Genomic DNA, 72,089 nt, shown 5'->3' with positions numbered 1-72,089 from the left:
TTGGAGATCTTGGCTAGACATTCCATCGAACACATTAAAAGCAACATATTCAACAATGATTGTGACAGAACGAAGCATCTAGGCTATACATGTTCAAGATAAAGATCATTCAACATGCATCAAGAATTAAGCATAGATTCAAGAAAGCACAAATTCATATTGCAATTCATAAGGAAAAAGAGAAAACTCAAAAGAATTGCAAGAACCCTTGAAGACTAGAATCAAGATTCAATCAAAACTTCACAATTTTATAGACAAATTTATGAAGAATTACAAAAGTATTGTTTACAATTCAACAAAAATATAAAATCTAACCTAAAATGGAACAAGAATTACCAAATAGATGAAAAAACTTGGAGAGAGATCCCAGCCTCCATAGAATTTTCTTCCTCTCCGTCGAAATCTAGAAAATTTCAGTTTTTGTATTGATAAGGGTCGCAACGTCACGACCCTAGGCTGACGTTGGTCCAATGCTCACTTATGCAGAGGTACGGCGTGCATTCTTTATTTTCCATCATCCTCCGGAATGTCACGACGCTGCCTTATTTTGCAGCTACTACCTTCCAGCTTTTAATGCAGGCAAACAATGGCAGACAGCAAAAAAATCTGCTTTTAATCACGCACAAAAAATGTCAGCTGGCAAAAAATCTGCACATCGTCATATTTTCTTCCTTCTTTTCTCCACTTCCTTTGATCTTTTTTGGTTAATTTGACTCCATTATGCTTTAAACTCCTCAAAATAGATTCAAGAGTGTTGACATTGTCTTTTACCTATAAAATAGACATTTAAAGCAAAAAAAATATGATAGAATTGAGGGTTTTAACATAGAAAAGATAGTCTTTTACAAGACCTATCAAGGGTGGAGCTAACAGGAAGCTTGAGTAAGCTAAGTTGACTTCCCCTCCATTGAAGATCTTAAGGCAGTGCTCGTTCACCTTGAATTCCTTACCTATCTCTAGACTTCTTATCTCAACTACACCATAGGGAAACAAGTTAATAATCTCAAAAGGACCAAGCCATCTAGACTTGAGTTTACCGGACATGAGTGATAGATGTGAATTATAGAGCAGCACTTTCTGATCAACACGAAATTCCTTCCTCAAAAGACCCTTATCATGAATTAGTTTTGACTTTTCCTTGTAGAGTCTTGAGTTCTCATAGGCTTCGAGGCATAGTTCCTTTAATTCCTGTAGTTCAGAAAGTCTCTCCTCACTGGCTTGGGCTAGATTCAAATTGCATTGCTTAACCGCCCAAAAGGCCTTATGGTCAACCTCTAATGATAAGTGGCACATCTTTCCATAGACAAGCTTGAAGGGCATCATCCCAATAGGAGTTTTGAAAGCAGTTCTGTAAGCCTAAAGAGCATCGTCAAGGCATTGCTCCAACCTTTCCTTGTTGGATTGACAGTTTTCTCCAGAATACTCTTAACCTTTCGATTAGAAATTTTTGCTTGGCCATTTGTTTGAGGATGGTACGGAGTGGCAACTCGATGGTGAAGTCCATACTTCCTAATGAGCGCCTCGATGATCCTATTGAAAAAGTGTGTACCCTGGTCACTAATTATGACTCGAGGTATGCCAAACCTGGAAAAGATGTTAGCTCTTGAGAATCCTGAAACAACGGCAGCACTGTTAATCCTAGTGGGGATAGCCTCAACCCACTTCGACACATAAACCACTGCTAAAAGAATATACAAGTAACCATATGAAGAAGGAAAGGGTCCCATGAAATCCATGCCCCAAACATAAAAAATCTCATACAAAAGGATAGAATTAAATGGAATCTCGTTTGTCCTAGACAGAGAACCTGACCACTGACATTTCTCATGGGATTTGCAAAATGCAAAACAGTTAGCAAACAAAGAATTCTAGATCAATTCACTATCCAAAACTTTCCTAGCAGTTCTCTTAGGGCTAAAATGCCCTCCATAGGCCATCTCATGACAGAATAAAAGTACAGACCCAAACTCCTCTTCCGAGACACACCTCCTAACGATTTGGTCAGAATAAATTTTCCCGAGGTATGGTGGGTCCCAAACAAAATATTTTGAATCACTCCTCAGTTTGGCCTTCCTAGAACTAGGCATATCATAGGAGAACTTACCAGTAACCAGGAAATTTACCATGTCAGCATACCATGGAATGGGCGTGGTAATCTAGAATAGGAACTCGTCAGGGAAATCCTCTCATAAAGGCATAGGGTCCTCCTCTTGCACAACCTTGCTTAAGTGGTCTGCCACCAAGTTTTCTACTCCCTTTTTAACCTTGATAGTCACGTTGAACTCCTGAAGGAGAAGCATCGAACGCACAAGATAAGGCTTAGACTCCTTCTCGGTCATGAGGTACCTAAGCAGAATAATCAATAAATATAGTAACAAGAAAGCCAAGAATGTGAAAACGAAATTTATCTAAAGCAAAAACAATAACCAGAAGTTCTTTCTCAGCCGTGGTGTAGTGTAAGACCCTAATACTAAATCTAAAGTGGGAGGTTAAATAGAGAAGAAAAATCATAAGTAAGGATATTCGAACAAAGGGTGGAAAACATTAAAATTATCCAAAAAGGTGACAAAAAGTCCAAACGCCTATGAAGGGCTTAAAACATGTTGGACGCAAGAATGCATAGAGTATGGAAGCAAGAAGACTTGAAAAATGGCTAAGGGTTGCATACAACCAACGCAAAGGCATACATGAGCCATGTGGACACGAGCAGGAAGCATGCATCGAAATGAGCATGCTAGGCGCGCAGGCCGTGCGTTGAAGCCACGCACACAGGCCATGCGCCAAGCACACAACCCATGCGTCGAGGACAAGCGCACAGGCCATGCGCCAAGCATGCAACCCATGCGTCAAGGACAAGCGCACAGGTCGTGCGTCAAGCACGCAGCCCATGCGTCGATGGTGTATGCCGAGCGCCCTACCTATGCGTCGAACGGGCAAGCGGGCAAGCCATCCTATGCGTCGAACGCTGTCGAGTCTATCGAGTAGCCATGCATCGATGCCTTATGCCAAGCACACGCCCATGCGGTGAGGCATGCCCACGCGACCGAGCGTGCCTATGCGGCCAAGCGCGTAAGCGCCTAGACAGCATGCCCATGCGTCGATGGTCAGCACCGTGCATCCGTGCTTAGTAGGCCAAGCAAGTACACCTAGCAAGCCATGCATCAAGGGTGAGCGGCCACCATATGCATTGGGGATGGCCGACTCATGCGATAGCTAAGTAGGACTTTGATGAAGGAAGGGTGAGTTGTTATGCATTAAGGATAAAAAGTAAGGCTAATTGATGGAAAACTTCAAAGGAAAATGCCAATGGTATACGAGCATAAGTCTTAAACAATTTAAATAGAGAAATATGTTAAGTATTTAAGTGATTTAGGTGGCAAAAGAAGGATCACACAAAGTTCTAGTAGGAGGTGGACAAAGGAGATTTCATGCAATTGAAGTCTTATCACCCCAAGCAGGAGGTGGGTGAAGGAGATTTCATGCAAAAAAGGAGATTTTGGCTGGAAAGCTGAGATAAGAACAACTCAAGGCTAGACTGAGTAGACTAAGTGTTGGCAGCTCCAAAGTGAGACAAATGGGAGTTGAGTTGTCACAAGGGGGTGAGTTTGGAATGGCTATAAATAGAGGGTTGGGCAAGAGGAATTTATTCATACCATCACCTAAATCTTGTGTTGAGAGCATATTTAGAGAATTACGTTTGAGTTATTAGGCTGCCAAGTTGATTGGAGATTAAAAGAAACAAAGGTTGCATTAGTGAGGCATTAGGTCAGCCGAACGCACAGCCAGCCTACACCCTGCGCGCACGCCCTGCAGCGCTGCATCCGTCCATTCGCGCGCCTCGCTTGACACATCCCACACGCTAGCCAAGTGTAGCTGCCCTCCCCGTGCGACGCATCACGCCCAGTGTAGCAGCCCCACCGTGCAACGCAACGCACGCCCAAACGCGCCAGCCCCCTGTGTGGCACAACACGCCCACCCTACCTACTGCCCAATGCCCAGCTACCTACCACTGTCCAAATAACCTCTAAAGAGGCTAATTTCGGGATTTTGGCTAAATTGGAGTAGGGTAAGCTGGTATTTTGGCTAAATTGGAGTAGGGTAAGCCAATGCCCAAACGCGCCAGCCCCCTGTGTGGTACACCAGCCCCCTGTGTGGCACAACACGCCCACCCTACCTATTAACTTGGAATACTACTGGTGTACCCTCACGCTCCCTTCCAAGTCTTGGGGGCTAAGGCTAGGGAGGGGGTATGACATGTAGTTTGTCTAGGTAGGATTTAGGGTCCTTGATACAAAGCATATAACATGACTTTTCTTGTCGACCCGCTGTCCTAGGACCGCTCCCACTACTAGATTACTAGTATCACACATGATCTCGAATGATATGTCCCATCGTGAAGGTTACAGAATCGAGGCGGTGGTCAACTTTTCCTTCAAAGTGTCAAAGGCCTCCTGGTACTTCTTGTCAATATTAAAAGGAAAATCTTTTTGCAACAACGTTGATAGAGGTAATGCCAACTTCAAAAAATCCTTGATGAAACGCCTGTAAAAACCTGTACTACCAAGAAAAGAACAAATCTCCCTAACATTTTTAGGATAGGGAAGGTTAGCAATAACATCTATCTTAGTCTTGTCTACCTCGATCCCTTTTGCAAAAACTAAATGTCCTAAAACAATCCTATGAGAAGCTATAAAGTGACACTTTCATAATTCAACACAATATTAGTCTCGATGCAACGTTTCAATACTGGACCAAGATTATGCAAACAATCATCAAAAGATTCTCCATAAACTGTAAAATCATCCACGAACACCTCTAGCACTTTTCTATGAAATCAGAAAAAAAAAATACTCATCATATACCTTTGGAACGTACCTAGGGCATTGCAAAGCCCGAATAGCTTCCTCCTGAAGGCATAAATCCCATAAGTGCAAGTGAATGTAGTCTTTTCCTAGTCTTCTTGGGTGATTAGGATTTGGTAGAACCCAGAGAACCCATCAAGAAAACAAAAGAACAGTTTTCTGGTGAGCCGTTCTGTAAACCCCGAACTCTAGGTTCCCTAGATAAGCATGTTTAGCCAAAGGAATGTTATATTACATATTTATTAAGTAAAAATTCATGTTTATTTATAGGGATTATGAAGGAAGGGAAGGAAAATATATTAAACGGAGAAACTCATTCATTAGTTTGGCTGGAGGCACTAAGTGTGGGGTGACGTGGCAATCTACTCCTTGAACTCGAGAAGTGGCAGAAAGATTAAAAGGGAAGTTAAACTTCAAAAGCTTGGTTTCGGCAATTAACAAGAGAAAATTTAGTGAAATCGGTACCATTTGAAAGCTGAGAGAATCTAGTTTTCAAGGTTGTCCTGCCAAATAAAGATTGCAAGAAGAGAAGAACAAAGGTGGAGAATTTGCAGAAGAGGCAGAACCTCGGATTAGTCAGGGTTCAAGGTGAATATTAGAAACTCCAAGCCAAATTATAAGGAATTTTTAGCTGAAATTTTAAGGTAAAAAAGTTACTCGATTCTAAATAAGTTTGTAGAAGGACGTTTCTAAAAAAAGAGCTCTGGATTTTAAGTTATGAATTTTTGAAGTTGTAATAGGGAAACGGTGCATAAGCAGACAGCTACTTGGGAAAAATAAGCAAACAGCTCACCGTGGAGAGTTATAGCGAGATATGGGAATGAGGATCTCGCTTATGAAGGAAATCTCGCTGATTTTGTGATGAGGATCTCGCTCTAGAAGGAAATCTCGCTAGAAATTGGGCTGAGTATCACTGGTAAGGTAAGTATCGCTAGGATAAAAGTTGCCAAGAAAAGCTTGATATCGCTTGTGAGGATCTCGCTGATCTCGCTCATGAGGAGGATCTCGCTAATCTCTCTCATGAGGAGGATCTCGCCAGTAAAGCTGTCTTTGTTGATGAAAGTTCCTTTAGTAAATGAACTATTTGAGGTATTTTACTAAGAATTCTAAGTAGTTTAACCGGGAATTATGTCTTTTCAGGCCAAGAAGAGCTAGTAGAGGCGTAAAACCGTTAAGAGCCCTGACAAGCGGTGGGTGACTAAGTGAATTAATGTCTCCAATACTTATGCATATAAGATCAAGTAAGTTATAGTGACATTAATGATGAATTTATACTCCCTCAAGCAACAAATGGTGGGAGAATAACTTAATGCATGTTTCCCGGCTTGTATATGTGTAACACAGGCCAAGGTATGTCATGTGGTCATTACAAAAGTTAAGTTTCTAATGTTGAAATATGCTTCCTAGAGGAAGGCTATGAGAGAATGAGTTCTTGTGTAGATGGTAGGCAATAGAACTTAATTTGATGCTACAAAATACCCCAGTACCGAAGGACATTTGAGAAGGTATCTTAGTAGCTCGATACTGAAGGACAAGTTTGAGAAGGTATCTGAGTGGAAGTACCTAATGTATGACGATACTTAGTATGGCCACGTGCACGTAGGCAGTTCTGAATGAGAGACCGAAGTATGAGTCTCTTGGCCGGTATTAAATGTTGGGAGGGGGTACTCATTCTCAACTAGGGAATAATGATGTTTGATGATATCTAAGAATGGTTTAAAGCTACACTTAAAGACAATTGCTTGAGATACTCATTAGTATATTTACATATTTATAGTGATGTAATGCATGATGTTATACGATTCTATAGTCGTTCACTGGGCTTTTAACTCACAGAATTTCTGTGTTTTCCCTTCTTAGGTAGCGATTAGATTCCTCAGGGTTGATCCTACTGCTGCTTGCCACTGAGAGACTCGTCTTATTAAGAAGACTTAGGTTGATGATCTATTTATGTACACATGTTTTGAGAGGGACTAGGGCTTTGTTAGAGATGTCTGGGCCCATCTGTGAATGTTTCTCCCCTTAGATGTTATATCATAGCTGTATGCATGTGTTTATATAATATTTTGTAGAACCTTAAGGAGACATACCATATGCATACCTTATTAATGTTTAACATGTTGGCATTTAGATTAGAGGGCTAAGGTGATGGGTGCTGGCAGCAGGGCTGGCAACTATCGCGATCATATCCTCTTTTAGATTAAGAGGGTAATCTGGGAGGGGGTATGACACGTTCCACCATTTGATCAAGAAAAGGGATAAGAAAGTGGTCTTTTTTTAGTTACCTCGTTGAGCTTTCGAAAATTGATGTACATCCTCCATTCGTTCTATACGCGCATCGACACCATCTTATCTTTATCATTCTCCACGATTGTCATGCCAGTCTTTTTTGGAACTACCTGAATAGAACTTACCCACTTGTTGTCAAAAATTGGATAAATATTATCGACTTCATTGAGCTTGATAATTTCCTTGAGAATGACATCTTTCATCGTGGGGTTAAGCCTCTTGAGGGATTGAACTGTGGGCTTGGATCCTTCCTCTAAGGTTATTCTATGCATGCAAAAAGAAGGGCTCACTCCCTTGAGATCATCGAAAGTCCACCCAATGGCCTCCTTATAGGTCTTTAGAGTCTCAACTAAGGATTCCTCTTGGGTAGGTGTCAGCTCCCTAGAAATTATAACTGGAAAGGTGTTCACTTCGCCCAGGTACACATATTTCAGATGATTAGGGAGAGACTTCAACTCAGTCCCTTGTACCTGTAAATCAACAATATCAAAATTAGAATAAGGTTCCTCAAGGTTGCTAATATCAATAACAGAAAGAGATAAATCATGCGAGTCATGCGAATCCAAATCAATACATGGAGCAATCAATATGTCAGAGTCATCATCACCATCATGCAACACAATATCATCTAATAAGTCATGTGCCTCAATCATACACAGGGATAGATATTCCTCAGGAAATTTCATGGCGTCATACATGTTAAATGAAATACTTCCCCATCAAACTCTATAGAAAGACAGCTCTTGTCAACATCTATTTTTGTCTTTGCAGTTTTCATAAAGGGCCTACCTAACAAAATTGTAGAAGGAGTGAAAATTTCATCCATTTTTAAAATGTAGAAATCAACTGGGGAAATCAAATCCTTAACTTGCAATAACACATCCTCAACTATCCTAGGGGTTGGATATAAGATCTATCAGCTAATTTGATGCACATAGCAATTTTTTGCAAGTCATTCAAATTGAAATGCTCATACACATGATATGGCATGACATTAATAGAGGCTCCTAGATCAAGCATGGCATGACGAATGACTCTATTACCAATAATGCAGGGTAAAGCGAACATACCTAAATCTCGACATTTTTCAGGCATATTATGTTTAAGTAGAGCCGATACATTCTTACTTACCACAATGCCCTATCCTTACCTATCCTCTTCTTGGTGCACAGTTCCTTGAGGAACTTAGCATACCTAGGAATCTACTCAATCGCGTTCAAGAGGGGAATGTTTATCTGAAACTTTTTAAACATCTCGATCAATTCCTCATCCCTATGTTCTTGTTTTGGTCTTTCCACCCTACTAGAAAATGGGGCTTGAGGAATATAAGGTTCACAGAAGGTGAAGGAAGAGTACTTACCATAGAGGTAGACGGGCGTGCCTCGGATTTACCCTCATTTTTCTCAACTTCTTCGTTGGACTTACCAGGTAGAGGTGGGTTGTCTAAAGAGATTGTAGGTGATGGAAGCTCTTTGCCACTCCTGAGTTTGATGGCACTCACATTGGCATGGTCTGGCTGGGCAAGTAACTTCTCTGAACCTTTGGTCTCTATTCGACTCACTGCAATAGCTAATTGTGTGACTTGAGAGCCAAGATTTTCCATACTCGCCCTGGTTTCTTGCTGATATGCCTTAGTGTCCTGTGATAATTGGAAATAGTCCTTTTGCAGTTGTTGGATTTCCTGTTGAAATTTTAAGGAGTTGTCAGTCAAAGATTTGACAATGTCTTCTAGAGACATACTTGAGGAAGATGACGACGGTTGATTGGAATGATTGGAACTGTCATGCTCTTGTCCTTGGCCTCGACCTCCCCATTTGAGGTTAGGGTGATCACGCCAGCCTAGATTGTATATTGGACATGAGGGTCGTATTTCCTCTGGTAACCCCCAACTGCATTGACTTGGGCTTGAGGACATGCTTCAGAGGCATGTCCTACTACTCCACAGGCCCCACAAGCTTTTACTTGAGCGACTCCTCCTTGGGTCATCTATATCACAAGAGTAGTTAAGTTAGAAATTTGAGTTTTTATTTCCTTAACCCTAGAATTAACAATTAAATCAGATTCAGTAGCCCTAGTTCCAAAATTTTGGTTGTTTTCAGCCATGCGTGAAATTAATTTATGGGCTTCCCTTGGCGTCTTGTCAGTAAGAGCGCCTCCAGCTGCTGAGTCAATGGAGTTCCTAACACTAGAAAGTAAACCACTATAGAAATATTGAATTAATAATTGGTTAGAATTTTGGTGATAGGGAAAGCTAGCGGTTGATGCCTTAAATCTCGTTGGGTCCTATCGTTTGTAAACCTTGTATGAACAAACATTTCTATGATTAATAATATTTGATATTTTATTCACTTCGTCTATGAAATATGTGATATTTTAGTTGCATTAACCACAAACCAATAAACTAACATCCAAGGTTATCGTTGTAATTTAAACATGTATGTGGAGACATATAGGTGGATCATGTTTAAGTGATAACCTAAATGATCTATAGTATATGGATAAGAATGGGTACCTTATCCTGGTAACACTACAAGTATGGCCCGCTTTGTAGATGTTACAAATGTTGTAAAGTGCTACAAATGATCTGATCCTGATCATTCATGTATTAGACATGTGAGCGGGAATATTCTATACAAAGGAGTTTATATAAGATCAGATCACGAAATGCTTAGTCTCATTATATAACGTCATTCATAATAGAGACTTTCATTTCACTAAGATGACCATAGGTAACATGACCTTAATCTTGAGTGAGTTGTGAACTCCTGCCTATAAGGGTGGTCCTTTCATTTGCATGGGTAAGAGTGGCCAGATCGTCGACTCAACAAGCCTATCATTTTGGGGATTCGTCTGATTGAGGAGCTGGTAACTCACTCCTTCCCCAATACAAGGGTAAGTAGATAAATTACTCTCTTAAGGACTAATTCCAAGTCTTGAACAATGTGGTGCCACACCCTCTCCTGGCCCGAGAGGGGTTTAGTCATGGTGGGACTATGAACTATTGTTCATTAGAGGAATCATTGGTACTTAAGGAGTTAGATGTAACTACAGGGGCAAAACGGTAATTTGGCCTAGTTGTATTTACTAGTAATTTGTTAAGGGTCATCGTACTGTTGATTGGTTATATCCAATGGACATAGAAATATATATTTAGTGTGAAAAGTACAACTGTCGGTCTTTAGTGGAGTGCCTGATAGTTAACGAATGGTGGATAATGTGATTAAAGAGTTCAATTATTTATTCACGTACTGTTGAAGCTTCAAGCTACAGGTTCATAAGGTCCCCTTGGTAGTTGAAAGGATTTAGTTGAGAATCAGTTTTTGGGCTAATTTGAAATGTACAAATTAATAAGAGGGAATTTAATTATATAGATATAATTAAATTGATTCAATTATATATGATATAATTGGCATAATGTATTTGATACATTATTGTTTAATTGGAGGAATAAATATTTGAATGTGATTCAAATATATTTTCTATGAATGAGATTCATAGTTGTTAAATTTAATATAAATATGATTTATATTAAATGTCATAAAATAGAGAAAAATAACTATAGTTGATATTGTATATTATGTAATATTAAAACTATATGTTATAAATATAATATGATAAGTTGGTTATCATATTTATTTATATTATTTAATTATTTGGATAATTAATCCTTTTTTATCTCTAACCACCTTAGTGGGAGGTTAGTTGGTTTTTATGGCAAAGTGGAATAAATAAAATATGATTTTATTTTTCCAAAACAAATGAACGCATCAAAATCTATACGATAGATTGAGAGCCTATACGATGGAGCTTTAGACTCAACGATTGAAGCACTTTGCTACACGATAGTGTGTTCTTCTTTAATCGTCTTCCTCCTCCAAACTCCTGAACTCCATCCTAACCAAAATAGCCAGAGCTCACCACTCCTGGGTTCTCACCCTAAGAATACCGAGGTCACCAAGTGGTTGTGTCCTTCCCTTTTTAGTTCAAATTTGTTGTTGTTTGTAGAGTTCGTTACTGTTCAAGGAGTTCGTGTTTGTTCGAGGGATTTACGTGAAGAAGAGTTCTTCAAAGGTATAATCACTTGAACCCTTTTTTATTGTTCAAAAGCATGCTGTAATTTTAGTTAAAGTGCATAATCTGTATGTTTTACTGTAAATGTTTGTTTTCAATCGAAATGGGATTTGGATGATTCACTTTCACTCATAGGTTCTCTGTAAAATGAGTTCCTTCAATTGGTATCAGAGCTAGGTTGTAGTTCTGATTCCAAATTCCATTTATGCTTGAAATCATTTACAGTTTAGGTGGGTTTTAATTTCTACATTGTGTTTAATCGTTAAATGTATGTGGATGGTTGTTGATGGATGTTTATGGGATAATTGTCTCTGTTTTGGCTTTCTTTTTAAGTTATAAAAGTTAATTTGTAAGGGCCTCTGCGTTTTTGGGCATTAATTCTTGCAATCGAGTCTACATTTTTTTTGGTTTTTGAGTCGTTCGTAAAGCTTCAAACGTGAAGGTTGCAGTAAGTTTCGATGGAGAAGACGAAATAGTGGTCGCGTCGTGTAGTTGGAGCTATACGATCGTTTAGATTTTGCTATGCGTTTGTGTAGAGTTTTCTGCACGATTGTGTAACATCTGCTAAACGATCGCATAGCTAATGCTATGCAATCATGTAAAATGTTTACACGATCATGTTGCGTTGGCTGCATGTTCGTGTAAACGCTCGATGGGTAGACGATTGCGCAGTATTTGATACTCGATGCAAGGCATGCGTGTTAAACAATCGTGTAGACTATCATGTTCATCGCGTAGTCAGTAGCTACACGATCGCATAGTATATGATACTCGGTGCACGCTACTCGATCATGTAGACTATCATGCTCATCACATAGTCTTTAGCTACACAATCGCATGATATGCGCTACTCGAAGCCCGCTGCACGATCCGCGTGGACTTTCAAGCTTCTCACATAGTCCAAAGCTACGCGATCGTTGATACACAATCGTTTATACTCGACACTCAATTCTCGACGATCAGAACATTTGCTACACGATCAAACTGCAAGGCTTCAAGGTGAGCAATTCAAGACCCGATTCACTTGTTCTGAATTGGTGGACTCAGCTTTTGTAATAGTTTAGCCTTTATCCTTTTCAGTTTTGAGATTTACTATCCCGGTCCATGAACTTTATTTAAATATGATATGATGTATGTTTATTATATGTCCTATAATGTATGTCATATAGTTTTAAAACCCACCATAGGTTATGCATTTATTTTCATGCATCATTTTATATTATAAGTGTTATAATATATTAGTATGCATGATTTAAATTACATAAAGCATGCTCATGCATCATATAATATAAGAGTTATACATTATAGCATATCCATGCATCATTTATATTATAAATGTTATAATATAAGGTTGAATGTTTGTATGAAATGTATGCTATAGCTTAATTCATTACTTGTTTATATAAAAGTTACATATTAGTAATGAATGAACATTGCATGAAGCATGATACTACCTTAGGTTAATTTATAATAGTTATAAATGACTTTTGTATGTCATTCTTGCAATGGTTGGTTTTAATTGTTTCATTTTTTATAAGTGTTATAATCAATGAAATTAGAATTAAAATCAATAATAAAGAGTTGCATGCAAAACTTAAACAAAGCTCCTTGGTTATCTTATGTGAACTTAAGCATATATATATGACATACAAGTGGATCATGCCTTAAGTGATAACCTAAATAGGTCTGTAGTATAAGGATTAAGGTGGGATACCTGATCTTGGTGACACTACGGATACGGCTCGCTTTATAGAGGTTTGCAAGTGTTATAAACTACTACATATGGTAGAACCTGACCATGCATGTGGAGACGTGCGAGCGAGGGTGTCGTATACAAAGAGTTGGTATAAGATTGGACCACGAGATGACTAGACTCTGTATATAATATCGTTGATACTAGAGACTTACATCTCACCTAAATGGCCATAGGTGACACGACCTCAATCCTGAGTATTTTGGGAACTTCTGCCTTTAAGGGTGATCCTTTGATTAGTATGTGTGAGAGTGGCCAGATTGCCAACTCAACATGCCTATTTGGGGACTTGTCTGATATGAGAGCTGGGAACTCAATCCACAAGATGAAATTCACTTCTTTCCCGAAGCAAGGATAAGTAGAGAGATTGCTCCCTTAAGGGCTGATTCTAGGGCTTGAACATAGTGGCCACAACTTCTCTTTGGAAGAGAGAACTCAGTCATAGTAGGACTATGACTTATGTTCATTAGAGGGATCAGTGGTACTTAAGAAGTTAGATGTAACTACAGGGGCATAACGTTTATTGGCCCAGCTGTACTTATGACTGTGAAGAGTTGTCGCATTTCTGATTGGTTTAGATGGACACATAATATATCTATGGTAAGGAGAGTTTAGCTGTCGGTCTTTAGTAGAGTGCCTGACAATTAATGGATGGTGGATCCCGTGACTAAAGAGTTTAGTCAGTTATTCACGTACCGTTGGATCTTCGAGCTACAGGTCCATAAGGTCCCCTTGGTAGCTCAATGGATTCAGTTGAGGATCAGTTCTTGGTGTTGATTTGAAATGTTCAAATTGACAAGAGGTAATTTGATTATATATGATATAATTGGTATGATGTATGAGATACATCTAGTGGGGGATTATTGTAAATGAGATTTACATTAAGTACCATTGAATAGAAAAAAAGCTATGGTTTATATGTTTTATGAGATGAAAAATTAAAACTATAGGTTATAAATATATTATGATAAGTTGGTTATCATTTATATTTATAAAAATATTAATTATTAGATAATTAATTCTTTTTCTCTAATAACCAATTGAGTGAGAGGTTATTGGTGGTTTCATGGTAACCGTGAGACAAAAGGAAAATTATTTTCCTAATTAAAAAAAAGTTGAAATTTATTATTTTGAGATTTTTCTCTCTCGGAAGAATCTCAAGAAAGTTGTCAAGTAAATAGGGATTTACTAAGTGATAGCTTGACAAAGGTAAATGATTGTGTAGTGTCTGTAAGTGACAGACATGGAACTAAGCGATGAGCTAAACGATCGCTTAGCTTTTGTTAGACGATTGCTTAGCTTTTGCTAAACGATTGGGTATCGACCTATACGATAGGTTTAGCCTTCTCCCACTTGCTCAATCATTTACACGATTGTTGAATCCTCCATCTTCTGCCTCAAACCAAGTCCACACATATCCCACTTTCTGGATTCTCACACCGAGAATACCAAGGTAACCTTCTTGGTGGTGTTACACTCAACTCGACGCCTCGATGTTCTGTGGAGGCCTTTCGTGTTGTTGGGGTGTTTGTGACCGAGGCGGTCACTGAGTTCGAGTGTGCAGTGTTCGTGCAGTGTAGCAGTCGTGTTGGACGAGCGTTCGAGGTTGCTGTGTTCGAGCGGTCGTGATCAAGGAGCGTGAAGACGAATCTACAAATGTGTGTAGAGATTTCTCTTCTTGATCATTTGTACTTTCATGTTGTAATTTATGTATTGAATGCATAACTGTATGTTTGTGTTTTGACTGTAATTGTAATGTTCATACATGATTGTAATTTGGAATGATCTTTCCGCTGCTCATGGAAATCCTCATGATCGATTTTCTTCATAAATATTTGAATGTGATTCAAATATATTTTCTATGAATGAGATCCATAGTTGTTAAATTTAATATAAATATGATTTATATTAAATGCCATAAAATAGAGAAAAAGAACTATAGTTTATATTATATATGATATAATATTAAAACTATAGGTTCTAAATATAATATGATAAGTTGGTTATCATATTTATTTATATTATTTAATTATTTGGATAATTAATCCCTTTTTCTTTCTAACCACCTTACCTGGGAGGTTAGTTGATTTTTATGGCAAAGTAAAATAAATAAAATATGATTTTATTTTTCCAAAAAAAAACTAACGCATCAGAATCTATACGATAGAGCTTTAGACTAAATGATTGAAGCACTTTGCTACATGACAGTGTGTTCTTCTTCAAGTCTTCCTCCTCCAAACTCTTAAACTCCCTTCTAACCAAAATAGTCAGAGCCCACCACTCCTGGGTTCTCACCCTAAAAATACCGAGGTCACCAAGTAGTTGTGTCCTTCTCTTTTTGGTTCGAATTTGTTGCTGTTTGGAGAGTTCGTCGCTGTTCGAGGAGTTCGTGTTTGTCTGAAGGATTTACGTGAAGAAGAGTTCTTCAAAGGTATAATCACTTGAACCCTTTTTTGTTGTTCAAAAGCATGCTATAATTTTAGTTAAAGTGCATAATCTGTATGTTTGTAAATGTTTGTTTTCAATCGAAATAGGAATTAGATGATCCATTTCCTTTTATAGGTTCTCTATAAAAGGAGTTCCTTCACCCATAATATTCAGACAAAGACTCACCAATAAATTGTTTTATTCCATAAATGTCTTTTCTTATCGAGTGGGCTCTAGAAGCCGGAAATTTTTTTTCAAGAAATTTCTTTTTAAGCTTATTCTAAGTAGTTATCAACCCTGGAGCTAATAGTACGACCAATCCTTAGCGTCGTCTTGTAATGTAAAAGGAAATGCTCTAAGGTTCAGTTGTTCTTTTGTGACTCCATGAGGTCGCATACTTACACAAACCATATGGAAGTCCTTGATGTGTTTATGGGGGTTCTCCCCTACACTCCCTCTGAAGGTAGGAAATAGATTGATTAGCTTCGGCGTAAGTTCGAATGGCACAGTGGTTGGTGGAAATACGATGCACAGGGGCTGCTGGTCCATGTCAGGCTCTGCCAGCTCCCTCAGAGTTTTCTCACAAACTTCTTCTCCCATTGCTCTTGTTGTATTATCAACAACTTGTTGAATTCCTTCTTCTGGTATTTCTCCTTTGCGCTTCCTTCGGATTCTCCTCTCCTCCCGATCAATATCTGTAATAAAAATGAAGTTTGCACTCCCAGAGGAGCGGGTCATAAACCAAAGGGAAGTCAATATACACACTCTTTTAATTATATATATATATATATATATATATATATATAAATGGAATCAAAAAAATATCCTAGGCTAATTGCCAAGTCTCCCTAGCAACAGTGCCAAATTTGTTCAGACTCCGGGAAGGTGTTGGCGTACACACCCCCAGCTCGAGCAAAGAAAGATAATATTCACTGATCCAAGACTGTACCACAAACACAGTATAGTGGTAAGATCGGGGTCGAATCCACAGAGAGACTAATGATCAACTAGGATTATTTAAAGATTCCATGTGAGAATAAGGGTTTTGTTGGTTTTTTGTAAAATAAATTGACAATCGAATAGAGAAAACAAAAAATTAGCACAGAAAATGGATTGGATCAAATTGATGGGAAAATCTTGGGACTTGTTTATATGCTTTTTATTTTCTATCCTTAGGCACTAGTTAATTTTACTAATTTTGTGAACCCTTCAACCTATTAGAAAATCTAATCCCAATTAGCCAATTTTGATTAAAAAAAAAAAAAAATCAAACTACCACTGATTCAATTATTAACTCTTCCTTCTTGGCGACATACAAGTTAAAACTAAATTGCAACACAACAAAGTTAAATTGTTGAGACATACCACAAACCGGAAAAGCCATATCTTGTAGCATGATTAATTGGAAAAGATTATACTAGGGCATACATGAGTTTGGCCAGAAAAAATCTAGACCTTAAACATGTTATCCTAATACGTGCAACTAAAACAATCAATATTGCATAGGCTATGACGATATTGCAAACAAGAACTTCGATAAATTAATTTGTCAAATCAATTCATTGAAACTCTATTAAAATTAACACAAATCCACCCAAAGGGTTCACAAAAATTAAGTAAATTTAACTAACAATCCTTCAAGAATTAAGACATACAAACAATGTCAAGAAAATTTACCTAGCCTCTAAGAGGCATATCCGAATTACAATGATTGGTTGAGAAACGAGGCTATCTATGGCAAACTTTACATAGCAATATGACTACAAGGGCTCCTAAAATTGGAGTAACTCTTCAATTTTTCGAAATTTCTCATTTTCTAGAGTGTTGGCCTCGAATGGCTCATTTATAGGCTTGTTGCAACATCGCAACGCTGCGGTGCATTTTTGCTGAGCGTCAAGGAAGCATCACAATACTTGCCCCTGATGCTTGATTGTGCGCATGCGAAGGTGGAAGTTCCGTCAAACTACGTAGCGTTGCAACGCTAGCATTGAGCATTGTAACACTACCATTCTACCTTACAGCATTGGAGATGAATGTTGCACTTGCGTTGTGACGATAGCGTTGTTCCATCTTCGGAGCGTTGCAACGCTCGGAGGTAGAGAACTTCAATGTGTTGGTCTTCTTTCTTCATTTGTTCAAATTGGCTCCTATTTTGGCCATCTTAACGTCTTTTTGTCCCAAACGCTTCATTTGAATGCTTGTACACTAGAGTCCTACAAAAAAAATCAAATTAAACATATTAAATATCTTAACAACCCCGAGTTAAGTAGAGGAAAATAACACGTTTCTAGTGCTATCAAAGTTCTTGATAAAGCTAAAGAGTCTATTAAAAAGTTGACAATAGGTGCTCAAAGATTGAACAAAATAATTGAAGTAGACAAGCATGTTGGTGATAAGAGAGGTTTAGACTATATTGATGAATGTTCTACTCCTTCAAGTTCTAAAACTATATTTGTTAAAGAATCTTCTATTGTGCCTAATATGCCTAATGTTGTGTCTAATAATGCTAAATCTAGTTTCGTGCCTATATTTCATAATTGTGGTGTTAAAGGTCATATTAGACCTAAATGCTTTAAATTGAAGTATGTTCACTCTACCTCTTCAAGAAGAATTTTTTTCTCAAAGAGCAAAGTTTTACAATGCTCCAAGAAAGAATTTCTCCAAGAAGAGTAAAGTGCATCAATAAATAAATCCTTGCATAATGTTGTTTGTTTTTCTTGTGGCAAGTATGGACATAAAGTTATTCAAAAATAAAATGGATCCCTAAGTTTGTAAATGCTAACACTCTTGGACCCAAACAAGTATGGGTATCAAAGAATCAAACTTAAACTTTTTGTTTGTATGTTTGTTTGAAAGCCTCTATGAAAAATAGATGGCTACTTGGATAGTGGTTGCTCAATGCATATGACGGGAGACAAATGCAAATTTATTTCTTTCTCCAAAAAGGATGGAGGCATGATAACCTTTAGTGACAACAAGAAAGGTAAAATTATCGACAAGGGTAATATAGGTAATGAATCTTCCATTTTAATTGAAAATGTACTGTTAGTTGGTGGTTTAAAGCATAATTTTCTTAGTATTAGCAAATTGTGTGATAAAGAATTTAAAGTTGTATTTGATAAAAAGAATTGCATAATTGAAAATGCCAGTGATAGAAAAATCTTGTTTGTTGGAAATAGGGATGAAAATGTGTACACTCTTGATTTGAATGATTGCCCTATTATTGATAAATGTCTTTCTGTGTTGCATGATAATTCTTGGTTATGGCATAGAAGACTAGTGATGGAACACGAGACATACGCAGCAGAATAAGGATTTAATTACACTCTAATTGCTTTTAATTAAAAGGAAATAACCATGCAAACGAAGGAAAACAGTAAATTAATATTACCTTTGAAGCTCCCGAAAACCGTTTTTCCTTGTTGAATCTCGACCTGAACTCTCCCGGACCACCACTAGAGCTGAACTACTATCCTCTGGTGTCAGAATCAGATTGTGAGACCCGATGTATGAAGAACCCGAGAGAGAGAAAGAGTTGGAAATAAAAGATAGATTTTGGGTTGGGTATGGGTTTTCTTTTTTTTTCACCAAAAAAATAGTGATTTTTCCAGCCAAATTTAGAAAACAATTTTGAAAAAATGGCAAAAGTTTTTAATCAAAATTCAAAGCCCAAAGAGCCATGCAAAAATTGCATGAAATCAATTCATAAAAACCCAACACCTAAAATCCACTATCTAAGTGGGCTTAATGTCTCCACTATAAGCCAACATCTAACCCACTATTTTGTTAGTGGAATTATCCAACAAATGTTTGGATTTTCCCACTAACTTTAGTCAAAAGGAAAAATAGTCATTTTGTCAAAGTCAAACTTTGACCTAAAAGTCAACATTTTGACTTTTTATGATTTTTTCCGTATTGACTAATTTTGACCTCCCGAGCATGAATACGCATTCATTTTCTCGAAATTCAAATCACATTTGAATATAAGGTTGGTCAAAGTTTGACTTTTCAAAGTCACAAGTCAACTCTTTGACTTTTTACATCTATGACCATTTCCATTATTTTCGAGCTTCCAAATATGAACGTATTCATATTCTTGAGATTTAAATCACATTTAAATATTAAAGTTGTATCTCTAAACTGAAAAACCCGACCACCATATCACATATACTTGTCGGTTTCTCTCTTTTCACCTAATTCGAACAATTCGAATCATTCTATCATATTGTTCTAAGTTTATTCCATATGAACTAGTAGGGAAACCTAATGGACTTATAGATCATAAGCTCCAACGATTTGAGATTAGCTGGCTAAACTCTTTAGATGGAGCTAATCAACATTCGTTAACTCACTGGTCATTCCACTATAGTTCCGTAGTTGCACTCCCCTCACTATAGATATATGTGTGTCTATATGATATAACCATGATTAGTAAGCTAATCCTTCACAGGTTGTTCGTAATCTCGGCTGGGTCATAAAAACCGTTTTACCCTTGAGACTACTTCTTATTCCTTAAGTTCCACTGATCCTCTAATGAACAATTGGTTTTAAGTCCAACCTATTAACCGAACCCTTTTCGGGCTAAGGAGAGGGTGGGGCCCCTTGTTTAAGACCTGGATTCAGTACTAAAGGAACAACCTATCGACTATCCCTATAACGGGTAAGAGTGAATTCCGTCTTGCACCCTATGTTCCCAGCTATCCACCTGATCTTACCCCTGAAATAGGAAGCTTATGGGCCAACGATAATAAGCTGCCCTCGCCTATGCAGATCTAAGGATAATTTCGAGTGAACAGGAGTTCAAAGTAGCTCAGGATTAAGATTAAGTTACCTAGGTCATCAATTAACGAAATAGTCAGTTTTATACATAAAACGGCATTTAGAACGTAAAAAGTGACTATTTCATGGTTCAGTCTTATGCAAACTCATTGCATAGGATGCCCCTACTCACATATCTCTATATGAACGATTCAGGATCACATCGTTTGTACTAACTACAAAGTAGGCCGCATCCATAGTGTCCCCAGAATAAGGCACCCAACCTTATTCATATAATATAGACCATTTTGGCTATATATTTGAACTTGATCCACCTTTATGTCACTACATAAAGTTCAAACTACATTAAATAGCCCAGGACCTTTGTTTATTGGATTCAAGATTACAATTTCAATAACAATTTTATCGAAAAACAAAACAGAATATGTTTATTAATTTACAAACTACGAGTTTTAGGACATAAAATCCAACAACTAGGACATGCTAGTATGATAGCCTTAGCAACTTTTTACTTTAAATGGTTTTAAATAGAAAAAATTGATACTACTCTCTTTATTAAGGTTAATGATAATGATATGATTATAGTGCAAATATATATGGATGATATTATATTTGGTTCTACTAACCATCTTTGTGTGAAGAATTCTCTAAGTGTATGCATAGTAAGTTTGAGATGAGTATGATAGGAGAACTTAGTTTCTTCCTTGGACTCCAAATCAAACAACTCAAGGATGACATCTTCATAAGTCAAGAAAAGTACACGAGATTTTTTCAAGAGGTTCAAATTCAATGAAGGTAAATTTGCAAAAGCTCCTATGAGCACCACCACCAAGCTTGACAAAAATGAAAAAGGTAAATGTGTGGACATAAAGACTTATTGAGGTATGGTCGGTTCTTTACTTTATTTGAACTCTATTAGACCCGATATCGTGTTTAGTGTATGTTTATATGCTAGATTTCAATTTTGTCTTAAGGAATCACATTTGCATGCCGTTAAAAGAATATATAAATATTTGCTTGGAACTATTGATGTAAGCTTGTGGTATCCTAGAAATGTTGAATTTAATTTGGTAGGATATTCCGACACGGATTTTGTTGGTAGTTTACTTGATCATGAGAGTATTAGTAAGACTTACCAATTTCTCGGTAGTTCCTCAGTATCTTGGTTTAGTAAAAAGCAAAATTTGATTGCTTTATCCACTACCAAAGTGAAATATATTGTGGTTGCTAGTTGTTGTGCGCAAATTCTTTGGATGAAATAAACTCTTTGTGATTTTGGATTAAAGTTTGATAATGTACCCATATTTTGTGATAATATTAATGTTATTAATTTGACTAAAAATCCTATACATCGTTCTAAGACTAAGCATATTGATATTAGACCTCATTTTATTAGAGAACATGTGCAAAATGGTAATATTACTCATGAATCTATGAGCTCTAATCATCAATTATATGTTTATTATATGCTTATTATAATATCTTTAGGGAGGGGGGAAATATTCATATCTTTAGAGAGCTATTATATGCTTATTATTCTTTTCTATGATTCCAAAAGGGGAGAAGTATAAGAAAAATATTTTATGAATGTATTGCATAATTGTATCTTTTGAATATATTTTCTAGGGAGAGAATTAATTCAAGGGGAGAAGTTAATTATTTCGAATGAATTTCAAGCATGATCTTTGTGGTGATATGTATATTTGAAATTGAAATTACTTATTGAGCACATGTTTTGTTATGATTATGTGCATTTCAAGTTATTTTTCTTCTATGGTTTGTCACCATAAAAAATAGAGATTGTTATCTTTTTCGGCCCTTAATCTCAAATTAATTAATTAATTAATGTTTTGATGATAACAAGCCTAATTTTATTTACTAATAATTTTATTATTTTGAATAATCCATAGCGTAGAACTCGAAATAACGATTCTGAAATCACTCAAATCGGAATTCATATGAAAAAGATATAGTAAAAAGAAGTGTAATAAAAAATATCCGAAATAGTGATGTAGTGAATTAATTATCAAATCGAACCAATTAGATAGTACCACTTGAACTATAGGGTGAGTAACACATGGGCCTTAATATTGTATGAGATGGATTTTGGTTTTCCTTTTAAAAAAATGATTTTATAATTATTTAAGAGAAATTGATTTTGTTATTTAAAAAGAAAAAAGAAAATGGATAAGTGACCCAACGGTCATTCGTATTTAAAATAAAAAATAAAAAATAAAAAGTTACCTTTGAAGGTACTTTATTTATATATATATATATATATATATATATATATATATATATATATATAAAAATTCCAAAAATATTTATATTTTCTTATTTCTTTTTACTTCTCAACTTTTTATCTTCATCTTTCCTTTCACTTTTTGATCAATCTATGGTTCAAATTAAAATCCACTTTCTGCTCTACTTTTCTCTCTTTTTATAATTCATCTTCTTCAAAATTATTTTAACTTTTCGTATTTTACAATCTTTAGAATTAGCACAATGACCACCATTGTTGCTTTCTCTACAAGCTCCTGATTTTCTTTTTTTTCATTTTATTCTTGAGGAAATTTCTATCGTATTGTGAGGATTAAAGCATTTGAGCTCAAACTTATATACCCATTCTTTTTATAGAGTTTTTTTTTTTTTTTGTGTGATCTAAAGTTTAAAAAAATATTGTAGCGATTTGATCCTAACCTGTGGAAAGAATTAGGTTTGGTCTTGAACCCGTAAAGGAGCAAGGTAGCGGTTCTCATCTGTGGAAAGAGTCAAAGGAGTTTTTTCAATCAAAATCCTATGAGGCGCTTGGAAAAGTGGATGTAGGTCGAGTTTGACTGAACCACTATGAAAATTACGGTGTCTTCTTCTCTAACTCTTTACTAATTATTTTGCATTTAATTTTAATTGTATGATTTTGTTGGTTGAGATTGATTGAGTATATTATTACATAACTCAATTAGGGTTTTGTTAATTTGATTAAAAGAATTATCTAATTAGATTAAATTGAGCACACTTTAGAAAAAAATTTAATCAAACCCTAATCACCACTTCTAAAGTTGCCATATGGATCCAACAATTTAGTCTACATCTTTTCCTTCTAATAAATTAGTAGTTCCATAGGAGCGTTATATTTATGTGTTTTTTTTTCCCTTCCTTATCCACAAATTACTACATCTTGAGGCTTTCATGTATTCTAGTTTGATGAATCGAGATTCAAGGCATTGCAAGCTTTTGAATAACATGCAAGCCAAATACAAAGATTGTGCACCATCTTATATCATTGTTGGGCATAAGTTTACCATCATTAGCCATCATCAAGATGCTGCGAGGAAATATCTTGAAGCTTATAAAATCATGCTGGATAGTCCCCTAATTAACTATGTGTGTTGATATGGTTCTTGTTCTTCATGTCTTAAATAGAACTACAATTATAAACTCTTAATTCGAGATACTCATTGCTTTCGTGTTTGCTATGACTCATTATAGTTGAATGAGAACTTAGTTATGAGGAGAAACCTACCCAAATACTTGTAAAGGAGGTGAAGACTTTGCACAACAGGGAGATAACTCTAGTGAAAATTTTATGGCAAAATCATCGCTTCGAGGAAACTACAACATCCAGAGCTCTTCAAGAATTAGAACTTGTGAGGACGAAAGTTTTTTAAGGTGGAAGAATATAACATCTCCATTCTAGCTAAATTCAAAATAATTTTTTTTAAAATTATTAAATTTTATTTCCTTTAATTTTAGAATTTTTTAGGTTAGTGTTTAGATAATTGAATTATTTTAATTGGTTCAATTTTAATTTTGGAAGATTTGAATTTTAGGATTAAAATAGATTTTGGAAAGTTGGAAGATAATTTGGAGATTTACAAGGTGTTTGGGGCAATAACTATCTTAAGTTTTTTTTTTTTTTTTTTTTAATTTTAAAAATAGGCGATATTATTATACAACAATAAGAGGATCCCACAACCCAAAATCAAGACATCAAAGCAACAAAACGCAAGCAAAGACAGGGAAACAATACCAAAACAAAGCCAACAAGATAATACCCGAACATAACCAAAACATAAACGCAAATACCCCAAACCACCAAGGAGAAAGCCAGAGAAAAGAAACCAAAACCCTACAACTAGGGACAACAACAAAACAAAGAGCAATGGCAAGTTCAAAAAGAAGAAAAACATCCGTAAACACACTAGATAAGACCAAGAAGATCAACCCGCCAGCAAGCAGCTCGAGCACGAACCGTAGAGACCATAAGGTGAAACAGAGCAGACACCGACCTCGGTCGACCTCCATGCAACCCTCGATTACGCTCCTGTCAGATGTAGTAGATGGAAGCACACTAGAATACACGGAACAACTTACAAGCACCCCCTTACCTGACCCCACTTGGAACAACCAACTCAACTCGACATCCCAACCTGCCACCTGATGCGACGAACCCAACTGACGCAACACACCAGACCACACCTCTCTCCCAAACCCACACTCCAAAAAAAAATGATCCCGCGACTCCACACCTCCCCCACATAGAAGACACCCCCCTTTGACAACACACCTCAGCTCCTCAACCAATCCCGTGTACCTAACCTGTCCCTCACAGCTAACCACGCACAGAAGGAATGACGCGAAATACCCCGCGCCCCCCCCCCCCCCCCCCCCGCGCCCACAAAATACCAGCCCAAGACACCCTAGGACGACGAGGACGCAAACTCTCCCACGCACTATCGATAGAAAACTGACCACTAGCACCCGACACTCAAACCTAATAATCCTCCCCCTCACCCTAGGCTCCATTGCCTAAATAAGACCTCAGATCTCAAGCAACTCCCAAGACACTATAGGCCACCTCCAACCTCCCTCACCATCCATGAACTCCGACAACCGCACCTTTAAACTACTCCTTGCATCATAAACCACCGTAGACCCATATGAATCCATAATCGCACCCCCCGGCAACCAAGGATCCCACCAAACAAAACAAGACCGTCCATTGCCAACCATCAAACGAACCAGATGCTTGAATCTATCTCTACAACGCAAGATAACCTTGAAGCACCAAGATCTCCCAACCTCACTCCGAATAGCCCACAAAGACCGCCCACGCAAAACATACGCCTCCACCCACGCCATCCATAATGATTCTGATTTAATTAAAAGAAGCCAAAGCAGCTTCATAATAGCAACTTGGTTCCATGAAGCCATATGTTTCACACCCAACCCCTCTCTCCCAATGGCAAGCACACCTCATCCACCCCACCCGTGCACCACCCCGACTCACCGCACTGCTCTTTAATAAATAACTACGTAAAAGACGATCAACCTCATGAGTTACATACACAGACAACACGAAGATGCTACACCAAAATACCTGAAAGGACTGTAAAACTGACCTAACAAGCTGCAACCTCCCAGCAAAAGAGAGGGACCGCGTCGCCCAGCTTCTAATACGAGCTGTGATCCTCTGTATCAGAGGCACACAATCCACAACCCTCAACTGACCAGTCAATAAAGATAACCCCAGATACCTAATAGATAGTGAACCAAGAAAGAATCTCATAAACGCAACAAGCTCCTCCGCCTCACCAAACTCCACACCTGCAACAAATATGGAACTCTTCCCAACATTTGCAACTAACCCAGACAACCCTGCAAACTCCGCCAGGACCTGCCTCACAAGCTCCAAAGAATCTCTCTCAGCTACACAGAAAATCATCAAATCGTCTACAAAAAGCAAATGAGTCAGGCCCACACACTCATACCGATCATGGAACCTAAACCACACAAGAGGTTTATTCAACAACCTGAATAAGACCTCCATCACCATCACAAATAAAAAAAGAGACAACAGATTCTCCTGTCTTAACCCCTTCCTACCAGAAAAAACCCCCTCAAGGGAATCATTAATCATCGTAAAGAACGTAGGCAAAGTAACACAAGCCCTCACCCAACTAACAAACTGAAGGGGCATATCTATAGCCAGCAACACACCAAACATAAAATCTCAATTGACCGAATCGTACACCTTCTGAAGGTCTACCTTCAACACACAACGCGACTTCCCTCTGCCCTCCTTATAACTCCACAAACCCCTAACACAATAAATATTATCGAAAATCGATCTACTAGGAACAAACATTCATTATTTTTGTAGTCCTCAATTAGTTGCTACTATATTTACTATAATTTTTACTATTTTACCTTCATTGTTTTTTATTATTTATTACTGTATTTACTATTTCATTTTTAAACGAAAATAATTTGCACGTAGTATTATAACCTAATCTAAAATAATCTACTCATACTCCCCCCTTCGTTTTCTTCTTCTTCTTCGGGGTTACCAGCCGCCGCCGCCGCCGTTCCCACGCCGCCATTGTGCTCAGACCACCGTCTCAACTCAGCCGACGACCAGCCGTTGATCGTTGCCGTCGTGTCGCGCGCCGTTTACCTGCGCCAGCCGCGGACGTCAGCCAGCCGTCCGTCCACCGCCATCCACTGCCAGTCGCCATCGTTGCCGAGCGCGGCCGCCGTGAGTTCGCCGGAGTTGGTTTTTGGGTAAGATTTTGGTGAGTTTTGGGTTTTGAGTGTTAGGTTTGAAGTCTTGAAAGGGGGTTCAACATGCTGTCCAGCAGGGATTTTGATCGGTTGGCAAGTTATTGGTGAGCTTTCTTTGGGTTCTTGGTTAGCTTTGAGCACTCGATAAGTTTGACATTGAGTTAATGCTTAATCATAGTATTTTGACCTTAGATTCGAGCTTTGGAGATGGTTAGCGCATTGTGCAGCAAGATTCAAGAGCATTTGGCAAGTTTTTGGTAAGAAGTAAGACCTTGAAACTAATGGGAATTATATTGCTTGTTGGAAATTGGATTTCTAATCCTTAGTATTGAATTTTGCATAGATTGGGACCTTTGTTTGGAGCTATTTGGGATAAATTTGTGATCGAGAATTTTACCTAAAAATTGGACATAATTTTGGTTCACGTACAATAGTTGATTCAAGCTTTCTTAAAGGTACAAGTGGAGATTGATTTGCTTGGGTATATATATTTGGGATTGTTTTTAAGGTAAGTAGCTTTGCTACTGGAATTGCCTTAAGTGTTAGGCAAAAATAAGATATATGTTGATGTACATGTTTATATGCGATTTATCATGAAACTATGAACGTATGTCATGTGATTTACTATGAAAATTTATGAATGATTTACTAAGCACATGTTTTCAAGAGATCTAGTCCATGAAAATGATGTACTAGGTTTGATTCATTATTATGACATTATGCATGTTTGTCAAGACTGTTTAGCATGATATTAGTTACAAGATTTCATGTGGGACTCGTGCATATGTGATTGTTACATAAAACTATGAATTAGGATGCGATCTCTTTTCCTTTCCACAGTATTTGACGGCACGAAGGTAGTTCATGTCCAAGGGCCCTAGAGCAAAAAAGTGATGTGCTAGGGTTGGTATATATGAAGTGATATGTACCTAGTGGGGACGGGTGTATGACCGAGGTGCACGCTCAGTGGGTTGTGTGTGTACGAAAGAGATATATACGTAACCATGTCCTCGAGTGTCTTCTTTTCAATGGTGGTTACTTATACATATTTGGCTTGTATTATTGGTTCCTAAGAAATTTTGGGGTTAGGGAAGTTTAAGAACTCCAGGCACTGAGTGCCAATTGTTTGCTGAAACTATTTTTCCTTAATTCTTTTTTAGAGAATTGCTTGAGAGGTTTACCTCTGGAAATTTCAAGTGCTTCTTTTGACTGTTAGATGCCACATTGTTATACATGTGGTTTCTTAATGCTATTGAATCATTCATTCCATTTATGTTACTAAATTTGTTGATGTTTCTTGCTCAGAAAATTTTCTTTCAAGAGTTTCCAGTGTCATGCATTTGAATGGAAAAGGAAGGGAATACAGTTTCTGACAATGAAGAGGTTCCTGGTGGCAATATGAGCGTTTTAGGAGCGGGAAAAGAGGTTGTAGAAACAGGAGTGGAGGATAGAGAGGAGGAGGAGGAGGAAGAGGAAGAAGGAGAGGAAGAAGTGGAGGATGAAGGAGAGGATGATATTGAAGAAGAAGATGGTTACATATTCAAATTTAAGGCTGGAGAAAATCCATTTGATTTTGTTGAAGGGACAGATTTTAGCATTCAACCATATAAAAAATTTGAGCGCCTTGAATATGAAGCTCTTGCTGAGAAAAAGAGAAAAGCTCTTGCAAATGGTCAGAGGTAAATTTTATTCTATACTATCTGTTCTTTTACTCCCTTTTTATTCTTATTTTTCTCTCACCCTTTTTCGGGGGTGGAGGAAAGTTGCCTTCTATTGACAGTATTTACTGGAAAAATACTGGAAGTATGGCATCTACCTGCAAAGGTTTTATTGAAAAATATAGAAACCATGGTCCTACCTGGCATCTGCAAAGTTTATAACAATCATTTAAGTTACTGTGAAATTGGTGATAAGATGATGGAATGTTGAAATGCAGTGTCTGCAGAATTTATTTTGGTTTCTCTATTGTATTATGGTTTATTAATTCATGCTAGTTATATCAATTTTGAAAATTTCAAATTTAGAGTGGTGCATTTTGGTATTAGAAAGGTAGTTTTTCATTCATCCAAATGCATGAGCTAAAACAAAACCTATGCTCATGCCTAGCTTCGTACTAACAAACTCATAGTGCCAACTGCCACTGAATATTAATTAACTGATTTCCAACTACACTTGAGTTTTGGGTCGTTAAGTGAGCACCTTTTAGCTAGTTTATAAAAAAAAATGTTATATTGTTTACGGACTAAGAACCCTGCATATCAACAAACAGTAGTGTATTTTGCATGCATCTTGGAGAAAGATTCAATTCTGGTTGGATTATTTATTTATTTTTTGTTTTTTTATATTAGCTCAAACTTAACCTTCTTAATTGTTCCAGTTGCATTCTTCGTGATTCTAACTTACTTCAATGGGATAATATAAGATATCATGGTATGAAATTCATATAATTTCCTTTCTTTGTCCCTGTAAAAACAGTGAGAGAGCTGCAAAGAGGGGCAGGGTAGAAGATATTCCTGGTGCAAGCTTTGATGAAATTTTGGAAGCTATGAATTATGGATCCAGGAGGAAGTTAAAGGAGGTAACATCCATACTAATGTTATTTTAATTAAGCATAGGAAGCTTTGGGCTGTTGAAAAAAGTCATTTTGTCATCCTCTTCACTCTGCCACATTATCAATATTCTGCACTATATTGGGCCTTCTATTGGTTTTCTATATTTTCTGTAATCTATTATCTATTCTAAGTTGCAAGCTTTTCTGTGTCCTTGTAGCCTAAAAAAAGAGGTAGACGAAAAGGATCAAAGAAAAAACTTAATCGTGATGTTACAAAGTTGCTTGGTGATGCAACATTATGTTATGCTCAAGGCCAGCATGAGAAGGTACAAAATCTTAGAGATGATCTTCTTCCCTTTGAATAGTTACTGTTAAGTCTTCACAACATAATGCCTACAAAGAAAACAAGCGAAACAACCTTTTTCTTTTCATGTCATTGGATTTACTCCTTGAAACATTATGTTTGTAGGCTGTATCTATATTGCGTCAAGTCGTTCTGCAAGCCCCAGATTTACCTGATTCGTACCATACGCTTGGACTTGTTTACAATGCAATTGGTGATGATGTAAAAGCCATGGGATTCTACATGCTTGCTGCACATTTAATGCCAAAAGATTCATCTCTCTGGAAACTGCTATTTTCATGGTCAATGTGAGGTCCTCTTCCATCTATGAGTATATTTCTTAGAAGGTGATATAATGCTTTTGTAAAATTAAGATCCATTTTGTTTATAATTTCATATTCAACTTGGCATCAAATAGGCCAAGTTCATTAGAACGTTCTTGAGAAACCATCTTTATATATTTATGTGTTCCGTCTTTACATTATCGATGTAAGGAAGTAAATGACAGACACAGAAGTTTGAGGCCAGGACATTGACGTTGAACAATTGCATCTTAAAGATCCTTCATCCTTGATTAGAATTGAAGGATGTATCTTGTGTATATTGTATGTGACATACACCTAAGAAGTATAGGCTAATTTAAGAATTCTGGTCATGTCCATGTTCCTGTGAACCATTACTTTTAGTTTTAGTGTATGGAATAAAGAAATATGATTCACAGCTTGTAGATATTTAACATGTGCAGTGATCGAGGTGATATTGATCAAGCAAGCTACTGTCTTTCTAAAGCAATAAAAGCAGAGCCTGATGATATTGATTTATTATTTCATCGTGCATCACTCTACCTTGAGCGTGGAGATTGTGAAAAAGCAGCTGAAACATATGATCAGATTCATCAACAATGCCTTGGAAATGTTGAAGCACTCATGACAGGAGCCAAGGTTTGATGTTTTATCTCCTAATTTTCCATTGGGTTTGACTTCCTTAGCCTTGAACACTTATGATTCTGCATTAATTTATACACGTTTTTCTTAGTTTGAAAAACTACCACTGTTTTCCTGCATGGTTTGTATTTGGCCAATCAAAATTTCTTAAACTATTTTATCTTCTCCGGTTAGAATGACATTAGTTATTTTTCTCTTCTCAAGTTGGATTTTCCAAGCTTTGCAAGTTACAAATATATATCTATAGAAAACACTGCAATCAAGAGTTTGTAGTTCCAATCTTCTATTAGCCACAATCCAAGAGGTTTTACTTCTTGCCAAATTACTTTTACTTGAACTAATTATGTTATCCATGTTATTCAATCCACGACTTGCAGTTTATAATTTTAATGAAACACAACCCCAAGCAGTCTTGATATAAAATTCCTACTCCCTAGTTAAATTTACTTCTTACAAGTTTTGAAATAATGAAGCTTATTATTGTTGGAACTTATAAAGTCTGAGGATGTGTTTTGCTGTTGTCTGTTGTTTATTTCATCACAATACAAGCCCACTTGTGTTGTTGTTTCGTTATTTCATAGTATGAGTCAATTATCTTTGACTTCTAAGCTTCAACTATTCTTGATGAGGAATTGTATCTGATTCCTCCCCCCGACTATGTCCTGCTTTCCCTTGCTAGCTGTACCAAAAATGTGGTCATCTTGAACGTGCAATTTGCATTCTTGAGGACTACATCAAAGAGCATCCAACTGAGGCTGATTTAGATGTGGTTGATCTTTTAGCTTCTTTATACATGGGAAATAAAGAATTCAGGAAAGCTCTTGAGCGCATTGAGCATGCAGATGAGGTGTACTGTGCAGGAAGTGAGCTACCTTTAAAATTGACAACTAAAGAAGGAATCTGCCACGCTCATCTTGGAAATATGGAGAAGGCAGAGGTCAGTGTGGTCTTCAATGCATAACTACCAATAAGGAAATGCTATTAGTATTTATTTATCCATAGCTAGCCAACTTAGTATGATTTTCCTTTCATTCGAAGTTAAACTTTCGTTTTCTATATTTAGTTTCACTTCGTCTTCATATAACACCTTTTATTTATTTATTTTATTTTATTTTTTTATATAAAAAACACAAACACAAAACAAAACATCTTAACACACTGTTTAGAAGTATAGCAAACAAGAATTTCTTCATTAGAAGATGTTTTTTGTGGCATGTTTGATTTATGTATGTTTGGATACCAATGATGGTCAGATTTAGATTAGATAAATAACTTAGGGACATAGTTAGCCTTCTGTATTGGTGGGAAGTTGAAATAATTCAGTTAAAGGCTGTCCGATATTTTGCTTTTAGATTTATACTTATTTCTGGTTGTGGAGAAAATGTTGTTACTCCCCCTCCCCTCTCTCTCTCTATCTCTCTCTCTCTATCTCTCTCTCTCTATATATCTGATTCATGGTACACTTAGAAATTACAGCCAATAAAGTAACGTGTGGAGATGCAACATTTTAGGTATGCCATGTTCCATTGTAGGTGGGGCCTCTTCTTTTATGGTAGGTTTTGGTATTTATGTCAAATGATCATTTCTATAGCTCACTGTGTATGCTATCATCTCTTGGGTGGGAGTGATAATATGTCTGCGTCTGTCTTGAGTTTAAAAATATTGTACTTACCAATTTATATTACCATTAGTGCCTCTTTGCTAATTTGGGATGGGAAACTGCCGATGATCACTCAAATTTGATGATTGAAGTTGCAGACTCGTTGCTGAGTCTTAAGCACTATAACTTGGCATTGAAGTATTATCTCATGTTCGAAGAAGTAAATGCTGGAGGAAACATGGTAAGCTGATTATGGTTTTCAGTTTTTCTTTAAGTGTGGTGTTGGAAGCGACGGGTGAGGCTTGACTTTCAAGTTGAACTGCTTGCATTTTTAGCGTAGTGTTAGATATTCTATTAGATCTTTTGGTAAGATTATGATTGCTACATCCTCTTTGCATGCATGTCTTAGGCTATGTGATAAGAAATTCTCAAATTATTGTTGTTCTTATTATGTATGCTGCATTTTCTTCGATCAATTATTTTTTTCAGCCTTAATCTTTCCTTTCCAACTGCATAATCGGCTCAACCTAATTTTCATACTCACTTTTCCATGTTTCTACATCACATTTCTTACAACTAAACTAAATATTTATTACTTATCATCAATATACAACCAGTGATTCTTGTTTCCTTCTCTTGATTTTGCTTTTTTTTTAAAAAAAAAATGATAAAATTGAGGATTGAACCTGTAATTTTCCAGCTTCAATTGCTTAATTCAACTAATTTTATCTAGTCATATTTTTTAATCTTTAGAAGGGTTAGGGTACTAAGATTCATTTGAACATTACTCCTTGAGTTTTCTTTTGTACTTCACCCTGATTAACAAGGCCTAACTTTTGTAACAGGGGATTTTATACCTAAAAATTGCCCAGTGTTACTTATCAACCAATGAAAGAGCACAGGCAATTGTTTTCTTTTATAAAGGTGAGGCAAAGTTCTCAGGATGATTTGATTAATGGCAGCTAAAGTTTGTTTGTTTTTAGTCCAACATCATCTCATGGTTGATATCAAAATCATATCTCTATCTGTAATTTTTTCTTTTATCCATGCAATTCTCGGTTACTTATAAAGAGGAAGATGCACTTTACTGAATTCACTTGTCTTTTTATTTTTCTTTTCTTGTTTTTTTGAAACAAAAAATAAACTTTACACGTCGAATGTTACCATTAAAGTCTAGAATTGAACCAAATAAAACGTGAAGTTATATCTCAAAGAACCTTGAACCAAACCTTACAAAATCTCCTGACTTGTGTTAATTATAATTGACTGATTTATAATTGGAAAACCTTCAGCTCCTATCAATAAAAACTCGAGAAGAGGCATGAAACTTTGCTAAATCAAGCACCTCCCACCAATCTGTTGCATGTTAAAATTATGAAAAATTTCTTTCCAGCCAAACATTCGACATGGAAGATTTGACGACATTGGCCCGTAGAAGAACTTTTACCTCTCTCTCTTTGTAGTTTCTTCCTTTTTCTTTTCCCTCTCTCTCTTTGTAGTTTCTTCCTTTTTCTTTTCCCTCTATCTATTTATCTATTTTTACTTTTTGTTGCTTTATAAGGGATGGCCAAAGAGAAAATAATCCATATTTCTCGCCAAAGAGAGTTTTAACTCCAAGAAAAACTCAAAATTTATGGAAATTGGTACCAAATCTTAAGTGAGTTTGTAAGTACTTGACAAATGTTCCTTTGCAGTGCTTCAACATCTTGAAGATAACATTAATGCTCGATTAACTTTGGCCTCCCTCCTCCTTGAGGAAGCTAGAGATGAAGAAGCCATTTCATTACTATCTCCTCCAAAAGATTCAAGTATGTGTTCATTAAACAACTACCATGTGCTTTATCACTGATTCACTAGCAAGTTAAAAGATGGATGGAGCTAGCAGGTATTTCTCACAATGCTTATTAAATGTCTTTGGGTACTTCTGACTTTATGCAGATCCAACTAGCTCATCTTCCAGCAAATTAAAACCTTGGTGGTTCAATGAGAAAGTAAAACTGAAGCTTTGCCACATATACAAAACTAGAGGAATGCTTGAGAGCTTCGTTGAGGTGATCTTTCCTTTGGTCCGAGAGTCCTTATATATTGAGACTCTTCAAGAAAAGGTAATTAAAATTACGTGGCTGAAAACCTTTTTCTTTACTGTGGTCCTTAACTCTTTCCTAGTTATAACAAATTTTTAGTCTAGGCTTTGAAAATATGAATACATAGGGGTAATATTGATGTTCACCTATTTGCCTATATTCATTCTCTTGTCTACTTGGATCTCTAAGCTCTAGGTCCTTTCTCATGTCCTAAGGACACATTTTCTGAACCAATAAATTTCCATCAATCTCTTAGCTTTTGTTGATTGGGCTAATCATGAGTTGTATTGTATTGGAAGATGTTAAAAATACATGGCCAAGAAGAGGCGATATGTAACATAATTACCCTGCATGATGATTTGAATTTGTTTTTGTAATTTAGGGGTATAGCTCAATTGACATAAAAGTTCAAGTGTTTAAAGTTCGAATCCCCCTCCTAGCATATTATTGAACTCAAAATTAGTTTTTTTTGGTAGTTCAAGTGTTTTTTCATGTTCATCTGCAATATCACTTGGCTTTAGAAATCAATTATTGGCTCTGAACTTTTAGGATTGCCATTAGACATACAATACAAGAGACTTCTAACTCAAAATTTTTCATTAAAAGTCGTTGAGAATGATCGAAGAAAATAAAGATTCATGGGGAAAAGAGTTGTTTCGGGGTGGGAAGAGATTGAATTTTATTGGTTATCCCTTAGCGTTACATTATTTGTCATAATGTTAATAGAATTAAATTTACCATAACCCATTAACTTATGTTTTTTGGTCAATCGGTGATTTGATATGGTATTAGAGTAAGAGGTCCTATGTTTGAACTCCTGGAATATCATTTCCTCCCCAGTTAATATTGATTTCCACTTGTTAGATCTTCTACAAACTTTCAAGCCAAGTGGAGGAATGCAAAAGTGTTGATAATTAAATTTACCATAACCCATCAGCTTAAACTTTTGTGTCAATCGGTGATTTGTGATTATCCATGCAAAACTTTCTTCTTATAGAAAGAAATGTGAGATGTGAATTTGCATTAATTCACCGAGACGCCAGGGCACAAACACAGGCATGTCATGGATTCGAGAACATGTCAATTTCTCAAAAAACATGTTGGAGACATCTTTTCTTCAAAATTTTTAAAAATATATAGAATATGTGTATGAATTGATATATCGATACTTTATAGACAAACATGTAAGTTTAACATAAAAATAAATTGTGTTTCACTAATAACATATAAAATTAAGGCCTGTTGAGACTATTTGAGAACTTAAGATTTAGTTGGCTGTGAATAGAGGAGGAAGATATAGAAGGATTTAGTTGGCTATGAATAGAGAGAGAAGATGTTATCCTAGTACTTCAGGGATGATCCATATATAAGAATTAGTGTCTATAAGAACAACTCTATTTCATTTCTCTTACTTTGTGAGTTAAATATTTCCAAAGGTTTGTTTAGCAGTGTCGAGCCATATCCAACCGTGTCCAACACATGTCTGGACGTATCGATGCCCATGCTTCCTGGACCGAGGCTAAAGATTTGAATGTCCTTTATTATTTTGACTTTGATCCTTGTTCTTGCCCTTTGTCAGATTCAGAATACATTAGAAAAGCAATTGATAGCGAAGGTCTATGGACTTGTTTCATTGTCGATTTTTGTTTCTTGGATATGCCCACCTCAATGAGCAATTTTCCTTATTAGTATGTTTGCAGTTATGGCTATTATTTAAGAATTTAAGATATCTGTTATCTGTAACCATTACAAAATCTTTAGATTCTTATCTCTCAAATTTCTTCAATTTATCTTTTCAATTTATTTATTCCTTTTGAAAATTTCAATTCTAGATCCCATGTCATTTCTTTAACAAGAACTTTGTCTGGGTTCTAGATTAAAGTGAACAAGAAGAAGCTTCCAAAGAGGGTTTTGCTGGAAAGAGTCAAAGTACTTGATGGACGTGAATCTGGTAACCTATTTCGTGGATTCAGACCTGTAGCTCCTAAATCAGATTTGTAAGTACTGAAAGGTCTTGGCACGGTCTTGACACTATGTTGTAGGAATATAATTTTTAACACTATTACATAGTAATATTAATATTACTACACTGTGGTTAGTATTGTCAGGCTCTTCATCTGTTGGTTAAAAGTAGGTCTTGGTGCTGATCGTTGACTTGAGCTTTTATTTCCTTTGTGATCACCGTTTCTAGACTTCTAGTTCCTGCCCTTTCTCCATTTTGTCAAGAAAATTAAATCTAATTGATCATATTCCTGTGCAATGTTAAAATGGTTTCTACTCGTATTTTGAAACTAGCATGTCCAATTTCACATCTGAAATACTTCATTAGTTCTAGATATATCAAGTAATAAGCCTAAAAGTTTTCTCAATATTCAGTCCTGACTAAATAACAGCTCCTATTTAAATCAACCAAAAAGAAAAAAAAAAATCCTATTTATGGTTTCAAAAAGCAACGATTCAGTTAAGATTTGGGTTTCCATAACCTTTGCTTCCTGCTGTTTGTCTTTTCATAAATCCTGTTTCTTTTTTTATATACTATTTCAACATCTTTGCTTTAAAGGAGCCTTATGAAGGCTTCTATTTGTGCTTGAATTAGATCAAAAGCGTCCAGAGCAAAGAGATTGCTTCAAAAGCGGGAAAGAATCAAGGAAGAAAAGAAGGCTAAAGCACTGGCTGCGGGAGTTGATGTGAACTATGATGATTTAGATGATGAGCCAGCGGTAAATGTTTTGGTTGTTTGTTCATTTTTATTGCATATGAGCTTTGCACATGCTAGCAAAAATTCAACTAAGAGTGCTTTTTCTTTCATCTGTGATGTCTTTAGCTACGGATGCACCGAGAATCCCCCCTGCCTAATCTTCTGAAGGAAGAAGAATATCATAATCTTATTGTCGATGTTAGTACCTCTTATGTTTTTCTCAATCTTTGTACTCTCCTCTTTCTTTATCATTCCATCATGCCAAATAAACATTAATCATGTATCCATCTTTATGCAGTCCCATTTGTTTCATTACTTGACTCCCATTTAATCAAACGCCTAATGCTTTCCTTGTGATTTTCATAGTTGTGCAAGGCATTGGCTTCCTTGGGAAGATGTTCTGAAGCTTTAGAGATTATAAGTCTAACTCTAAAGTTGGCTTTGAACTCATTATCCATAGAAAGGAAGGAAGAACTCCAGTTACTTGGAGCTCGTAAGTACTTTTGCAAGTAGTATCATTTGTTACATCTATCTTTTCTGTTTTCCACTTTGGTGCTAGATCTGTTGCTTGCTTCAAAAGGAGTTGGTCAACTAAATTCTCTCCTTGAAGGCCTTGAATTATATTCTCTCATCATACCTCGGGAATTACATTGTTTGGTTTTTTGAACTTGAGGCATGTACCTTGTCTCTTTCTCATTGTTTACTTCATGTTCACAGAATTAGCATTCAGCTCAACTGACACCACGCATGGTTTCAACTTTGCAAAGCACGTTGTTAAGCAGTACCCTTACAGCATCTCTGCTTGGAACTGCTATTATAAAGTAGCTTCAAGGTATTTGAGTGTGTGATATTTTAGTTGGTTTGAAACAAATATCTATTTGTATTTGTTGTACCTAAAAAAAAAATTATCTATCTGCATTTGAGACATATTTTATTCCAAAACACAAAGGATAGAAAAAATTGTAGGGAGATAATAGGGATCTCCTCCTGAGCACGGAGGATACCTTGTATCCCCTCAATGAAAGCTACTTTCTCATAATTCCCCTCCCCAATCAGGAGGCAGTGTGTTGTCCTCAAAAAGAACGCCTAAGTTTCTATTAAGATCTTCAGCACTTGTTTGGTAAGCAATATGAAAATAGCACCTTAAAATTAGTAGTCCTCGAATCATTCTCACCAAAGGATAAAATGGTTTCACAAGAGTCAGCCCTTGAATTCCCTTTCTCGCAAATTTCACCCCACCCCAATTTCCTGTCAAAGTTGATTTAGTTCATTCCAGCACTTTCAACCATTTTTTTTTTCATTTTATTAGAATAAATATAAAAAATGCGAGGTGAGGATTCAAATCTATGATCCTAAGTAAGTTAGGGATCTCCCCCCCACCCCAAATAAACTAAAATCAGGGAAACCATTTTATCCTATGGTGAGAGTTTTGACCCACAAGTTTGGAAAAAGTAAGACTTATTTACTCCACATCTCTAATAAATTAGTACTTCCATAGGAGCATTATGCTTATATGTTTTTTTTTTTCCTTATCCAAAAATTACATCTTGAGGCTTTCGTGTATTCTAGTTTGACGAATCGAGATTCAAGGCATTGCAAGCTTCTGAATAGCATGCAAGCCAAATACAAAGACTGTGCCCCACCCTATATCATTGCCGGGCATCAGTTTACCAACATTAGCCATCATCAAGATGCTGCAAGGAAATATCTTGAAGCTTATAAAATCATGCCGGATAGTCCCCTAATTAACTTGTGTGTTGGTATGATTCTTGTTCTTCATGTCTTAACTAGAACTACATTTATAAACTCTTAATTTGAGAGATACTCATTGCTTTTATGCTTGCCACAATATTCTTCCTCGGCCTAAACAGGATCGTCCTTAATCAACTTGGCTCTTGGATTCCGTCTTCAAAATAAGCATCAGTGTGTTGCGCAGGGCTTGGCCTTCCTCTACAAAAATTTGAAGCTTTGCGATAACAGCCAGGTATTCTATTATTATTTTCTAATTGCACGAGTCATGATGTTATGTGGTTAAAAAAGTTTGACATGGACAAGCTAACCAGGAAAATGAAATGTTTTGTCACTTAAGCTACATTTATTGATGAGTAGTTTTTTTCTTTTTAGTAAGAAACCGAGTGAGAAAAATGAAAGAATATATAAGGGCATCAAAAAACAAGCAGATTATAAAAGTTTGTGATGCAAAAGATATGTTGTATTTTCTATGGAAGGAGGGCTAGATGTTGCGATAGCCCAAAGAAAGGGTCGTTAGTTGTTTGGTGGTAGGTGGGCAGGTAAATGGACGTGAAGACCGAGCGGATAGTATAGTTTTGGGGAAAAGTAGAAGGGAGGGACTAACCAAATGCCTATAACTTGCATTGACAGTTGCTGTGACTTTGCTGCAGCCACCAAGTGGCTAGCTCATTTGGCCATTAGCAAGAAATCTGGTTGGTTTTGGTCTACATATGTTTATCCTAGGCGAACTGGGTTTATAATTTCTAACAGATTGATCCCACTTACTGATCCTCGTTCTCTAAGCTGCATCTAGTTCTTATGTGTCATTGTAATTTGAGTATTAGATTCTTTTCATCTTATCAATAAAAAGTTCTATTTCTGTTTCTAAAATACTTCTCTAACAGATTGATCTAGAACCTGATTTTTCCACCAATCTTGTGAACATGATGTGATGTGTTTGCCCTGTTAATTATCTGTAGGAAGCCTTGTACAACATAGCTCGAGCATATCATCACATCGGACTTGTGACACTGGCTGTTACATACTATGAAAAGGTGCTTGCAACGTACCAGAAGGATTGCCCCATTCCAGAACTTTTTGGTGAGAATCGAAACATCAAGCATCAGAAATCAGTCTATTGTGACCTACGCAGAGAAGCAGCTTACAATTTGCATCTGATTTATAAAGAGAGTGGAGCTCTTGATCTTGCTAGACAAGTCCTAAAAGATCATTGCACATTTTAGGTACAAAGCACTTTTTTTGGACAGCAACTATATGTATTAGCAATAGCATGTAACAAGAAATAAAGTTATCTTATTTTGATAGGCACTGCACGTAGTTGAGGATGTAGGATATGGTAGTTGGAAGTGAAAGGATTAACTAATTTAACTCTACTGTCATGTAAAAACTCGGATATATTATTTTGTGACCGAGTTTATAAGGATACACTTGCTTATGTATATATTATCAATGAGGTCACATATGATTCAGTTAATTTAACTCGTCTTGTTATAACTAATATAGAAACTTCAAAGGTAATTTTTGTACGGAATTATTTAAAGTTCAAAAGTAAAAATAAAAATTTTCACAATTTAGGGTCTCAATTAAAATCTATTCTAGAATTTAAGGGAATCTCGTATGATTTAACCATCATAGCACATACATATTTTAATTTACTTGAAACAATCTTTTGGCAAACGTGAACTGAAACCAATAAGTGATCGCACATTCAAAAGTCATTTTGATTCATTTGTTTATTTCTTGTTTTATTCTAGAAAATTGACTTGGCAGATATTTAAAGTTAAAAAAGGAGACGAATGAGCCTAGTTTAACCTTAATTGATAGCTTATTCTCTTAAGGTCGGAGATTCAAATTTTACAAGACACTTTGAATAGTCGAGCTGGCCAGTGACCGATGTTTAATATATTGAAGAAAACCAATCTTCAACTGGCTTTATCAATTCCGGTATTAAATTGGAGTAGTCACAAAATCGGATGAATAACTAAGCTCAAATAGCCACATAAGAATGACAAAAGAATTATAAAGCATGTAGAGTACGGTTGAGTTGAGTCGTTAATAATTATCATTGTTGGTAATAGTTGTCTGTATTTGAGATACAAGGTTGAGCTAAGTTTGTATAGATTTTCTAAACCAAAGTCTATATTTGGGATGCAGAGTTGAGTTGGTCATTAGAGCTGATCGTTGGGATTGGCTAATAGATTTGGTAGTTGTCGAAGTTGATCATTAGAGGTGATTTTCGTCGGAATTGGCTACTTGGGAATGTCAATGTTGGTCGTTAGAGGTGATTGTCATCGAAGGTAGCTTTTGGTGGAGGCCATGCAAAGTTGGTCCCTACATGTGCTAACAGTTGTCACTAGCAGTGACCTCGAGTGGAGTCATTGAACACGTTGGAGGGGACGAAAAGTTTGGTTGAGTTGGAATGGATTGGTTAAAATAACAAATCCAACTCTATCAAGATTTAAAGTTAGTGGGAAAAGATTGAGTTGATAATTTTTACCAACTCTATTCAACTCATATTGGTTAGTCAAACACCCTTAAATGATTAGAAAAAAAAAAAATTGAATTACAAGAGGAAATAAAGTCTATGCTAATAAAATGTGTTGAAACTAAATTTCAATACAAAGTATAAGATGTGAGAAATAAAAATATTTTTTTTTTTCAAATTTGAAATTTTTTTTTTTTGTTTTAAATAGAAAAACTGTTGAAAATATTTTTAAATATAACAAACTGTCATTGTCTATCAATGATAGACACCAATAAACACGGATAGACAATAACATTTTGTTATATTTACATATAGGAGTTTCGACATAAAAGACCTTAAAATAGGGACTATATTACATTAATGTCTTGAACAATTTTTTTTTTTTTTTTTTTTTTTTTTTTTTTTTTTTTACAAAAAGGCGTATTGGATTTTGTTTTCCTACTAATGTCAATGACTATTTACAATTTAGCCCTTGGTTCCACACAAATAAATATAATTGTGATTTTATCTCCTCTATACACAAGTTTAGGGTTTCACGCCAATTAATGTTTCTTTTTATAAAAGAAAAATTATTGACTCTTCCACTTCCCCTTTCTTTTTCCTCCCTCTCTTTCCTCCTTCCGAAAATCTCACACCCTCCGCTGTCGACATTCACCCTTGGATTCGGCCAACCGTCGCCGTCACGGTTCACCAATCCACCATTCGCTCATTAGATTCGACCATCGCCGTCAGCCACCGTTTGCCAGTATGCTGCGCGCCATTTGTCCTCATTCATCAATCATTCATCCATTGGAATCAGTTGTTCGTCCTCGTTCATCAACCTTCTGATCGTCGACCGTGGGTCACCAAGGTAAGCCGCTATTTGCCTTCCTGTTGTGTGGTTTGCTCCCTTCCATTGTGCTGTGCACCAAGATCCAGTCACCTATACAAATCCGTGGCAGCCATGGCTGAAGAAGAATAAGAGATGAAGATGAAGGATTGTGTTATAAACCCCCATATGAAGATGGACTTTGTTCGTGCTACCTATACAAATCCGCCACACCAAGACCGATGAGAACTTTTCTTTTTCCTTATTTTGTAAACCCTAAATATATATGTTATAAGCCCCCAATGAAATATGCATTCCTTTACTTGATATATATAAGATCTCTTTCTTCTTCTTTCTCTCTCTTTTTTACTCATTTCCACACAATAAAAAAAATTTGACTCTTTCATGTAGGAGCTCTAAGACTGATGTGTTGCATCAATCCTTCTTCTCGACAATTTTTTTTTTCTTTCCTCCTTCTTTCTCCTTCTTTTCCCTCCAATTTCTTATTTTCTTTTCATTCTTCATTCTTCCAAAAAAAAAAAAAAAAGGAAAAAAAAACTTATTGATGGATTAAGAATTAGGGATGTTTGTAGGCTAGGTTGGATTTAAAAAGAGATAAATAGAAATTTAAAGGCGAACTAGATTTGTTATAAAACTTAATTTTAAAATTTTATTACATTGTTACTAAAAACTAGTTTTTATATAAAAAAAAAAAACAAAATAATTGTCATTCATACATTATTACCATGAAAATTAACGAACGGAATGAATTAATTAAGATTACAAAAGACAATGCTAATATAAAGCATTTCATTTTTTTCCTGCAAAATTATCATAAATACATACATATAAATATATAAAAATATATATAGTTCTGACATAACACACTTACCTTGAGCGAATGAAGATAATGCTCCAACCATCAAAGTGTTACCAGGATTGAACACAACAGCACCCAAAAAAACTAAGTTCATGAGGAAATTGTTTTCTATTAGGACCCTACCACAGATGAATGTTGCTCATATGAACCAATTGGTTTACTTTATAAATAATACAACAATCATAAAAATATATTAAAATTATAAGTACCAACTTGAAATTAAGTATTATAATAATAATAATAACAACAATGAGGAACTATAGAATCTGGCTCGTGATCTTCATACACGAGATTCTGCAGCCCATATAGTAGAAAAACAAATGAATCATTTGTGCAGAAATAACGTATAAAACAAGATTCTAAGAAGCCACCGATCCCTTTCTCCACAATCAGCTACTTGATTTGTATGCAAAATTTGGGAAGCTTCCAGATGCCTGAAACCTGTTTGATAAAATGCTTGAAAGGGATGTTTTCTTTTGGAATGCTCTGCTCTCTGCGTATGCTAAATATAAATTTGCATCCAACAGTCGAAAAGAGTCGCTCAAGCTTTTTAGAAGAATGCAGAGGGAAGGCTTTGCGCCCACAAAGTATATGAATGTAAGCACATTGAATGCAGAAATGGCAGCTAGGTATCCCTTTGAATTGGATCCTTGAAATGTTGTACCATATATTATGCTCTCAAATATGCGTGGGGTAGATGGAAGGATGTAGCATCAGTTAGGACTCTCACGAAGAGCAAGACTGTCAAGAAGTTTGGTGGGTCAGTTGGATTGAGATTGATCACATTCAGAAACAGAAAAATTATAAACTTGAAGAAGAAGGATTTACCCCTAATACTAATCTGGTTTTGCATGAGAGGATGAAAAGTTCAAGTCCATATGTCTCTGCAGCGAGAAACTCGCCGTCGCCTTCGGTTTGTTTAGAAAACAAAACTAATGGAATTAGTCCTATAAGGATCATAAAGAAAATTTGCATTTTGCGGCGATTGCCATGAAGTCGTGAAACTTGATGTTCTTTCAAGTTTCACCTACTGGTTAAACCGAAAACAATTAATTCTCTAATGTCATTCATGAGTGAAGAGAAACCGAAAACGAGGTCACAAAATCCCAAGAGGCTCTTATAAATATAATAATAATAAAAAAAGCCTAATGTCTAAAGAAACAGCTGCACTGAGGAGAGTTGGGTTGAGTTGGTGTTTTTTACCAACTCAATATTTGACAACGTTGGGGTTAAGTTGATTATTAATGCTTCCACTCATCGGTCTCCATTGGCGATTACCTCTACCACACTCCGGCGACATACTCCAATGACCACCTTCGGGTGGCCAACTCCGACAACCACCTCCAACAACACTCCAACAACCAATTCCAACAACCACTTTGGCAAAAAAAAGAAAAAAAAAACTCTGTTTTTCACGTTCATATGACGAACTTCGAAGAACTTTGAGTTCCACCAACTACCATCGATGACAACTCTAACAACTAACTCCAACGACTACCTTCACACAAGTAATTTCGACGACATACTCTACCTACCACTTTCGTGTGCCCAACTTTGATAACCACTGATAAATAGAAAACGGTGAGTTTAATTACCCACCATTTTATCACTACCATTCTCACTTGGGAAACCGTGTTTTCATTACTCTCTCCCCCCTCAATTATTTTATCGTTTCTCTCTCTCATGCTCTCTTTCACATTTATTCCCCTTCTCTCTTCTTTCGCCGTCTTATTCGTCTTTCTCATTTTCTCTCTACTTTCCCTGCTAGACTCGTATGGGTTTTATTTTCCCTTTTCTTTCTAACTCTTTTTTTTTTTCTTTTATTTATTTTCTTTCCATGACTATTCTTTTAAATCTAATTATTCTTCTTCTATTCCATTTTTTTCTTAGATCTAAAAAATATTGCATACGACGTCCTATTATTGTTTTACTAAACAAAAGTTCAACGATATGTTTTAGACAACCTATCTCTGGATGTTTTCAAATATTACATAATTCTAATGAAATAGTGAAATTTAAAATTATGGCTCAAGTTTTTTTTTTTTTTTTTTAAAAAAAAGATTGTTTGTACACTAATGCAACATAATAATAGAAAAAATAGACATCAATATTTCTAAAATCAATTCACCGGTTTTGAAAAAAAAAAGGTAAATCCATATTTCACAAATTGGTTAAAAAAAGACCATCTAATAGTTGGTTTTATGATTTAAATTATAAGATTTTGGATTTTTTTTTTTTAAGATTAACATTTAAGTGTCATTCCTTTTATCTAAAACAATGTCAATAGTTTTATTTGATCACATTAAGTTTTTCGGTCCTTTTTAATGTTTATGGTAATTAATCATTAAGTTGGGTTTTTTTAATGGAATAATCACTCCTATTTGAGTGTTTAAAAGATTGAATTCAAAATTTTGTGTTATGTATATGAATACTTTGTTGAGAATTTATTATGTTTTGATAATAGAAAAAAATTGGAAGTTTTTTGGTTTTTATCTCAGAAAAGTTAGAAAAATATGTGTATGGTTGAAAATTGAACTTAACAATAGCAAAAAAAAAAAAAAAAAAAAAAAAAAAAAAAAAAAAAAAAAAAAAAAAAAAAAAAAAAATCATTTACAAAAATAACATCAGATACCCCAACTCAACTCTGCATCCAAACACAAATAATAATTACCAACTCAACCCAATTTTACACACCAAACATAGACAATATAACTCTCCAAATAATAATTATCAACTCAACTTTATGTTTTTATCGTGCATCAAATGCCTCTTGATAGTGATCGCACATAACCTAAGATTGTCATTCATGCATCTTTGAACTGATTGAAACTTAATGATGCCATTGGTAGGGCTCTTCCAGCTATCGTAGAAGTAAAGTTTCTTGGTTTGACAGAGTTATGATTGTACTTTGTGCAGCAGAACCAAACAATGGAAACTTAGCTTATAATATGGCAAACATTTAGCACATTTAAGTCACTTGATGGCTTTATATAAAGCCACAGATATATGTACGTAGTAGTCTCAAGACAAAATTCATATTCTTCTTTTTGTCGGTCTCTGTTTTTTACTCTCATCTGTGGCTGTTTAATCAATTAGGAGAAGCAAGAAAAATGTGTTTAGCATTGGAACTTTCCTTCATAGGAGAGATGGAAATTATTCATCTATCTAACTCTAAAATATTAACACTATATTTTATTTCACTCACTTTTCGGTTACGGTTATAATTGTAGTCTCTGAATTTTAATACCATTATCGATTTAGTTTCCAGAAACTTATATCATATCCTTCAATTAAGAATTTTAATTGTCATGTGTCGATTTGATTACATGTAACGGTTAAATACTTAAAGGATACGAGAAGGAATAGAATTAAAACGTTCCTAAAATGAATTTCATAATCTAAAGTTTACAATTAAACAAAAATTCTTTAAATATAGGTTGGTCTACTATGTTGGTCATTTAATGTTATGTATGGGAATATTGATTTGTAGTCTGTAATTACTTGTTATATGAGAGATGTTGGTTAGGGGTGTTCAAATAACCCAACAACCCAAACAACTCGGACTACCCAACCTAAAATGTAAGGGTTGAGTTAGGTTAGTTTTGTTTTTGGGTTGGTTTGGGTTGGGTTGTGAGTTGGCTAAAAAAAATTTGGGTTGACCCAACCCAACCCCAATTTTGTATACATATATATATATATATTCCTCTTTATTTAAAGTTTGATTTCTTTGGATTAATTTTTGAATTTTTAATATTTTTCTTTTAAAATTGTTATGATATTTGTCTTTGTTTAAAGTTTACAATAAATATCATAGATATTTGGTATTTGGTATTTAGCATCTTAATTTTATGGGATTTTAGTTACTAGTTATGTGTTATATATAAATTTACATATTTTTCATTAAAAAAAAAAGTTATAACCCAACAACCCAACCCAACCCGAAATTTAAGGGTTGAGTTGGAAACTTTATTTGAGTCATTTGGGTTGCCAATCAAACCAAGCCGAATTTTCGGGTTGGTCCAAAAAATATCTTCAACCCAACCCAACCCAACGCAATCAATTTTGTTCTGTCCTCATCTTAATCTCCATTAAAAGCAATTTGATTGTCTAAATCAAAATTCCGACGTATAAAAAACACATGACTTTCATGTGACAACAACCGTAAGTTCGTAATTTAGAGAAGAAAAGGCTTGAAAAAAAAAATGTCTCTGATTCCAAAGTTAGAGATGAAGAAATATAGAATGGAGATAAAGTCAAAAGTTTATATTCCAAATTAAGGTCCTATTCAAGTTATAGTTATGTATTTACAGAGAGAATAAGTTGAAGTCTACCTTCTCCTCTTTAAATTAGAATGAGATGGATCGTTCTTCATCTTAATAAGTTATGATTAGATCTCAGTGGATCAATGTCAGTTGACATTTGGACTTATTTAATCTCAAGTCCACTTCATCTTGGATTTATCTTCCTTGTTGTTTTTCCTATTATTTTGTCAGGTCCAAATTCACCCATAATAATTATGCGATCAAAATTGTTAGTTCATTGTATTAATTTAATAGAAAATCGATTAAGACTTTTATTTTTTTTTGATAATATGGAAAGTAAAAATTGAACATCTAATTTTGAAGTTGATAATAATATTTTATATCAATTAAACTAAGCTCATTTCGACACGTGAAAATTAATTGACCATCATTAGCGTTATTTATTTTGAAAAGTGGATTGTATATTAGAACATTTAAATTGATTCATGCTTTTGCCTTTGTATAAGGAAATCTTTCTTTTTCTATCCCACTAAAAATTTATAATATAAGAGGAATAAATTTTTTTTTTTTTTTTTTAAAAAAAAACCTTAATCTGTTGGGCATTTTTACAACAACTCCTAAATTGGATATATATTTTTTAATCTGTTTATGTACGTATTTTTCATAATTTCCCTTTTAATCATTTAAATTTCAAAAATCTCATTTATATAAATGGATATTCGTGAAAGTTGAGATTTTGATACTTCGAAGCTCTAAATCTTTTGTCTTCAAGTTTCTATTTATTTTATTTTTATTTTTAATATATTTAATTTTTATAATTTTTAATTGAAAGTTGAACATCTTATTTCAAAATGTTATATTTTTTTAGTTGTTACCAATCGAGGTATTTTATGATTGGAGTGAAAAATTTTAATCGTATTTTATTTTATATCTTTAAAAAACGTGCTTATGTGTGAATCATTTATTCCACTCTTGATTTGAGACCTATATATATATATATATTAATTTATTTATTTTTTAATTTATAATGTACAATTTTAAAGTATGATTTTAATAAAATATGTTCTTTCCTTTTCTTCCTTTTTCACCACAATCTTCCTTTTTCTTTGTCCTTTCTATTCTCATGAATATTATGACTCTCTTGACACCCTAAAATTTAAATATGATAATATCAACCTATCATTTAAAATGTGTCATGTCATATAATTGTTTTTATTCCATTCAATTCAACTTGTTAAAATTATTTTTTCTAAAGTATATTAAAACATCAAAATTAAATAATTAAAATGAACAGATAAAGTAATTTAAAATATAAATTTTTTTTAATACAATTAAATATTTCACAATTCAAAATTTCTAAATTTCAACTCAAAACTAAGGCTTCCAAAATATGCACTCCTAAACTTTCTAAATTCAAGCTACTTAACTGTCCCAACTTAACATTTTCAGGCAAAACACGTCGAATCATGTGTCAAACTCCCCAATTGAACCTACATCTCAATATCATTCTCAAAACGATAATTTATAGGGCTTCTAGCAGATTTGGCCAATTAAGTTTTAAAAATTAAGTCCATAGCCCAAACTTATTACTTTTACAAAAATGGCAAAAGAACAAGTTAAGTCCACGAAATGTCAAAAAAGCATAGATACACCTGATACACACTTGATACATTTGATACACTACTGATATACACTTGATGCACTACTCATATGCACTTGATACACTTGATGCACTATTCATATGCACTTGAAATACTAGTATACACTTGATACACGTTGATATACACTTGATAGACTATTAATAGACACTGAATATACTTGATATACAATTGATACACGGTTGAAAATGACTAGTTATTTTAAATTTTTAAAATTGAAATGGCATTTACGTAAATAAAGACTTGTGCCAATTTTATAGTTAAATAGATCTTCTTCAATTAAGGTTACTTTATGTTGGAAATGAGAGGGCTACCACATAGAGGGGAGAGAGAGGGAGAGACAGGAGAGAGAGAAAATCACATAGGAACTTATCGGCAACGAAAATCGACAATCGACGAGTGACGTGACTAGCGATCGACGATATGGCGAAGACAGGCAACTCCATAGATCGTTTGAAAAGTTGAAAAGTTGAATATGGACATTCCCAATCCATGAGCACCGACCAAGCTTTATAAATCATGGCCCATTCCGTTTGCCCCATCGGTAGCCTTTTGACTGTCGTTCATCCCATTATTGCTCCCATTTCCACCGTCGTGGCCAGTTTTGTTATTGCTTCCTATGCCGCCAACACCACCACCACCACCACCTTTACATTTTTCTTCGACCTCCATTGCTACTCTATTTTTGGAAAAGTTGAAAAGTTGAAAATTTTGACATATTTGCAACAATTGAAAAGTTGAAGACACGCTTGCAAATCCTTAAATTCAAATTGATACACAATACAATTTTTCTTATTTATAAATGATTAATATATATATAATTTTTTAGAATTAAAAACAATTAGGTTAAATTGTAATAATTCTATGATTCTAAGGGGTTGATTGTAAAAAATTTATTTGTCGTTCAAGAGTGGTTTGTGTATACGGCAAAATTTAAGTCTACTTCCTCTTAAATTTCTTTAGTGGTTTTCATTTTTTTTCATAATAAAATAGTGAAAACATTGGTAAAAAGTAGATAGAAAAACAAGAAATTTAGAAGTAGTAGAGATGTTTATTGACCTAATTAAAAAAAAATCAAATGGTTACTAAACGAAGTCTAAACTATTGTTTTTATAGATTTTTGTTTTGTTTTGTCTCTCTCTCTCTCTCTCTTTTTTTTTGGCTGTCTAGTCAACATGTGTGGTAGTATACCTCAAATTGAATTTCTTTTTTAGGTACGTGTTTTCAATGCAAAAACTTATGGTTAAATTTTAAACTTTGATGTTGATGTCAAATTTGTTGAAGTTTATAAAATGTCTAATAAAATTTTGAACTTTCAATATGGTATTCAAATTAACATGTTCGGCCTCGGCTACATTAGTAGAATAGCTAATGAGGTATGTCTCACGCATGCTTTGGCCCAAAATATTACTCTATTACAAAAATTAGCTAAGGTTAACCCTAGCCAAATGTGAAACAGGGCACGATCCTCAGGATGGTTAGTTATATGATTATCCTAAAGTTACCACGAAACCCTATTAGAACAACCTAGGTCAATCACTTATATAAATACATCATTATAGCTTCATCTGAAGTAACTATAATTCTACTTTCAAACTCCTTAGCTTCATAATCTTTGACTCTCTCTGATTTAAGCATTAGAGTGTATGTGGTAAGTACCACACGTTGTATAGATTTTCTCTTTGCAAGCCACATTTTCCTCCTTTCAATCAAATTAACTACTTGTATCACATGGAGATACATTTCCCCTCCCCGAATTTTGAAATCAACAAAAGTTTAGAAATTTATTCGAAATACTTTTTAAATTTGAAGGATTAAATAGATACAACCCTAAAAATATATGATCTAAACTTGTAATTTAACATAACAATACCAAAAATACCAACATTAACAGGGAAGAAATGACTCCAAATTTTCTTAGTAAACTTACACTCTGCATAACGTGACAAGTAGACTCCATTTGCTTCCTACATAGAAGACACAACGAGTTAGCATTAATTCCTTTAGTGAGTAGGTTATAAGAGGTGGGGATAAGGTCTCCCTTGGATTATTGGGGTTACCTAAGATGTGTATGTCTATGCGAAGGTTTAAATTGTGCTTTAATCGTCCTTTGGAGCATGTGGAGTGTGCAATAATATATGTTTTAGGAAGGAGGTGCCTAATCTTGCCGTTCTGAAGAACTCGATTGAAGTCCATATTTAAGATCTTTATGGGTGAGGGTTGAGGGTTGGGGGATGTTTGTGCTCCCTCTATGTCAACCATTTCCCCTCCCTACAATGTTTGTCCTTACTGGCCTCCGCCGAAGGTGGATAGCTGAAAGTTGAATTCTGTTGCAACCTAGTCTAAAGAGAAAGGTTCGGGTGGATTGTTTGCGATCATGATGGCTGATCGATCTTAGGGGGTTGTAAGAGTATTAGCAAGGGTTGGAATGTCAATATGCTGAATTTGAAGCTGTTTCAGAGGGTCTTTCTGCAGTTGAGCGTGAATGGCCCAGGACCAATCTATCACTTGAGGTGGAATTTGATGCTTTGGAAGTAATCAATTATTGAATAGAAATGAGAGCTCTTAAGCTGATATTAGTATCTTCATTGAGGACATTATTTTTGTTACAAAGTTTGTCAATATTGCTCATTTTTGTGACATCCCTAGATGTTAGATAATTATCAAGAAATTTCTTTATTATTCAAGAAGTTTTTTGGAGACAATTCCAGGCCATTGGATCTTCCACATTGTCCAAGGCCAATTTGTGGCCCTTAAAACTTTCGCATCTATCAAAGACAGATTGGAGCTGTTGGATCCTTTACATCTATCAAGGATAATTTGGAACCATTGGATTTTCTTGATGACTAAGTTTCTTTGGGCTATAAATAGGTGGGGACCCATGTTTGTCAAACCATCCCAAAAACTCCAACAAGTGAGTGAGATAAAATAGAGAGTTTCTTCTTGTAAGAGAGCTTGATATTTCTCTATAAGAAAGAAAGTTTGTAACTCCTATTTTATACATAGTGGAATTCTTCTTCATTATTATTATTCTAAATCTACTTTAGCTACAATCTTACTGTATTTGGTCATAGTTCTTTTGCATAACACTAGAGAGGAAAACAATGCTACTCATGCTATTGTAATTTTGATGTCCTCTTAAAATTGTTCTTTATTATGAAAAGATATCTTTTTTATTTGTATTCTCCCTCTCATCCATGATTAGGAGGTGGGGACTAGTTGGTTGGGTTACTCTTTGATTCTTTAATCTAAAAAAGAAAGAACTTGTAATTTAACCCAAACATTTCAAGAAAATGAATTCAATTTGAATTCCTTTTTCATCATTCCAATAGTAAACTACTGTATAAAAAGTTACAAAACAATCCATGAAGATTCATGACCCAAAAATCAGTACTATTTTCCAATTTCATCTCAATTTAAAAAAGAATAAATAATAAAAATTACATTAAAAATTTTATATGATATATATAACCATTTCATCAATTTGGTTTCCAATAATATTGGACTTGATCGAGGAAAGAGAAAAAGAAAATGAAATTAGAAGTTTTAAAAATTAAAAGATAAATGAAGAACACGAGGGGGACAAAAATAATATCAGAAAGAAAAATAGATATATTTGTGTCCACGAATAAATGAAAAATAAACAACAAATTTTTGTGTTTTAGAAATTAGAAATTAAAAAGGGAAATTTTTTAAAAGTGAGAGAAAATAATGGGGAGTTGGCTGGTTGCCGTCGGCCGGTCGGCAAGGTGAAAGCAGTTAGGAAAGTCCGCACGTGGGAAGACTTTTTAAAATAAAATAATAATAAATATGTCTGTGGGACCCCCCTTAGGCCTTTTTCCTTCCTTCTTCCTTCATCTTCAACGCCGCATATATTTTCAGGTCCCTACGCTGCCGGCTACCTTCCGACCACCGCCACCGCCCCACCATCCACGGCCAGCCACCCCTACAGCTACAGTCACTCTCGACCACACCTTCACACGCCCTTCATTACAAACCTTTTCATTCTATTTTTATTCCTTGTGTTTACCTTAATCTAAAAGTAGACTTTATTTTATCACGTTTGTTATCTTTACTTGTGTTCCGTAATCGTAATGAAATGAAGAATCCACTCTCAAGTCTGCCATCGAAGAACATAATTCAATTGAGGCATAGAGGGTGATCAATCAATTGCGTTTCAAAATTACGTGGGACCCACTAGTCAAAATCATTATAAGTACCATTATTGTTACAGTTACAATAGAAATTATAAATCTGTCTCATTTATTATTACCATTATCGTTTGATCTAAACAGTAATAGTAATAGTAACAATAATTGTGATCTGTTATGCCAATTTATCAATGGAATCTTATTACGATTACACCAATTTTTATTATAGATGGATAATCATGACCTTAGTTGTTTATTTGTTGTCATTTTCTTTTACATAAAAAATTCTTAAATATGTGATTAAATTACATTTTGACTTTCAAATGACTAAGTGACACTTTCATCTCTATACATTCTTATCTAATTTCAATTGTGTCTTCCCTTTTCAACTCTAATGGAGTAACTTTTATTTTCTCCACCAAGATCGTTGCCATTACCCACAAAAGCAAAGGAGCATTGCAATTTGTCCAAATAAAAAAGGCTTTTTCCAAACGTCCATCCCTACCATCACACATCCTAACAAAATTTCTTTCTAATCACATAGCCATAAAAGAACCAAAAATAGATGGAAAGCATCACAAATAGATTAAAAACACCACAAATAATATAATAAACATCAAAATGAAGGAAGGAGGGAATGCACATAAATTATCATCGAACAAAGCATACTTTTGCTCTTTATTTTTCCTTATCTTACTTCTTCTTCAACTAGTTTGATGGTTATGCTCTCATGAAAGTTTTGTAAACTTTTCATAACTTTGTATTTGTTTTTTTTTCTGAACTTTAAAAAGTATAGTACACATCTAGGCTTTAATATCGGTTTAAAACTGACATCAATAGGGATACAATGTCAGTTGAAACCCAACATCAAATATCATGTTGTTGAAGTTATCATGCAATTAGTGAAAGAAATCAGAATCATTAAGTATTCAAGTCAATCAATTTTACCATCTAAAGTGCGATTTTTTAGTCCTAAAAACTCGCAGTATGTAATATTAAACATATTCTATTTACAATAAAGATGTTATTGACGTTTATTTGATAAAACTATTGTTGAATATATAAATTGCACTTGTGAAAACTAAATCCAATAAACTAAGATCCATGGCTATTACATGAGTACTTGGACTATATGTGGAGACTAAAGATGGATCAAGTTTGAGTAAATAGCCAAAACGGTCTATAGTATACGAATAAGGTTGGGTACCTTATTCTAATAACACTATCGGATGCGACCCACTTTGTATTTAGTACAAATGATTTGATCTTGAATCGTTCATATGAAGACATGCGAGCCTAAGAAAAAAGTTTGTATAAGACCAGATCAAGAAATAAGTCACTTTTACTTTATAATGTTGTTTACTGTTTAACACTGACTATTTCAAAGCGATGACTTAGGTAACTCGACCTTAATGCTGAGCTAACTATGAACTCTTGTTTATTCGGGATTATCCTTAGATTTGCATAGGTGAGAGTTGACTCATCAGAGTTGACTCAATAAGCCTCCCATTTCAAGGATGAGACTGGGTAGATGGCTGGGGACATAGGGTGCAAGAAGAAATTCACTTCTGCCTGCCTTTAGAGATAGTAGAGAGGTTGTTCTCTTAAGTACTAATTCCAGGACTTAAAAAAGGGGCCGCACCCTCTCTTGGCCCGAGAGAGACTCAGTTTCACGATTGGATCACAAACCAATTGTTCATTAGATGATCAGTAGAACTTAAGGAGCAAGATGTAATGACAGAGGTAAAAAGACATTTGACACAGCCGTCACAAACAACCTGTGAAAGGCCGACTTACTGATTATGGTTAAATCAAGTGGAAAAAAATATATATACAGTGAAGGGAGTGCAACTACTGGACTTTAGTGGAGTGACCCGGTAGTTAACGAATGTTGATTAATTCAATTTAAAGAGTTTAGCCAATTCATCTCGGATCGTCGGAGCCAATGATCTGTGGGTCCATTAGGTCCCTCTACTAGCTCACAAACGGATTAAACCTTAAAATAGAGTGATGAGTAAATTTGAAGTATTCAAATTTGTTTTAAGAGAATTTGTAATTATACACAATATAAGTACATATTTAATTATTGAATTAAACAGAATTGGAGAATTGGATAATATTTAAATTTGATTTAAATATTAAATACATAAATAAAGATTTATGTTCTTGGAATCGGTGTTTAATTAATTTAATATTTGATATTAAATTAATTTTGATTAATTAAATAGTTTAATTAATTATATGAATTGATTTTATTTCAAATTAATGAAATTATATATTATATTAATTAATGAATTAATATATATAATTATAATTTTGAAATTAAGTTTTCAAAATTCATAAATTGAATTTTGAATTTAATTTAAAATTGTAAGAAAATCCACTTAGTGGATTTATCTCAAATTAAACACTTAAATTCCACTCCAAATTCCACTTGCTTTTATGCCTTTGATGTGTCAACTTGAAATGCAATGTGATTGCATGACTAAAGCGAAACAAAAGCTCAGCTTTAGTGCTGAGATTTGTGGACATGCAGCTGAATTTTGCTGAATTAGGGAAGCAAAAGGGTTCTTGACAAAAAAATTACCAAATTCATTTTTCTCCTCTCAAAATTTCCTAAATTCTTATTCATTTTGGATCCCACAATCCAATCTAATGTCCTAGAGAATAGTAGGAAAAATCAAGTGGTGGTCTACAACGATTGGCTGAGAAGATTCAAGCTCAATTTGAAGGATTTTTGAAGTCTTCAAAGGTATCTAAAACTCTCTTTTCATTTTATGAACATGCTTATTTAGATGCTAAAATTGATGAATTAGAGTTCTTAATGATCCTGATTTCCTCCGCTAATTGCATGCTAACTCCAACGCGTGTTATAAAAGGACTTTAATGTCGTTTTAAATCGACATTATAGATGACCAAGATTTCAATGCCAGCTATCTTCAATGTCAGTTTTTAACTGACATTGAATATTATTTTCAATATCGGTTTCAACCGATATTGAACATTATCTTCAATGTCGGTTTTTCACCTCCTTTTTGTTATTAATTGTCCGATATCACATGTCTATCATCGTTTTGTTATTGAAAAAATAAAAAAGTATATTCTGTTTGCTTATGCTCATACAAACCAATAATATCCCTTTTTAATTTGAAATAACAATATTTCTCTTTTACCTATACATGCACAAAATAAAATCTAATTATATACTTTGAAGGGTCATATAGATACATAAAAAAAAGAACAAAATTAAAATAATCACACAATTGAATTTAGTCATACCAAAGTTATAGGTCGAATTCTTTCCAACAAAAACAAGAACAAAATAACTAAAGTATACATTCTATGTACAATTACTACTAAAGAAAAAAAAAAGTAGAGGGGAAAAGTTCACAGATTGAGCTATAACTAACTTGACAAGGGTTGAAAACTTGAGTAATGAACTCAGAGATTGATTCTTCCATTGCCAAGAGTTAAAAGCTAATTTACAACATCTAAATTTAATCGAGATAGCTTTAAATGGAGTCCTTCAACCTAAAACTCACCAAATGAGGCTTGGGCTCTTGCTGAAAAGTGTTCAAACGATTTCGAATCTATTTCAAAACTACGGATACAAGCTTCCAAGCATTAGAGACAAATCTAAAGGACTTGAAGTTCGAAAAGAAATTTAGAGTCATTATCTCGCTGAAACTTATCAAAAAGAACCTGAAGCCTTATTGGTTGGTGTCCAATTAGACGTAATCTTACATCAGTATCCATTACATAAAATCAATGGAGAAGTTTATATAAAAAATTTCATCGTATCCATTCGATCAATATCAACTAACTCGCTTTTTGAAGCATTAAAATTAAACATAACTAACTAAAGCCAGATTTCATATTCTAATGATTTGCCATCTTGAAGTAAATAATGGTTATGAAGGCCCCTAATATTTCAAAACCAATAAGTTTGATTCAAATACTTTATAAAATAAGTTCAATTGTTGAAGCTTATTCAATACTTTAATGGAAATGACTAATGAATAGATTATGTATAAAAGAGAAGATACATTGAGTGCAAAATTTTCACTAAGAAGAAGGAGGATGTCTATAATATACCTAACCAGTCAAAGGTGAAAACCTTTCAATGTCAAAACCCATCAAATTCACATGAATTATAGGTCTCCACGATAAAACTTCATTTTTCCTACATATAACTAGGTAAGTCACTCACTTCCATATTGTGAAACTATAAACATTCATGTTGAAATTCTAATAAATGTTAAGTACAAGCACAAGCAAAATAAGCCTCTTTCACTCAAGAGAAAATCCTTCATCTGAGTTCGAATATTCTTCAACTTTGATTTCCACAGTTGGTTGCCTAGTTTTCCAAAATTGTAAGTAGTTCATATCGTAATACATAATCAAAATTTGTTCAAACTTCCAAGAATAAAGGTATGCCACAAACATGCACCTTAAACTTGACTTTACGACTCTCTATCGACTAGGCCAACTCGAAGTGATCACCAATTTTATAGAACAAGATGATAATGGTAAACATCATATGGCAACGATTAGATCGATGCAAATACAAACAAATTCGCAACGTTTCAAACCCCATGTTGATGTATTTTTACCTTGTAACAATTCTCCAACATTATACTCTTAACTTCTGATACTTGAGTCTTCACTTTGATCAACTTTCCGATCTCTTCTGTATGCTCAATGATATATTTCATGCACTCTTTCATAATTGGCCTGCAAAATATGAGCAAGAATATGCCTCCTGATACCGCACTAAGGCAAATACACCCGAACGCAATCAAAATAAAAAAAATTTCGTGTTTGAATTTACCAAAGTCCTTATTGAGACTTTTCATAATAGCAGTATCGGATTTACCGCCTCCATATCTTTTTCTAAAGTCGGCTTTCATCTGTTCAAATAAGGTTATAGATATCTGCTTACTGAGAGATTTTTTCGCCACAACATAGTAAGCTGCAAAATTCCATGAAGGTACCATTTATATGGTATTAAAACAAGACAGAGTCCCTTAAATTCATGCAACAAAAATTATTGCACCAAAAAATTCAAGACATTAAACAGGAAAATTCATTAAATCGATCAGTAGTTAGCATAAAAGAAAGGGAGAGAATCTACACTTCTTGGATCAGAAATTTGGTGCACATTCCTTACTTCAACACTTGAAAATTGTAATGGAGGTGAGCATATGACAAACTTGATGTGATGACGGATGGACACAAGATTTCTTTTAGATTTTAATCACATAAAAACATTATTAACTGCTGAATTCATCAATAAAAAAATTCTTAAAAAGGTCAAACACAAACTATATAGATTAAGGTCAATAGAAAATCATATAAACAAACAATTAGAGGCAAAAACATATGCAGGACCTTAAAAATTTTCCACAGATCATTTATTATCGAGCTGGAATTACATAATCATCTTTCATAGAGATAAATACACAACCAAAACCAGAAAACTTCACAACACACCTATAAAAACCCCTCTATATTCCTCCAATTTCTCAAGTATCACAAATTTCAGCAAAAAAATAGAACGAATTCAACCTCAGATCTAAAGAAAAACTCAATGGAGAATCAAGATTTTTTTTTTAAAAAAAAAAAAAAAACCTTTGGTCGATATGGAAAGAAGCATTTAAATCCTCATCATCTCTATTAAAACCATTCCAAAAAGGGAAGAACAAAAACATATAAAGAAAAAATGCCATAAATTGTCAAACCTTGCACATCGGAATGGTAAACCTCGAGTCAATATGCATAACAATTGATCGGCGTCAAATCATACACACTCAAATAAACCGACACTATTCCACTCTTCTTCTTTGACATCATTGAAAGTAGAGATATGAGAGAAATAAGAGGGGGGAGGGGGGGGGATCAAAGAATGTAACTGTTGGGATTGGTGTATTAATTCTCCGGGAGTCTCGTTTTTTTGTAAAGATACATATTGTTTGATGAATAAAATAATTGTTATTTAATTCTGGTATTTACTCATATCCAATAAACAAAGTTCCTTGGTTATCTTATGTGAACTTAAGCATATATATGTGATATATAAGTGGATCATGTCTTAAGTGATAACCTAAATAGGTCTGTAGTATAAGGATTAAGGTGTGATACCTGATCCTGGACACTACGGATACAACCCGCTTTGTAGAGCTTTGCAAGTGTTGTAAACTACTACAGATGGTAGATCCTGACCATTCATGTAGAGACGTGCGAGCGGGGGTGTCCTATACAAAGAGTTTGTATAAGACCTGGACCACGAGATGACTAGATTCTGTATATAATGTCGTTGATACTAAAGACTTACATCTCACCTAAATGACCATAGGTGACATGACCTCAATCCTGAGTGTTTTAGTAACTCTTTCCTTTGAGGACGGTCCAGATTGTCAACTCAACATGCCTACCTTTTTAGGGACTTGTCTGATCTGGGAGCTTGGAACTCAATCCATAAGATGGAATTCACTCCTTTCCCAAAGTAGGGATAAGTAGAGAGATTGCTCCCTTAAGGGCTGATTCCGGGGCTTGAACATAGTGGCCACGGCTTCTCTTTGGAAGAGATGACTCAGTCATAGTAGGACTATGACTTATGTTCATTAGAGGGATCAATGGTACTTAAGGAGTTAGATGTAACTACAGAGGCATAACAGTTATTGGCTCAGTTGTACTTATGAGCGATCTGTGAAGGGATGTTGCACTGCTGATTGGTTAAGATGGACACATAATATATCTGTAGTAAGGAGAGTTCAACTGTCAGTTTTTAGTGAAGTGTCTGGCAGTTAACGGATGGTGGATCTCGTGACTGAAGAGTTTAGTCAGTTATTCACGTACCGTTGGAGCTTCAAGCTACAGGTTCATAAGGTCCTCTTGGTAGCTCAATGAATTCAGTTGAAGATTAGCTCTTGGTGTTGATTTGAAATGTTCAAATTGACAAGAGGTATTTTGATTATAAATGATATAATCGGTTTGGTGTATGAGACATATCTAATGAAGGATTGATGTAAATGAGATTTACATTCAGTACCATGGAATAAAAAAAAGAACTATGGTTTATATGTTTCATCTGATGAAATATTAAAACTATATGTTATAATAATATTAATATTGGATAATTAATCTTTTTCTCTAATAACCAATTGAATGGGAGGTTATTAGTGGTTCATGGTAACTGTGAGATAAAAAGAAAATTGTTTTCCTAATTTTAGTGACTTTTGAAAAAAAATTTCCAAAAAAATGATTTAAGATTTCTCTCTCGAAAAAAAGGATCTCACGGAGCTTGTCAAGTACATATGGATTTACTAGGTGAAGCTTGAACGAACTAAACGATCGTGTAGTGTTTTATAAGCGACAGACATGGAACTAAGCGATGAGCTAAACGATTGCTTAGCTTTTGCTAAACGATTGGGCATAGACCTATAGATAGGTTTCAGCCATCTTCCACTTGCCCAATCGTGTACACAATTGTTGTCTCCTCCTTCTTCTACCTCAATCCAAGTCAAATAGAGCCCACCCTCTGGATTCTCACACCGAGAATACCAAGGTACCCTTCTTGGTGGTGTCATACTCAACTCGACACCGTCGAGGTTCTGTGGAGGCCGTTCTTGTTGCTGAGGAGTTCGTGACCAAGGTGATCGTTGAGTTCAAGCACGAAGTATTCATGCAGTGTTGCGGTCGTGTTGTTCGAGCGTTCGAGGTTGCTGTGTTCGAGCGTTTGTGAGCAAGGAACGTAGAGATAAGTCGACAAATGTTTCGTAGCTTTTCTCTTTGTTTAGTTGTTGTTTCATGCTGTAATTTCTGTAACAATTGCATAACTGTTTGTTTGAGTTTACGATTGTAATTTGTAATGTTCATATATGATTGTAATTTGGAATGATCTATTTTCCTCTGGTCATGGAAATCTCGGATTCGATTTCCTTCAGTAATGTGGAGCAATGAATGAATCTGGTTCAATTAGGGAAAAAAAGAAGAAAATATGGAAACGAATTTAGGGTTTTTGAGATACCAAAATCAAAAGCTCTTCAGAAGAAGACGAATTTTACCTTTGAAGCAAACAAATGACTTGAATAAAACAAATGAGGGTAGATTTAAGAGGCTTCAACTCAAATTTGAACAATCTAACTAAATTTGTTCAGATCTGAATGATTGATGAAATGATCGCGAGATTATGACTGGAATGGCAAGACCGTGGCTGGAATGGCAAGATTGTGAGCTAGAACGACGAGATCATGGCTGGAACAACGCTGTAAATCCAATTGAGCGGTGGAGCTATGGCTGGAACGGCGTTGGAAGTTCATCGAAGCTATACTGAACGAACTAACAATGAAGCTGTATTGCTGAGTCGAGTCAACGACTCTGAATGGTGAACGAACCAGTGAAACAACAAGAGAAAACTTGGGCGGTGAAGGATGGAGAGAATGAGAGGGAAGGAGAAGTGGGAGAGAGATGGACGAAAAAAGAATTAGGGTTTGAAGTTTTTTATTTATCCTTTTCTACTACAATTTGAGAAGGAAAATGAAAATGGGGAGGGAGGGAAAAAAATTAAGATTTAAAAATTGTTTGAAATTAAAAAAGTGGGTCACCTATAATGCCGATTTTAAACCGATATTGTAGCCTCATTAAACTGGATCTATAATGTCAGTTTAAAATCGACATTAAAAATCTAATTTTTTTTTTCTTTTTTCAAAACCGGCATTGTACGTACATGCCTATTTATTTCAACCGACATCAAAGGTCTAATTTTTTGTAGTGTTAATTTGGTGTGGATTAGTACTTATGTATTTAATAAGTCTTTAAATGTTCAATTATACCCGATATAAATCTATGATATATTAAAAAGTTCAGTCATTCATTGACTATAAATTTAAAGTTTAATACTCATTGAAATTTCAAAGTTGTTTTGGTAAGTCCTTGAGTTTTCAAAAAAGTATTTAATAGGTTCCAAATTTTCAATGTTGTGTCTAATAGAATCTTTTATAGATAAATTGAACTTATTACAACAAAAGTTGATTGTGTAGGACGATATGAAGATGTCAATCGAATTACTCAATATAAAAAAGTTAGGAAGATAAACCTTGGCTACTACGTCAACTTGTCGAGTCGCAAGAGTCAACAATTGCCCCCAATCTCAAGGTGAAGAGGCCCCTCCAAGCTAAAATCTTGCATAAAATAATTAAAAATCTATTAGACATAAAATTAAAAATTAAAAATTCATTCTATTCAACTAAAATGAATGAAAAGTGAAAAAACCTATTCAAATGTGTATTTAAGTAGAAAGACTTATTAGACATTATTAAAATATAAAGAAGAAAATTATAATTTAATAATAAAAATAATAAAAACAAGAAAAGGATGACATGATTGATAAACAAAAATGATTGAGAGGTTGAAAGTTTAAATCATATAGCCGTCTTACATTTTTTTCCCTAAAAAAAAGTAATATTAAAAAAAAAAAAAAAAAAAAAAAAAAAAGTGGCCAGAAAGTGACGGCTGAGCCGATGGGGGGACCGCAAACCTACTTCCAATTTTCACTTCGTCGGCATGAAATTCCTCACAATCAATATCCTAAATTCCTATTTTAAATTCGTTACTTTTATTCCTTTATTAAATGGAGGTTAGTTTCATTATAGTAACATTTTAATCTATGAACTTTAGGTTGTTTAATCATTTAATTTCTTTTTTAAAAATATTAATAAGATTTAATGAGATTTCTTACGTCCACATTCATAAACTCATCCAAAGTTAAATTATAGAGACTTATAAGTTATTAACAATTAAGTTTTATGATAAAGACTAAATTATTACAAATTATTTGAAAGTATAGAGATTAAATTATTACATACTATAGTTTAAGGACTAAATTATTACAATTTCGAAATTACGAGAACTAAATCGTTATTTTTATAGAAGTTTAGGGAGCAAAATTCATTTTTGACCTAAAGTAAATGAATGTTGTACATAACTCATACTGAGCTATACTTGAATACACCCCTAAATCAAAAAGAAATTCAAACATTTTAAGAGAAGAAGAGCTTGACACTTGGCAAATTGTTGTTAAAACAATTGATATTAGATAACTGTTCGATCTCAAATTCAATTAGTTAGGATAAAAACAACTAATATATCTTATAAAGATCGTAAAGTCTTTTATATTTACACAACGATAGCGAAGATACATATTTTCTTAAACAAACATGATCAAGAACTTGTCCAAAGAAAGAAAAAGTTGAGCTTTGGAAACATAAATTTAAGATTAAAAAAGAAGGTGATTAAACTTGACCATGAACTAGAAAGGTTCATCCAAAAAGCAAAAGGATTTATTGTGTAGGAATATTGGAAATATAAAAAGGTACAATGGCCCACTACATTATCATGTTTTTTAAAAGTTAAGTTTGTAATGTATTGCCATTTTATTTTTCTTCTTTTATTTTACCTTTTGGAAATTCTAAACATAATTGCCACAAATATGGCCCCTCCAAAATTTGGTTCCACTTTTTAATATATACAATATCAAAAATGTTTATTGATCATAATAAAATTTAATACTTTGAAAAAGTTGACTAAAATCATTTCAAAATTTGAGGCTATCTTCCTTTTTACATTCAATTGGAATCTATCTCTCTTGTGGCTATGTTTAACCAAAAGGAACTACCTACCTTGAAATTGTTCATTATTTAGAAGATATTTAGGTCGTTTCATTCATTGCATCTTTGATATGTTCTCATATAGACGAACAAAATTGTAAATTGACATGTTGTGGTTATTTAAAATTGTTGTCATTTGTGTGGTTCTCGCATTTTTCATCGTGATTGGTGTCAAGTTATATTTCATACACTCAAATTTTTGTAGCTTCTTCGGTTTTGTACTTCTTAATAAAGCTTCACTCTTTCTTGTGTAAATCAAATGAAATAAGTTAACAAACTCTCCTCATCCATGAAAAAGAAATATTGTCAAGTATGTATCAACTATTTTATTTATTTTACTTTAATATTCTATTTTGTAAAGTTTTTTTTTTTTTTTTTTTTTGTGTAAAAAAAAAGTAAGGTTTAGAATTTAGTTTGCAATCTAGATCATAGACATAAAAAGATTTATGGTACTTTTATGTCAAGTTGGCTAAAATGGGTTTTGATATTATCTTAATGCATTTTCACTATTAAAATATTCCATAGAGCTTTAGCCTTTTATTTAACATGCATGTGTTGAATGTGGAGGGGAGAGAGTATAAAATGGAATCATCATCACTTCTTTCATTTATCAAACTTTTTGGAGAATTATTGAGCCCTTTTGCAATTCATGAACATTATTATTATAATACTTTCTTTTTAAATGATAAAGAAAGAAATATATATTTTTGGATTATTAATGATGTCACACTACATTAAATAAGAACTTATTCTAGTTCTTATTATTTTGTTTCACTAATTTTTTTGTATGCTAAAAAGGTGCTTTTACATCTTTTGCTTTTTGCAATATGTGTAATTTTGGTGGATTAGACTCTGGATTTCAAAAGAAAGTAAACTCTTAAGCACAATATTATTTATCTTTGGTTTTTCTTTGTCCTTTTATGGAATGTTTTATATAGAATAAGTAAACATTTTGGGATGATGCATTTTTGTGTTTTTCATTTAATAACATTAATAATTATGTATAGTTAATGTGACAGCATCAAATACTTTAATTTTTACATCTAAATAAATATAATTTACTATTCTTAAAAAATCATTTAAACTCGATATTACTATCCAAAAGTTTACTCTTTTTTCAACATGTTTAGAGGATCTTCTTCGTTGAACTCTTGATCAAAGATTTGTGTGGTTTTATTAGTTGAGTTGCAATTACGTAACAATAAACGTAAAAAATTTATAATTTTCATATTGTTATAGTAACAAGATTTATAACGGTAACGATAACGGTAACAATAAACGTAGTGGGTCACACATAACTTTTAACTACGATCAAATTGAGCACCTTTCATTTCTTAATTAGATTACACAATTTGACTACAAATTTCAAGGCGGGCTGCGCATCTCGTTATGATTATAGAAAGTAAGTAAACAATAATAAAAGTAATCAATTGAAGCCCACTTTTTACATTATCATTGATGAATTACCTTTCAACCAATGTAAACGTGGGCTTATTGTTATCAAAAGTTTATTTACTTAAACTATATTTATAATTTACTATTTGCGTGTAATCATTTTATATTGAGGGATTTTCAAAATTAGAAAAATAAGAAAAATTATTTACATAAAATAACAAAATTTAATCTTCTTTGATAGAGGCTGATAGAAGTCTATTAATGTTTATCAATGATCGAAACTGATAAAAGTTAATAGAAGTCTATCAATGTTTATCAATATTTTTTTTATTATTTCTATAAATAATTTGACATTTTTTTCTATATGTGAAAATTTCTATTATATATATATATAAATATAAATGTAATAAAAATCCATATCTATGTATGAGTAATAAATATGAATTTTTTAACTATTCAACTTGGTGTTTGACCGTTTAAATATTGACCTAATATGTCCTATAGAAAATCTTAAAAGTACACTATTATTTTTTATCTTCCCTTTTATCTTGATGGGTACAACTAATGTAGGATTCGCAAAAAATTTCGTGGGGTTGGATCCCCACCTCGATAAGATGGAAAATCCTCGATTTGATTGGGGATGTGATCAAATCGAAGACCCAAAACGGATCCCCAAACCAGAGACATGACGGAGATTGGAAGGTTATTGGAAGGGTATCCATGCCCCATTCCTGACCCAAATAATTTTTTAAAATTTTTTTAGTACATATATTTGTTTATATATATATATATATATATAGTAGCTTAAGTTAATGTGTTTTTTTTTTTTACTTTTTACTTTTTTTTAATTTAATTTCATAATATAATTAACTTTAGCTTTTTTATTAAATTTTAAAATAAATAAATATTAAAATAATTTTTATAAATTTAAATAAAAAAATAATAATACCAACTTGTGTACCAAAAAAGTATAATATTTCAATATAAATACAAAAATTAAAAATAAAAGATGGAGATTTTTTCTCGCGGGGACCCAATCTCTTAATGGACATTCCCGACCTCGACCCGACTCCTCAAAATAGGGAATGGGACGGGAATGAAGATTAAAAATCTTCACATGAACAAGAATAGGGAGTGCATCCCAATTCCACCTCTGCTTCGTTACCAATCCTATATTAATGGTCCCACGATAGAAGCCCACAATGGCTAAAATCAATGGAAATTAGATCAATTATTCGTTCAAGGGAAAAAAAAGGAAGAAAGAAGGGGGGAAAGTAAAAAAAAAAAAAAAAAAAAAAACGAAATCTAGGCCTTTTAGGAAATTTCCTTCATCCTGTCTTTTTGTTAAATAAATAAAAACGAAATTAGTATATATTGACATTTTAAAAATTCGATTCTCGTACAATTACATTAATATCACTAACATCAGGAACAAAAATTAAAAAAGAAACCGAAAACTTAGGAACAAAAATATAAGGGAATTCACGATGGATGGCAAATTTAAAAGCTAAAAATATTTACACTTCATAACAAAAAATTTCAAAAGTAATTCTTTTTAGAATTTTTTTTGTTATAAAGTATAAATATTTTTCATATTTAAAAAGGCCCAATTTAAAATGTATAATTGGAAGCATGTCTTTAATTTTTAGAAATTTGCAAATATGGTAAAATTCAAAAAAATTGGATGTTTTGTTGTTTTGTACTCAAGTTCTATCCTTTTAACAAACTCCTTTTGTTCCTTCCTTGACGATAAGAGAGAGAGAACAATGGAGAGAGACAAATGAGATGAGCCTTATTGACGGTGATTCACGCAGCGGCGAGGGACCGGATATGCAGCAAGGTTACAACAGGGGAGGCGGAGTGGTGGGTAATAATGAATGGTATGGATAGCACAATGATTGGCGAGAGAGAAGTTGAGGGATGAGAGGTCTGTTACGTGCGAAGAAACGAAATTTGGGTGACTTTTTTTTTTTAATCTTTATAAAATAGTATATCAACTAAGTGCATCAAATTATAAATGAGTGCATCATTATCAAGTTTATCAACAATATATCAGTATAAAAGACTGTATCATTATCAAGTTTGTTAGCAATATATTTGTATAGTGTATCATTATCAAGTATATCATTCAAGTGTATCAAGTTTATCCGCAATATGAACAAGTGCATAATTGACAAATTTATCAACTATATATCAATCAAGTGTATTATTATCCAATACATCAAGTATATTAGTCAAGTGTATCAAATTTATCAGAGGTACATTAATCAAATGTATCACATTTATCAGTAGTAGAAACGAGTACATGATTGACAAGTACATAAAATATAACAGTCAAGTACATAATTATCAAGTATATCATCAAGTGTATCAAATATATATAGTAGTATATCAAATGTATGTCATAGTGAGGATATTTACGATATTTTACATCTTTTATATGTAGGTTTGAACTTTTTTTTTTTTTTCATTTTTACGAAAAACAAATGTGTGTGCATTCTTTTATAATTGTTTCTATTATTTATTAACATTCTCATACTAATTTTTTTTATAACATATTCACATTTTGATAAAATTAGTCATTTAAAAATATGGAAAGTAGTCAGCCTAAAATAATATTTTAATATTAAAAATAATTAAGGAGAGAGAAAGAGAGTCAAAAGATTGTCAAAGGAAAATAATAATAATAAAAAAAATTAAAAAAAAAAATAATGTAGAAAATCAGTGAGCCGCAAATCTTGAAAATATAAAACAAAAAGGTGAAGTGAGAATCCGGGTGGCATCTTTCCACTCTTGGGAAACTGAGTTTGTCTGATTGAAACATCAAGGAAACCGGCAATAGCCAGTTTACCAGTCATCTCTATTTCCCGTCACCTGAGAGGCACGTGCAGTCACCTGACACTGCCGACATTTACTGTTTACTCCCTTTCCCTCTTCCCTCTGTCTCTCTCTGTAAAGTGTCTACCCCACCACCGCTACCTCCGCCGCCGGACCGCCGCTAATCCAGCACTGCTCTGCTCCGGCGCCACCGCCGCGAAGCTTTCCCCGATAGGACCCAATCCGATCTCATCCACGTGCATATTTTTATCACCATCTCAACGGTCCCCAATGCGCCATCGCCATTCATTGATTATTAATTCTATTTTTTATTTCTTTATTTTTGCTCTATTTTTACAGACACTAAATAATATTCATTCAATGTGTTCACATTACCCTTTTTTTTTTTTTTTTTTCAATTATTACCTCTCACAAAATATGAAAACTGCGGATTTGTTATCATTTTCTTTAAATAGAACTTACAATAAAATCTAAGCTAAGTTTTGAAAATTATCTTTTAATCTAAATTTTTTTTATCATTTCCTCGCAATATCTTTTCAATAATTTTATAAATTAAAAAAAAAATATTTTAGATTTTTTTTTTGGTTAAGTAATAGATCAAAAGAATCTCAGTATAAAAACTAGTGTTTTTGTAAGCTTAATTTTCAAAATCTAAAAATAAAAGTCAAAAAATTATTAAATAGAGTAAAAAGAAAAAGTAATATCTATTTTTAATATTTGACTAGAGATTCAAATGTTTTCTTATGAGAATTATTGTAAACAAATCATGAAAATTAAGTATAATTTTTAAAAATAAAAAACAAAAAATTAAGACACCGTTTGATAAAACAATTTGGTTTTTAGTTTTTAATTTTTTAAAATCAAGTCTATAAAAAATCCTTCTACCTCTAAATTCTCTTGCATTGCTAGTTGCTTTTTACCAGTGTTTTAAACAATCAAGCCAAACTTTGAAATCAAAAAAAGGAATTTGTTTAAAAACTTGTCATTGTTTTTGACATTTGATTAAGAATTCAACAATTTTATTAAAAAAATGTAAATCATTATAAAAAATAAAAAAAAATAAACTTAATTTTCAAAATTCAAAAATCAAATTATTAGTAAATAGACCTAAATCAGTATTTATGTCACTATTTTTTAAGTCATACACATGAAACAGATTATTGAGACTAACATAATCGGTGATTTTTTTAATTATTTTTTCTTACTTTATGATCAACAAATTGATTGAAGTGACTTTATTAACACATATATGTTACACACAAAGGGGAATATTTTTTCCCAATAATGGAATCAAAATTTAGAAAGTAACATTAAAATCAACCAAAAAGTCCACAAAATGATAGCATGGAGAGGTAATTTGTGACATTTTTGGCATACAAAATAAGAGTTTTAATTAAATATACATGCAGATACAATTTAGGAAAATTTTTATAGATAAAAAAATATCAAATTATTTATAAAAATAACAAAAAAAAAATATTATAGATACTGAAAATTTTCTATCAATCTCTATAAAAATTTACGATTTTGTATAGATTTTTTTTTTTTTTTAAATCCCCTGAATAGCTTTTCTAGAGGAAATGAGTTGGCCATAAAACTAGAAAGGTGGAATTTGTCTCTTTCTCATCGTGGTTCTAGAGAGAGATTTATACAACTTTTTGGTCAGGAAGTTTTGTGATTTTGTGTATTAATTAATTAATTAATCAATTGTCTCATGGACAATTATTATAATTTCAGCTTTAATTAGGGGATTAGGTGAATTAAAAAACATAATAAACACGAGAAAACATGTGTAAATTAAATGTCAAAATCATAATGATTGGAAGAAATTTGGGTGAAAGCATTTGGACATATATAGTCCATGTTAGTCTAAATACTTTAGATTTAAATACATTAACCGTATGAAATGATCAATAATAAATAACATATTGGATTCCATAGAGATTAATGATACCTAAAAGATGACGATGACTTTAAGATAAGTCTTTCTCAATTAAAACTCCGAATACCCTTAGTGGAATCTCTCTCTATATGAGATTTAAGAAAGATTTGGGTGTTTATTGTGTTGGTATATATTGGGCACTATAGCCCTAAAGTCTCTTTATATACTAGTTCAATTAGGATTCTCATTAACCTCTAATTAATTAGGAATGAGCTTCTACCCATTAAATTTATGTTCAATTAGGAATATAGGGCCTTAATTAATTAGATCATATAATATGACCCAATCTATTAAAATAATTTAATGTGATAAAATATTAATCCACATGCATAATCCATAATTTAATTATACATATTATAAATATGTCTAAAAATCTCCCACTTAGGCTATGTCTGTGTACCTGATATAATTAAATCACATAAATCTTAAGCGCGCATAAACAAGTTATTTCAATAATAGAATTCCCCTTTAGTTCAATCTGGTCCATCTCCTGTATTAGCACAAAACCAAGATGGCTTTCGTCACTACCCTTATAACAAAACTTTTCTTGATCACCAATTCCAATACATTCAATGACATAGATCAAGTATGGATGGAGAGCATGGAAACTACATGCAAAGTGATCTAGATCATGCCTGTTTTCAAATGGTCGAAATTCCTTAGTGAGATCGTTCTTAAAAACTTTATGCTAAACCACAGCATGATAAACAAGTTCAGATAATAAAACATAAACCATTAACTTTATTCTATAGAAAATAAACAAAATAGGGTCAAAGAACATCTTCAATAACAAACTCCCACTAAACCATGGAATCAAAAAAGTGATTAACACCCATGTGAGCAACATGCTCATGAAAAACTTTAAGTGGTAAATGTCACACCCCTTCCCTAGCCTTAACCCCCAAGACCGGGAAGGGAGCGTGAGAGTAAACCAGTAGTATTCCAAGACAACATTTAAATTTAACATTCCCCCATATCTATTAAGGATTTCAACATGTTTACAACACTCTATCTATCTTTCATACACATAGTTTAATTTCCTATATTATTTATTACATGATCCAGGCTGTGCCCTGAGAATTTACTAAGTCCTGGTGTGATGGTGGTTAGCAAACTCCTCCTTGAACACTCCGCTTTGCTACCTGGGGGGATATAAGAAAACATTTGGAAGAGTGTGAGCTACTAAGCCTAGTGAGTGGTTCTTTTAAAATAATAATCACTTTGCAAATCATATTTTTGGGAAATCAATCACATAATCATAATTTCAGTATAATTTATGCATGATCATGTATATATTTATCCAATCAACATCCTCTAGTCCCATGTTATACGTGGCATGCTCATATCATGGACACATTATCAATCATCATAACTTTTTATGGAAACTTTCCTATAATCTACTTTTCCTGCCAATGTGCACACTGACAATTCTTTATCCCGCTAGTCATACTTAGGTACTTGACTATATTTCTCACCGGTCGTCACTGACTATTATTTTTCGTCGACCGAGGCCAACTATATTTTCCCATCAAGCACCTTTTGTTAAGCATGCTAACTATGTAATCTGGGTATAATCTCAGTTTCCATAGCAATTTCACAAACAATATCATGGCAATCATCATAACATCATAAGCATGTATTTTGCACTTACATATGAATTTATTCACATATCAAAGCATAAAGCTAAGTAAACACTCACTGTCAACAATTTTTTCCACTAAAATCACTTTCAACTACCTTTTTGAGAATTCCTCCATATCAATGGAAATTCTTCAATTAATACTTATTATATCAATAAATAGTGTCAAACTTAGCCAAAATATCATTATATATTGAAAACATCAGCTTACCCTACTCAAAATTAGCCAAAATACCAAAGTTAGCCTCTTTAGAGGTTATTTGGACCGAGATAGGCAACTAGGCGTTGGGCAGTAGACAGAGTGGGCGTATTGTGCTGCACAAGGGCTGGCACATTTGGGCGTGCGCTGGGTGTGTGTTGCACTGAGCCTGATGCACCACACGGGGAAGGCAGCTGCGTTGGGCTGGCACACGAGATGCGTTGAGCAATGTGCGCGCGGACGAATGGATGGCCACAGCGCTGCGTGCACGCAAGGCATGGGCTGGCTATGTGTCCGGCTGCCTTGGGCTGGCTGTACGTCTGGCTGCCTCAATGCCTCACCAACGTAACCTCATTTCTTTTGATCTCCAATCAGCCTAATAACTCAAACGTCACTCTCTAAATATGCTCTCAACACACGATTTAGATGCTGGTACGAATAAATTTCC

The 72,089-nt window shown here is 34.2% G+C and overlaps 2 protein-coding genes and 2 long non-coding RNA genes across 9 annotated transcripts; 1 reads left to right on the top strand and 3 right to left on the bottom strand.

Annotated features, from left to right (window-relative positions):
- Positions 1–25,339: 25,339 nt before the first annotated feature.
- On the bottom strand, positions 25,340–26,699 carry LOC150037807 (uncharacterized). Its single transcript, XM_090311032.1, has 3 exons — positions 26,639–26,699; positions 26,058–26,163; positions 25,340–25,964 (listed from the first exon to the last, which is right to left on the bottom strand). Exons 1-3 carry the CDS (start codon positions 26,697–26,699, stop codon positions 25,340–25,342), a joined length of 792 nt encoding a protein of 263 aa, XP_090167158.1.
- Positions 26,221–40,196, top strand: LOC120071237 (tetratricopeptide repeat (TPR)-containing protein). Of its 6 annotated transcripts, none has more exons than XM_039023385.2 (21): positions 26,300–26,849; positions 26,938–27,002; positions 27,089–27,200; positions 28,051–28,424; positions 29,221–29,323; positions 29,515–29,622; positions 29,766–29,947; positions 30,385–30,580; positions 31,263–31,520; positions 32,275–32,424; positions 33,029–33,107; positions 33,878–33,991; positions 34,122–34,288; positions 36,143–36,264; positions 36,864–36,987; positions 37,092–37,163; positions 37,332–37,458; positions 37,683–37,797; positions 38,535–38,725; positions 38,837–38,949; positions 39,677–40,196. In XM_039023385.2, the coding sequence occupies exons 4-21, from the start codon at positions 28,090–28,092 to the stop codon at positions 39,938–39,940; spliced, it is 2,820 nt and encodes a 939-aa protein (XP_038879313.1). In that variant the 5' UTR covers positions 26,300–26,849; positions 26,938–27,002; positions 27,089–27,200; positions 28,051–28,089; the 3' UTR covers positions 39,941–40,196. The 6 variants fall into 6 exon arrangements, with proteins under 6 accessions (XP_038879315.1, XP_038879313.1, XP_038879314.1 ...); XM_039023386.2 differs by having other exon boundaries at positions 27,089–27,253; XM_039023388.2 differs by having other exon boundaries at positions 26,492–26,849; positions 26,938–27,009.
- A 1,369-nt stretch (positions 40,197–41,565) lies between these two features.
- LOC120071652 (uncharacterized) lies at positions 41,566–44,614 on the bottom strand. The gene is made up of 3 exons (XR_005480306.2): positions 43,719–44,614; positions 42,903–43,631; positions 41,566–42,149 (listed from the first exon to the last, which is right to left on the bottom strand). It is a non-coding gene; the product is annotated as an uncharacterized LOC120071652 (long non-coding RNA).
- Positions 44,615–57,275: 12,661 nt separating this feature from the next.
- Positions 57,276–58,837, bottom strand: LOC120071758 (uncharacterized). The gene is made up of 3 exons (XR_005480335.2): positions 58,703–58,837; positions 57,793–57,933; positions 57,276–57,695 (listed from the first exon to the last, which is right to left on the bottom strand). It is a non-coding gene; the product is annotated as an uncharacterized LOC120071758 (long non-coding RNA).
- Between the last annotated feature and the right edge of the window lie 13,252 nt (positions 58,838–72,089).

This window comes from Benincasa hispida, chromosome 2 (genome assembly GCF_027475165.1).
Source record: "Benincasa hispida cultivar pf3 chromosome 2, pf3_genome.v1.1, whole genome shotgun sequence".
Classification (NCBI taxonomy): Eukaryota; Viridiplantae; Streptophyta; class Magnoliopsida; order Cucurbitales; family Cucurbitaceae; genus Benincasa; species Benincasa hispida.
Note: the sequence above shows the minus strand (reverse complement) of the source record. Positions and strands in the feature narration are given on the sequence as shown.

Bases quoted from the DNA above. Each gene is read 5' to 3' on its own strand.
- LOC150037807 (XM_090311032.1), bottom strand. From the start codon at position 26,699: ATGGCGACTGGCAGTGGATGGCGGTGGACGGACGGCTGGCTGACGTCC. The intron at 26,164-26,638 runs GTAAACGGCGCG...TGCTGGCTATAG, and splicing joins GACGTCCGCGGCTGGCGCAG to ATATGCCCCTTCAGTTTGTT. The intron at 25,965-26,057 runs GTTAAGACAGGA...TGTGTGGTTTAG, and splicing joins GTTTTTTCTGGTAGGAAGGG to GTTCCATGATCGGTATGAGT.
- LOC120071237 (XM_039023387.2), top strand. From the start codon at position 28,090: ATGGAAAAGGAAGGGAATACAGTTTCTGACAATGAAGAGGTTCCTGGT. The intron at 34,289-36,142 runs GTAATTAAAATT...TCTGGGTTCTAG, and splicing joins TTGAGACTCTTCAAGAAAAG to ATTAAAGTGAACAAGAAGAA. The intron at 37,459-37,682 runs GTAAGTACTTTT...TCATGTTCACAG, and splicing joins ACTCCAGTTACTTGGAGCTC to AATTAGCATTCAGCTCAACT.